Source organism: Vicia villosa, linkage group LG7 (genome assembly GCF_029867415.1).
Source record: "Vicia villosa cultivar HV-30 ecotype Madison, WI linkage group LG7, Vvil1.0, whole genome shotgun sequence".
In the NCBI taxonomy this organism is placed as follows: Eukaryota; Viridiplantae; Streptophyta; class Magnoliopsida; order Fabales; family Fabaceae; genus Vicia; species Vicia villosa.
In genome coordinates, this window is record NC_081186.1 from 69,681,193 (window position 1) to 69,742,140 (window position 60,948).

Consider the following 60,948-nt stretch of genomic DNA (forward strand, 5'->3'; position numbering starts at 1 on the left):
TGCAATGCTCCACCAAGAAAAGATTTTCTTATGCTTTTTGTGTTTTAAGTTGTATTTTAATGTAAAACAATATTGAGTTATTTGTATCTTGCCTAATGTATTGATCTCGTGCTTGTGTTTTTTGTTCAATCATATATTCTCTCTAAAAAGTCATTTTCTCTCCCCATATTTTTTTTTGTTAAAAATGTGTAAACTATGAGGTCATAACCTCCAATATTTGCGATAAATTTGTTTGTGGCAGTTTAAACGCCAATAATTATAAAACAAAACCATGTATACTATGATGGGGTGTGTGTGTGTCGGTTAACTAGAAGTCACTATTTTATACTTGACGATAATTGAAATTATGACTATAACAAAAGTACCATTCCCGTCAATTCTCACTTTTAAAACCTTCATAATAGTGCCTTTTAAGCCCACACAATTCCCTATTTTTTTTGTAGTATATTGAAATTTGTGAATCACAAAAGCTTATGATACAAGTAGCAAGGGTTGGTAAAACGGGGTGGGCCTTTGTGATTGGTCATTTAATCTACTATTTTTTGCAGGCCAAATGAAAATTTTGATTGCCCACCCTCTGCTTTGACCATTCTGTCTTATTTTTTTGGGCGAGTTTTGGCGGAGTGGACCTAAATAGAGAAGATATTCTCGTTTGTCACCCATATACGAGCTTATCATATAGTGCAATGTTTCTTACATTTAATGGATAAATCCATCTATTACTCAATTCATTTTTACTCTGTTTAATTCATCCAAGACACATATCGTATTTTTTATTATTGTGAACGATTTTTCAATTCCTCTTTAAAGGGGTTAGAAGTTTGAGCGTGAAATTAATCAATTGTCGGAAGGGGAACATTTTTTAATCATACAAAATTGTATAATATATGTAAATGATGTATGTACTTTTCATATCAACTTAGGGTTTTAACCATATGATGTCTACATTAACAAAGCTTATATCTCACACTCTTATATCATAAAATAACTTGACGAATTGACAAACTCACAAACACGTTAAAAGAATAAAAATTCGATGTCAATTATGATGAGTGCATGAGTTCAATTTATTTAAATTAGTTGAGCTAAGAGTTAATGGAGGTGGAGGTCATAAGTTCAATCAGGGCCGGTCCTTTGAATTTGGGTGCCTTGGGCGAATGAAAAGAGTGGTGCCCCTTTTTATAAACAATAAATACATAAGAATAAAAGAAATAATTGGATAAAAAACGCATTTTTATTTGACATTGTGCAAAAAAAAGTATGAATCTTTAAATCAATATTTATACTACATCAAAACATAAACCACTATAAAGAGACTTATTATTATTATTATTATTATTATTATTATTATTATTATTATTATTATTATTATTATTATTATTATTATTATTATTATTATTATTATTATTATTATTATTATTATTTAAATGTCATCCTCTTAGTATTTTTTTGTTGCAAAATCATTAATAATTTGTTCGTTATCAAGGTTCTTCAAAAATTATTTTTAATTGAAATTAACGCAAGATTATTTAATCTATCTTGTGACATAGTAGATCTCAAATAAGATTTTAACAATTTTAAGTTAGAAAAACTTCTCTCAGCAGATGATGCAACACTGATAGGAATAATTAATATTATTCTATAAGCTATGCATGCATTAGGAAAACAATTAAAAGTCTTTAAAGAACTCAATACTATATAACTTGATTTTGATTCAACTATTAAAACTTCTCTAATAACTTTCAATTCTTCAAATAAAATTTCACCGTCAAGATCAAGAGAATCGTCATGTTTTAAACAAGTTTCAAGATGTCTACAACATGCTTTCAAGTCCCTATCAAATAATGATCTAAGCCTTTCAATACTAAACAAAAATCCAAAAATATTTTCATATGTGCTATACTGCTCTAATCTTCTATCAAGTGAGCCAATTGTTTGATCTGCAATATATAAGAAATAGTGATTTAAAAAAGACTTTTCAACAAACTCAAGATTTAGTTGTGTGGGTTGAGATGGATTTTCATGATAGTGTTGTTTTCTACGAATTTAACGTTTTTGAATAAACACACATTCAGTTTCCATCTCATTCTCATTGAATCCAAATTCTCTACATTCTTTTATTAATTTTGACTTTGTAGTGCCCTTATATATTTGTTAGTCAGGATTTCTCAAAAAAATAAATTTTAACAAATACTTTTATAATAGAAAATTCTCTTTTATTATATATAGGGATAAAAAAAAATTTGGTGCCCCTAAATTTATGGGGCCCGGGGCTCCCGCACCGCGAGCCCGTGCTTAGGGCCACCCCTGAGTTCAATTCGTGACAAAAAGGAAAAAATATTAACTATTAATAATTTATTATTAAAAAATAAAAAAAATGCATTTTCTAAAATATCTGGTAGTTATTATCTTTTTTTATATTTTAAACTTAATTGTGTATATCATCTATTTTTTAGACTAATCACTTGAGAAAAAATTGTGTTAAATAAACACACTCGTAATTTTGTAAAATGCACAATCGTGAAAGAAAAAAACCAATAGCGGGTGATTATGTTTCCTTTGAGACTTATTGACATTTGAATTTGATTATGATGTGTTTGTTTGAAAGATTAAAATTACAATCTTAAGAATATCATTCCTAAGAATGTTATTATATGAAATTTTATTTATATCAATTTGTTTATCCCATTATTAGAATTCCTATGAATACTTTTAAATTTTTTATTTTAAAAAAGTGTTAAAATAATATATAAGTGGTAGTTGTAATTAATTAATTTTTTATTTATATGAGAATGTAAGATTCCCACTCTTTGACATGAGAATAGATAATAAAAAATTCATCAATAAATTATATTTCTAAGAATAAACTAGTAGGAAACTCGTGCTGTCGCACGAGTCTGGTCAAGATTTCACATTACATGTATCTAATTATGACTTGCAAAGTTCCTTTATATATATCAAACATATATATTTATCCAAATGCAACCAAATTTTAGTTTATGTTAATCCCAAAAACATAATAGTTAACAATGAAAGAACTAATAATACATCTAAATTTTTAACTCTTTAAGTAAAAAAAAATAAACATATAGATGATACAAATTCCAAATGCTATCTTCTTAAATGATCGGAACCAGCCAGTAACGACAACCTGCATCCTATACCTGCATTGTGAAATGTATAAAATAAGATATCAATTTTGCAAAACTTTGAAAAAATAAATAAAGGGTGTGACATCTATAGATACAAATATAGGGTGAAAAAAATTACCATCTAACAAAGTGCTTCGAAAACCTCATTGTATACAACATTTGTAGTGGTCGAGCACGATATATTATCCTTGTCAAGTATTAACATTTTTAGACCACTTTTGGTAGTAACTGAAATTGCAATATACAATTGTCCATGACTAAAAACAGGAGAAGGCAAAATTGTTAAGTATGACACCATGTTTTCAATTGGATAATATTAAGGCAAAATTGTTTAGTATGACACCATGTTTTCAATTGGATAACATTAATATAGTTATAATTTATAGTAATTTATCAAATTTTAATTCATGTGGTTGGAATATCAAACATAATATAACTTATTTTGCCGTTCATAAATATTCACGTAATTTCAATTATATACTAATAATATGTACTAACTTTTAAACATTGATTCATATTTATAATAAATCGTACAATTATTTTTATAACTTCAATTTTATAAAACATCAACAAAAGAAATAATTAAAAGATAGACATTAAAATGACCAGTCAATAGTTGAGATCTCATAGATACATTCACACCCGTCAATTCAGATGAGTTGACAAATCTTAGTTGAATCCAAATGAGTTAATTCTAAAAATTTATTAAACCTATTTGAGATATCAGCCCATTTCCCAAACCTAAAATGTATGACAGCTGCCGTCAAATGCTTAAAAGTTTTTACATTTAATGTATATTATTATAATATAAAAAATATAATTTTATAAATTTTTTAAAAAAGTAATTTTAATTAAGAAATTAAACATAGTTAGAGACAAATTTTATTAAACCTATTTGAGATATTAGATCATTTCTTCCAAACCAAAATGTATGACAGCTCCTGTCAAATGCTTAAAAGTTTCTTCGTTTAATATATATTATTATAATAAATAAAATTATTACAATTAATATATATTATTTTGGGTTAATAGTGATTTACCCCCTGCAATATAGGCGTGTTTTAATTTACCCCCTTTAATTTTTTTAAATACCCCTCTATAATTTGGGGTACCCCTAAGCGTGTAAAAACAATGGTGGTAAATAAAAAAAAAATTACAGGGGGTAATTTTGCTATTTGGGGGGCAAAAGACTTAGAATTTTAATATTTCAAGGAAGTTTTTAAAAACTTTTTATTAATGAGGGTAAATCAAAACACGCCTATATTGCAAGGGGTAAATTTCTATTAACCCTATTATTTTTTACGTTTTTATAAAGTGGCAAAACTTATGATGTGGTGATAAAATTTTATGTTATGTATACGAATTAAATAAAATGATAATATATAATTGTAGAAATGTATACATTTAATGTATATTATTATAATTTAAAAATTAATTTTATAATTTCAAAAAAAGTAATTTTAATTAAAAAATTAAACATAATTAGAGAATAAAATTTATTAAACCTATTTGAGATATTAACTCATTTTTGTATCAATTTGTTTTAAATAAACACACTCATAATTTTGTAAAATGCACAATCGTGAAAAAAAAAACCAATAGCGGGTAATTATGTTTCCTTTGAGACTTATTGACATTTGATTATGATGTGTTTTTTTGAAATATTAAAATTACAATCTTAAGAATATCATTCCTAAAAATGTTATTATCTGAAATTTTATTTATATCAATTTGTTTACCCCATTATTAAAATTCCTATGAATACTTTTAAATTTTTTATTTTAAAAAAGTGTTAAAATAATAATAATTAATTTTTTATTTATATGAGAATGTAAGATTCCCACTCTTTGACATGAGAATAAATAATAAAAAATTCATAAGTAAATTATATTTCTAAGAATTAAAAACACTTGAATATAATTTGTTACAACTTGAATTGTCAATCTTACATCTGATAATATAATTTGAATCCACCTAACAAACTCTTTTAAAAAAAAATACTAGAATTGACTTCTTGTGGTAGTTAATGAGTATCTAGACAAGTTGCTTGATCATAAAAAGGTGAACAAATACAAAATATCTCAATGAGAGAGGAACTAAGATGGTTTGGGGAAATTTTCTTCCCAATCCTTCTTGTTCAAACTAAAACAAGACTTACTCTTTGCTTGTAGCATGTCTCCATCATATTGCCTTTATTTATCAAAGTAGATAATTATAATCCTCAAGTGACATTGTTGTTCTCCATATCTTATAAATACAAGCATAAGTGGCAACCCTTGCATAATATACTTTAATAAGCTTCATTGCCTATAAAAATCGAAATATCAAATTAATATAAATTGAAATGTGAAAGTAATCATAAGACGAATAAGATTATGATCATGTGTTAGTGAAATTATAGCATTAGAATTAGAAGCAGCATATTAATTTTCAACTTAACCAAATTTGTTTTACGCAAGTACATTGCTCACTAACACAACTCCCTCTCAAAGGATAGGGACACAAATCATAGCACATGAAGTCGGAAAAACAAGGGATGTACATGTTAAATCCTGAGATAAAAAACAAGCTAAGAGTGTTAATGAAAGGAGGTTAAAAATATGTATATTATAAATAATAGAGTCGTTGAAAAGGATGAAAGAAGGGACATACTAGCGCTTTGGACCATTACTACATAAAATATGGAAATAACAATGATTATAACATACACAAACTTTAATGTTTTAGTCATATTTTTCTGCCTAAGATTTGAGTAGACATAAAATATCTCTTAGCTGTTGGTGTGTTGTTCCTGTCTCTTTAGCTCACTCAACTATTACAAGGATAAAATAATAAGTTATTACAAATTTTTTTTATTATATTTTATTCATTTTCTAGCTTTTCATAATTGAGGAAAAAATATTTAAATAAGAACATAGTTTTGAACAATGACAAAGTTAGTTTCAAGAATAATTCATCTACAATATAAGAAAATAACATGTTATGCCAATTACCAATTTACCCCTATGGTCCCAAATTTTGCCACGTGGATGGGCTCTGCTTCTATCTCCCATTTTTGTTCATTTCTCTATTCCTATTTTTTATTTGGTTGCTTCTTCAAAATGTTTCCACATTACACAGATATGCAGTCCTGCACAAAACTCTCTTGGGAACACAAATTTATTCTGCACCGTCTTTTTTTACATATCTAACAACTCATCTAACATCAATAGTCTTTTCCGTCTTCAACCATCTTCTCATTTCGTTCTCTCTCTTCAACTTCATAAGACAAGCTTCTTCCATTTTCAACCCTAAATCATCTTCCATTTTCAAAACCCAACCATCTTCCATCTTTAACATCTCTATCTACATGGCACGACCGCTGGAGAAAGGTTTCTTCTTCATTCTTCATCTTTTCCAAATCAAAAAACAAACTCCTGCTTCTCTTTCTTTTCATCTTCATCAATAATATCTTCATCTTTATGGGTTTGGAGTTAGGGTTTGGAACTATGACGAATATGGAAGGTTGGTTAGGGTTATGAGCGAGATTTATAGATTTGGTTGAAGGAAAAACAGGTTGGATTTATGGGTTTGCGATATTTTTCTACACGCCTAGATTTATGGGTTTGCGTTTTTCATTTTCTGTTTATATTAATTGGTATTTTATTTGTGCATATTTTAGGGTTCCTTTCTCTTTCACTTTAAAGGTACACAAAAGACAGATCCATAACTATGGGATATGGTAAGTTAAATCGGTATTGATTGCTTTTAATTTCAAGTTTAAACTATGAAATTTTGCATGTTAATTATTTTGTTTGAAACTTGCAGGTTTTTTGGCCAAATTATGACTTTATTATTGATAAAAACAGTGAGGAAACATGTATGTTATTATTGATGCTAACAGTGAGAAAATAGTGAAAATAATGTACTCATGAATTGTTGTATTTAGTGTCTTGCATATTATGATTGTTTTTGTTTTCTATGACTTATATATTTTATTTTTACCATTTTTATAGCATTGTATTTTGTTTTGGCATATAAATCTATGAATTAACACATAAATTATACCATTGGAATGATAATGTTGAGTTCTCATGCATTGAATTTGACTTGAAACTTTATAGCTATTGCTACATTTTGTTTGATTTGTTCATCTTAATAGCTACAAGATATCATTTTTCTGTATAGCGGATTATCATTAATGCCAATTGCGTAAGTTTGGTGAATTGATCGATTCGGGTCGCCGCAGAGCTTCACCATCAAATGTTGTATTTGTGATACCGGTTATACGTTCCATGATGTTGTTGCTGCCTTTGCTATAAATATTCATTAACCCTCTTTCATCCTTATACTTTTAGTATGCACTAGCGTCGGTGTTTAGTTATTAGTTTATAAGTCTCAATTTTATAGTTTTATCTTGTGATTTGAAATAAGTAAGAAGGAATTTTGTGCATTTAACTTAGAAATAAAGGAGAATTGGCAAAGATATCAAAGACCAATAGAGCTTAATGGAATTTGAAATAGAGCTTACGCAAAGACAAAGCCGGAATGACTTTAAATTTGATTTTTGTAGATTTAAATGTTTAACTTTGAAAATGTAATGGGTGACGGCTGCAGATTTTTTGGGAATATCTTATTCCATCATATGGTGAAATGAAAGACCCTACACATGTGTGATGCTAGTGAAATAGATATAGGGGCAGGTCTCAATCAAAAAATGATAATATTACATACTATTTCTTATGCCAATCATGTTTTGAATATCTAATAACTAAATATTTTCATAATTGAAAATAAACTTATGGCTGTTGTTTATTATTTTGACAAATTTAGATCTTATCAATTATGGTCCAAAGTATTGCATACATGACTATGCTACTTTAAGGTATTTGATTTCTAATCATGAATCTAAGCCAAGACTTCTCAGGGGGATCCTATTATTGCAGAAACATGATATAGAGATAAGAGACAACAATGGGTGTGAAAACACTATTACAGGTCACCTCTACAAGCTTGACATGATAGAAGAAACTAAAAAGGAAAGGCCAATCTAAATATAATTAAATTAACTACACTATCAATTACGATTATAAGTTTTTTAATTGGATTCTTACCATTCTCCACTCACCCAAACTATCATTCATGATAAATGGGAAAGGTGCAAATTTTTTTCTTCCTCTAGAGGAGTGAGGCAAGGGGATCCTATGTATCCCTTACTCTTTTGCATTACTAAAGAGACACTTAATAAGAAATTATCTATGTTGGCGGATCATAGTAATTTAACATGCATATCAGTTGGAAAGACCATATGATATTCTGCAAAGCTATCAGGAAAATGCTCAAGTCATTAACCATCTCCATCAAGAATACAGTCAAAATTATAGTTAACACATCACTCCAACTAAGTGTAAGTTATATTATGGAGGTAGTTCTAGATATAGGTTGAGGCACATTGAACATATGCTTGGATTCACTATAAGGCAAACACCATTTAATCATCTTGGAGTTCATGTATTCAAAGGCAAACCTAGAACTCGTCATCTTATGATCATAACAGATAGAGTATTAGCCAAGGTAGCTACTTGGAAATGCCACTTTTTTCTACGATAGGTAAGGTTCAAATGGTCATGTCAGTCATACAAGGAATGCTTTTGTATAGTCTTAGGATTTACGAACGACTAATTAATCTTCTTAACAAACTGAATTCTTCCATCATAAACTTTGTGTAGACAAATAACATAATAGTAGAAAGTTGATTACTACATCTTGGAAGGTTATTTGCTTATCTTTGTTTGAAGATGTCTTAGTATGAAAGATATTAAGATAATAAGCAAAGTGGTTATTAATATCTTTATTGAAAGTTATTTACTATCAACAATCAACAGTCTTCAATGTTTATTAGTAGTTACTTCTATATGGTCTGACATCTGCTTTATCAGTAGATACTTTAGTACGTTCTTCTATGTTTATAAGTAGATACTTCAATATGTTTATTAGTGTTACACTCCAAATCTACCCCGCTATTTAATAAGAAATCAGAGTGCAAAATCTCAAAGACAACAACAAATTCGAGGCGTCACATTTGCAACTTAAATAAAATCTCATGCAAGCTCACAAATATAGATACATAACACATTCAACGGAGGAGTCATAAATCATTAGTCATATAAATCTCATTAACTTCAATCCTCGCAGCGGAATTCACAAAAACTCTTAAAATTCAAGTCATAACATCATGGCCGACATGCCAACAACAAGTCTCCATAAAACAACATCAAATCCAATCATGACATATCAACATAAGCAAATACAAGCAAACATCCCCTGAGTGCTACGTATCAGAGCATAAACATCGACTCGAGCTACAAAAGGTAAACGACTACTCCACGTCATTACCTGCATGTTACCAACAAAGGGTAACATTCAAACAGAAGGGGTGAGATATCAAACAGTATAAAGGAACGTATGATAATATTCATAGCAAGGAAAAGAACATACATCGTTCACCACTTCTCATCACAAAACAACTTTTAAACGGCAACAATGTTATTAACCAATAATGACAACATAATCGAATTTACAAGTATGTTATCAACACGTCACAACAAACATCTCATTATCTCAACAATTCAAATGCAATTCATACGCAGTTCATATGCAATTCATATGTGACTCAACTTATGCAAAATGCATGTGGTACCATTTGGAGTAAAACTCCCATCGTCTCAAAAGTTGCCATTGAGCACATCGTCGATTTTGCCATTATAAGGCCATCGTTGCTTTTTGCCATTTTCATGCCATCGTCTCTTTATGCAATGGATGTAACCCAATGATGAAACATCCACACAAACACAACATTCACAACAACTAAACATCATTAATTCAATATTGAAATTCAACGACAACAACACAATCATCCCTATTCATAGTAATGCATCACTTCGCAATCATGTTGCTATGTTGTATCACCATACAACAATATCTCGCTTCACAACATCAATCACAATATCAAGCGATACATTTCAAGAAAAAATTTAAAAAGGTTTCCAAAGGGTTTTCAAAACATTTTCATTAGATAGACATTGATTAAGGCTTCACGGAGGTTCAAATGGCACTTAAAAAGGAATTACGAATCAAAAGATACATCTAATAGAAGTTTCAAAAAGTTTTCAACAGCAAGGTTCGCGTAACGGACTCAAGCGCGCTTCGCAGAACTAAATCCAGAAGTGAACCATTTTCGCGTCTCCGCTTAGCAGACCAACTCCGCTTAGCGAGCTTACGAATTTTCAAATTTGTTCCCAGGTTCCGCTTAGCGGATCAGGGCCACTTAGCGGACGCGCGATTATGAAGAAAAATAGCAGAACTATTAGACCTGCGTAATCCCACTTCCACCCCACAAAACTCTTCTCAATCAGCAATTAAAGGCACATACAATCAATATCTAATATCATTCATTAGCAATCTTCATCAAAAACATGATTTCAAGCACAATTTCATGAAAATCCAACATACACCCTAAGATTATACAACATACAACCAAGGCTACTACTCATACAATCAAAACCCACCATAAATATCATCATACACTCCCTTATCATGAAAGAATCCCACCCTTACCTTGGGTTTATATTGAAGACAACTCTATCTTCAAATGGGAACCTTGACCTAGCTTCTCCTATTCTCTTCTCTCTTCTTTATCCAAATGAGGTTCTAACTTTCTATTCTCTAAATTTCCTTATTTTGCTAAACCCTTACTAACTTGTCATATTGCTAATGGACTCTAATTAGCACCTCTCAATTACTAATTCTATCTTAGCCCCAATAACTAATAGACTTACTAACTCATGTTATTTACTAATAATTCCTCATAAAATAACACAAAACCAATTAATCACATAATTAACACATAAATAGCACAATCATCAATTAATTCACATAACATACAATAACACAAAATACTTAAAATAAAACGGTTGTTACAATTAGTAGATACTTCAATATGGTCTTCTATGTTGAAAGTTGTTGACTATTAATAACCAATCATGCATCATATTTCTTTTTTAATATATATGACATTAGACATTTCTTTTTCATTTTGAGGAACATAGTAGATGACAGGTTGATAATTGGAAGAAAATTGATTTATGGATTGGTAATTATTTGAGATACAAAATTAAAAATGACTTAAATGTACTTTTGGTCCCTGTAAGTTAGCGAGTTTTTGATTTTCGTCCCTGTAAGTTATTTTTTTTTTGGTTTGACTCCCTATATTTCACTTTCGCATTCGTTTTAGTCCCTAAAATCAAAATCCGCAGGAAAATCTGCAGACTTTCCTGCGGATTTTGATTTTAGGGACTAAAACGAATGCGAAAGTGAAATATAGGGATTCAAACAAAAAAAAATAACTTACAAGGACGAAAATAAAAAACTCGCTAACTTACAGGGACCAAAAGTACATTTAAGCCATTAAAAATTTACACATAGTTCTGTCAATGGATATTCAATTTATGCAAAATGCTAAGGTCAATTCAATTATCCAAGAGATTAATTGGAGCTTCTTCATGGCTTATCCATTTTTGTTCTTCAAATTGTTGAAGACATTTTGAAGATTAACTTCTCATTTGATAATACTACTAGTTGTGAACTCATTTGGACATGATCTACAAATTATGATCTATCTTTTAAAAATGCCAACAAATGGATCAAAAGGGATTACATTTAACATTTTTGGACAAAATTCATTAGGTACCCCTACATACTTATTTCTAAGTCATTAATAACTTGAAAGTTAATGCATACTATTATCGCAACAAAAAACAACCTGATTCAAATAAGAATGGACGAGGTTTCAAGTTTCTCTCCCTACAATCATGATGTGGAAACTTCATACCACCCGTCTCTTAAATGCATGTTCACCTTACTTTTTTGGCATTTTATGGAGCGATTGTTTGGCATGAGCGTTATAAGAAGTAGTTATGAAGCTTATTCAAATCTGTTGGTAGAAGTAGGAGCTCTCAAATTTAGAATCTTATCATGACTCTCATCATAATAATTCTTTGGAAAATTTGGCATACAAAAAATTCACCAAATTTTAAAATGGTAAAATTAACTTTGATAAAAACATTCTTCATGTAAAACAATTGGTTTATATGCCATCTACTTTTTTTTAAAGGGCTTATGTACTCTTTAATTCACAAGCTTACAATTATTAAATACATTGACATCAAATGACGACCTCTTCCACCTAGAATCATACTAGTTAATTGGTATTTTTCTAGTCATAACTTGATTAATTGCAACACATATGGGGATTCAAGAGGAAATCCAAGAATATCAACTTGTGGTGGCATATTTAGGAATAATTAGGAACATTCTTTGGAGTTTTCTCAGCTTAGATTGGAATGTTCCCCTCCTTTCAAGCTGAATTACATGAAATCATGTTTGCTATCAAATAAGCTAAGAGAAATTGGAGAAATCTTAGACTTAAAACTGACTTAATGCTGGACATTCGTATATTTTCTAATGTGAATATTATCTCTTGACAACTTTAAATTGAAAAATACTTTACACATCAAACGTACCTTTATATTCAACATATCTCACATTTTTCAGAGAGAGAAATACACGTGCAAATTAATTAGTCAATACATATTTTTTTCCATTATATGACTTGATAATATTCACTGCCTATTATAATTTCAATTTTTTTCGAATAATAAGTTGAACATGTCTAACTATTATTTTTACTAGCCGTTTGATGAGTTATGTTTATGCCTCCATTATTTTTTGTTTTTAATTTTTTTAATTATATAATTTTTGTTTAATACAAAAATTATTTTGAATATTAAGAGTAAAATATGCAATATATACTTAATATAAGCCTAAGAAATAAAGAATGACATATCTATTCAAGTAGTGTAGTGTGTTTAAAGAAGTTTGTCTAAGGCTTTTTAAAAAAAATATTTTTTTTCAATTTTTTTACTTAAAAAAGGAGTTTGTTATAGATGTGATCTCAAAATTCGCCTGGTAAATAAAGATAGTTGTTGTAACATTGCTGTGATTTTAATGTTATGGATAGACCAAGAAAAGGCAAAAAGTTCATTCAGAAAAAGACATGTCCCATTTATTTACTCTTTTCTATGTACTTTTCCTCATATGTGACATGTCACAATTCACTTTACAAACATATACACACATCAAACAACTTTCTCATATACACACCAACCCTCCATATCTAATCTACAATCTAACTATACTTCTATCCATCTGAACAGAACACAGAACATAGAACACAGAAAAAGTAATCAACTGAGAAAAAAAAGGTCAGTGTCTTTTACTTGGAGAGTTCTTTTGCTTTAAATTTCTTCATAAAAATATTTTTTTTAATAATTTTTAAAATTTCTTAAAAAAAAAACAAGACCCTTTTCCTTAAGGATCTTCTCAATCTTTGTCTTTTTTTGGTATGGTAGTTTTCTTTGCTTCGTTTTGAAGTTGATGTTTTTTTTTTTCTGATATGAAGATTCTTCTGGGAATCTGGGAAGGAAAAGATGAGAATTTCTTAAAGGGGTAACTGTTCTAATCTTGTGAGGTTTCCTTTTGTTTGTTAAGAACTGATTAGATACTTTGATTTGTTTAATGATAGATGTTTTTTTTTAAGGTTGTAGTTAAATAATTGTTATACTTTTATTTGATGTTTTTTTCATTTGACTGAAAAAGATTAATCTGTGTAAAATTAATTTTACTTTCCAAATCTTAATTCTTGTTTTACTTTGGATGTTTTTACATGAATACTATAAGCTGATGCTGTGTTAGATAGTGCATGTTTGGATTAACAGCGAATTGTCATTGTAGTTTTGTTGGTGCTTTGAAATGTTTGGTTTCACTGTTGGATCACTTAGAATTGATTCTGAATGGGTAGAATTGATTTTGACATGTTTGGTTGTTGAGTAGAATCGATTCCGCTTTCTAGAATTGATTCTACTTGAAGTTTTGAAGCTTAACTTTTTTCGGTGTTGGTCAATACTAATTGTGGAATTGTTTATTTGAATTAAGGAGCAAACAAAGAGTGGTTTAAAGATGGGTTCTTTATGTGATTTTTGTGGAGACCAGAGGTCCTTGGTGTACTGCCGCTCTGACGCTGCTTCCTTATGTTTGTCATGCGATCGGAATGTTCATTCCGCTAACGCACTTTCTAAGCGTCATTCAAGAACACTCGTATGCGAGAAGTGTAATTCACAACCTGCATATGTGAGGTGCGTTGAAGAGAAAGCTTCCTTTTGTCAGAACTGTGATTGGTCGGCTCACGGTACCGATCCGTCTTCTTCAACTCACAAAAGACAATCAATCAATTGCTACTCTGGCTGTCCTTCCGCTTCCGAGCTTTCTTCTATATGGCCCTTTTTCTCGGATATACCTTCTGTGGGGGAAGTGTGTGAGCAGGAACTCGGTTTGATGAGCATTAATGAGAACAGCAATAATAAAGCTTCGGTTCCTCCAGAAAGCAAGAATGTATCTGGCTCAGCTCAAGTTGTTGCCGATCTTCCCAACAAGGATAAGTCTAGGGCCGGCACATCTTCAATAGCCGAATCAAGTGCAGAACCTTGTATCATTGACCAGCCGCCCGGACCGTCCAATGAATGTATGCCCAAGGTATAGATAGCCTCATAAATAATTTTTTTCTAGTAAGTGAACAATAAATGAAATTGCAAGCTTGTGTTGAATGAGTTATATCGTCTGTTTCAATTTTTTTAATGGTTTCAATATATATACATCTAAGTAGTTTCTTGTCAAATGATTCTTTTGCGGTTTGTCGTAGTTTTGCACATTTATTGTCTCCCGTGTGTATTTTGTTTTCACAGAATTGTCAGCATTCCTGATTTATCAGTTGCTTGAGCGTCCAAGCAGGAACAGGTGAGCCTGCATCCTAGTAAGTTAGTGCCTTCAGTGCTTGTGACTGTGAGAGTAGCTGATTTGTTTCCAAAAGTATTTTATTTTCGGGAGAACGGGATGGTGCTAAAAATAATTTTTATGTTCCAAAATGTTATTTACATGAGTCCGTTAGGATGCGGTAGTTATTGTAATGATGGTCTTGTTCAGTTCTGTATTTCAATGTTCCAAGAGGTTCTCTCTTTTGTGGGTTATTCATTTCAAACCGTGGTCATTTCAATATTCTAAGAGTCCCACATCAGACAATATATGGCCTGAACACGTGCTTATCACTGGAGGAAATCCTCACCCTACAAGTCCGGTTTTGTAGGGATGAATGTTTGTGGTTCACAAAAGATATGCATTTTTTCGCGTCGCTTATTTACATGGATAAGTGCAGTTTATCTAGAATGTTTGGCATCTATATTTTCTTTCTTTCCCTATGCAGCTTGAAGTTGATGAAAGTAAATGGCATAATGATATGTTTGCAAAGATACAATAGCCGTGAAGCTTACATGCATTGATTGATGGTCGCATGTAAATGGATCCTCTCCTGCGGAACCCATTCAGTCATCCATGCTGCCCCTAATCCAATGGGCTAAATAATTTTGAAATGAAATAATAAAAATTAATATTTTATCTTCAAATAAATGAATGGTGGAGATTTTGGCAGAACAATGAAAAGGAGAGAAATGGCTGGAGAGGATCCAGGTCCATGGTCGCATGTTAGCAAAGATGACACTATATATAATATTTCTAACCTTTATCTTCTATAGCAAAATGAATTATACGATTTTTAGCTTTCTTGTTTAACCTCTTGTGATGATGAATGAATCTGCAGTTACAACATCCCGGTAGTATGGCATCTGCACTTTGTGAAGATGATAATTTGTTCGACGATTTCAACATAGATGATATGGATCTTGAACTTGAGAACTATAAGGAAGTTTTCTCTTTCACTCTCAATAACTCTGAAGAGTTTTTCGAAAAGGGAGGTATTGATAGCTTATTTGAGAGAAAAGATGTGTCTGCTATTCCAGCATCTTCAGATTCAATGTTAAGTACTAAAACTGAACCGATTCTTTACTATTCGGAAACACAATCCCATTCAAACGTTTCATTTTCCGGCGTTATCAACAGTGCTAGTGCTGGTGACAATCAAGAGTGCGGCGGTGCTTCTTCAAAGCCTCTCACGGGGGAGCCTCCCTGGTGTCCTCCTTGCCCCGAAAGTTCTATTCAATCTGCTAACCGCAGCAACGCTGTCTTGCGCTACAAGGAGAAGAAAAAGAATCGAAAGTAAGGATTCTATTGATACTATTTATTTATATAACCAACGGTGTTGATATAAAAGAGGAATGTTAGCAACATTCTCTTTCCGACTTTCATTGTAACACAGTTGCGATTAATATTTTAGGTTTGATAAGAAAGTAAGGTATGCTTCTCGGAAGGCTAGAGCTGATGTCAGAAAACGTGTGAAGGGCCGATTCGTTAAAGCTGGTGAAACATTCGACTATGACCCTTTAAGCAAAACCAGAAGCTTCTGAGTGTACACACACCCTTTAACCATGTTCTATGAAACGAAAGAAATACTCAGCTAAAAATATCATTTGATGCAGTGACAACAAACTCTGATTTTATCACAGGAGCCGACATTTTCTTCAAGAGAAAGAAGATTCTAACCAAGCCACATTCCGTTGAATTGACAGTATAGGCTGTGGAATGGGAGGTACGGTCTATTCTTCGCCGCAGAGGATATCCAAGCTGTGATATCAGCTAACATGTCACAATGCGCCCCTTCAAGGACGTATCTTGAATTTGATTCACTTTCTGAGGCAAATTGCGCTTGTCGTCTTTCGGCCACGATGTTATACATGGTTTGTCACTATTTCTGTTAATTTCATACTAATTTAAGCCAATGTTTGTTGATCTGCCAGGGAATGATAAATTGACAAGTGTCAATGTTGTAGAATGTAATGTTTTGTTCTGCTGTAAAATGTAATGTTGTGTCCTGCATACATATAGATGGAGTTGTAATTGCTAACTTAGATATAAAAATTGTAAATTTGAAGGTTATGTATAAAATAGGATGTCATGTTTTCATGATGATAGGTTGAACATGTATTGGTAGAAGTTTTGTTGGTATTTTTTGGGTCAATGTTTGTATTGTGTACTTCAACTGTCAGCCCTTTCATAAAAGAACTGGAACTTGTATTGTGTTTTTTTTCTTCATTCAATATTTATTGTATTAATAGGGGTAGCATTTACTTTGCTGATTGTCCTGAGCAATTGTATGGCTTGATGCTAGAGGATTGTAGGAAGGCAATATCTCATCCCACTTTGTTAAATGGGGGCGCACCTCTGAAAAATTTGAAAATGTTCCTGAGTGAATTCAGAGATGAATCTCCAAACGCACAAAACATTAATATTTGATAAAATTTATTTCGGATATGCATCTCCCAATAAACTTAAAGGTAAATTCAAAAATGCATGTACGTAGTCACATTTATTAAACTTAAATTTTTTGATCACTCAGTAAACATTTCGGAGATGTGTTTTCGAAAATTTTCAGCGGGAGTTTAAGTATATGATCACCTTGCATGATCATCTTTCTCCTTTTCAAACACTACCTAACACCTCCATAACCAAAAAACTCTTGAAAAAAATATCATTATCAACCATTGAAAAAATATTTCATTATCAACCAACTTATCGATACATAATGAAATTTTGTGCATTCTAACACGTCAAAAGGAGCATCATAAGCTGCAATTTAAGTTAAAATTCCCTCATTTCATCCTCATTGCTTGCATTGATCTTTAGTTTAAGCTGAAAGAAAGAATGTGTTGCTTCGAAAATGTATTTCTGAACTGAACTCACCTACATTGTTCAGAAATGTATTTCCGAACTCGTCTGTTACTGGTTTTAAAAAATTATAATGTTTTGCTTCTTATTAGACATGGTTCACCTGGATATGTTTTCCAAAGTAGCTGTACGTAGGGGTGTTCAAAACCAAACCAACCCAATAGAAAACCGCAAACCAAACCAAACAAAACCGAAACCGCAAAAAATCGCATTTGGTTCGGATTAGTTTGGGTCATCTTTTAACAAAACCGCACGATTCGGTTCGGTTTGCGGTTTGTATTTTGTAAATCGAACCAAACCAAATCAAACCGCATTACGTTACAACCTAACTTTTACTTAACTCACATCCATCCCAAACTTAAACCTATAATACATTAGCCTTATGAGTACGAACAATTTTCTCATCCTTACACATATGATTGCAGTCCCGATCTTCTCAAATCTCTAATAGAATTATCGCGCATTCTTTGCCACATACATCTTCCCTCTTTTTCTATAATCTCTACTCTCTTATATTCTTTCTTTTCCACCTTCTCATTTTTATGCAAATGTTTCCTATTTCAGTTTCGTTTTTATCGCACATCTTCTCTAATCTCTCAACTCTTTTGTTTTTTCTTTTTCACCTTCACTAATCTCCCATCTCTTCTATTTTTTTGTTTCATTATAATAATTTATATTGTTTTATGTTATTATTTTATGTTTATTATTCCACTTTTGTCTAGTTTAATTTTTACATATTAAATAGAAAGTTGTTGTCAAAATATGACGAGTTTTGTTGTTATTTGATAGTGTATGAATGTCTAAATACAAAGGTATATTGTCATCTATATGTATATGTATGGTTCAATAAAATATTTGTAAAAAACCGAACCGAACCAAACCGCATTAGTTTGGTTTGGTTTTGTTCGAATTTTTTTTAAAAGCCAACCGTATCAAACCAAACCGCACGATTTTTTCTCTTGCGGTTCGAATGATTTTTTTCGTCAAAACCGCCCAAACCGCACCGCGAACACCCCTAGCTGTACGTGACAATGTAAAACATGATGTAGCGAAAGAAAATGTTAAACCATTTGAAGTTCAGGAGTATATTAAACCGAAAAAAGTGAAACATGATGTTAAAGTGATACAAAGAGACATTGGTAAACGTTTCATAAATGAACAATTGTATACTGCTGGCGAACATATGCTTCAATGGGTCTGTATGGTAGCCATGAATTTGGGGTTTGGCATTGTAATTGGAAGGTACGAAAATGATTCAAATAGAAGACAAGCATTTGTAACCATGACATGAGAGAGAAGTGGAGCTTATGTTCCCCCGATTCGAAAGTTGAAACGTGATAACACCGGTTGTCCGTTTAAATTATGCGGATATTGTAGCATTGATGGGATGTAAAAATTTAATGTTCTATATGGAATACATAACCATGAATTGCAAACATAGTTAGTCTTTGTGTCATTTAATACTTAACTAAGGTAATACATGGATCTTTCGAGACCATCATTATCCTCTTGTACTAAGATGCTTCCTATTGTCGAATATAATGCAGAAGTGTACAACTTTATAGCTTTATTTCTCACGGGAAGTAATAATACATGAGGCTTCAACATGTAAGTCTGGATCTCATCAAAAGCCTTTTGATGTTATGGTTCCCATATGAATTCTTCCTCTTTCTTCAATCGTAGAAAGGTTGAAGAAACTTTTGTCTTACCACTTAGATTCGAAATAAACATCCTCCAGAAGTTTATCTTTCCGAGTAGAGACTGAAGTTGTTTCTTGTTTGACGGAGGCTCTGTGTTGAATATAACCTTTGTTTTATTCTGCTTTATTTCAATGCCCTTTTTATAAACTACGAAGCCTAGAAAGTAACCTGCATAGACACCAAAGACACATTTTAATGGATTCATTTTAAGTTCATATTTCCTCATCCTTTCAAAAGACTATCGAAGGTGGTCTAAGTGACCATTTTTTCGAAGAGGATTTGCTGAATATGTCATCTATATACATCCGCATAAAGGTTTATATGAAATCATGAAATATAGAATTCTTTACCCTTTGGTATATTGCACCAGCATTCTTCAGTCCAAAAGGAATAAGCACCCACTCATAAGTTCATAAGGCCACAGGCCATCGAAATTCCATTTTCAGCACATTTTCCTCTGCAATAAAATTTGGTTATATCCAGAATAACAATCTAAAAGAATTAAGTACTCAAAACCAACCTCTGAATTGATTAACATTTCTACAACCGACATTAGGTATTCATCTTCTGGAGTGGCAACATTTAGGTCTTTAAAGTCAATACACAATATAAGAGTCCCATTATTTTTAATCACAAGGATAAAGTTTGCTAACCATTCAACAAACCTGACAATTCTTATGAACTTATTCTTGAGAAGCGTTTCGAACTCTGCTTTGATTTTGGACATGACTTATGGTGCAAACCTTATTGGAGTCTGCTTTATTGGTTTCTTGTCAGGTCGAATTGGCAGTATTAACTCCACCAAATTCTACATAAGTCTTGACATCTCATCATAGTCCCAGGCCAAGCAGTCCTTAAATTCCTTTAGTAACTCCATTATCTATGCTTTTAGGCTTGGCTTAATCTTAGGACTTATTAAAGTTGCCTTTTTTATTGCTCCATTCCCTAGATCGACCACTAATTAATATTGGGCTTGAATCCTCTTAGTCAAAGCTAAAGGATGTAAATGCAAGCTTCTCAAGCATAGTGTGTTTTGATGAAGACAATATGGACATCAAGCTTTTATAAAGGATGTGCAAAAAGAATTTCAAGTATCAAGCAAAAATACATCATTTCAAAGTCTTGAAGAAATTGTGAAGATTCAAGAATCAAGCTAAAATGTCAAAGGTATAAACAATACTCACTTTGACATATAATTGTTCACAAATATATTTCCATGCATATCATAAACATACTACAAAGTGTCATCCTTCAAAAGTTCATTTAAAACCTTTTTCAAAGTTAAAATTCAAAATAAAGGTTTTAGGAACCGGGTTGTCCCTATGGGGGAACCGGTTCCCAGCATTCTAAGTTTTCAGTTCTCTGTGTTTTACTATGGGGAACCGGGTTGTCCCTAGGTGGGAACCGGTTCCTCAGTTCAAAATTTGAAATTTCTGCTGTAACGTTCAGCAGGAACCGGGTTGTCCCAGGTAGGAACCGGTTCCTACTGAACCAGTGTGTTTTTTTCATTGCATGATCTTATTCAAACGAATCCATTTTCTTACCACTTGATCATTGCATTGTTTCATGGAAAAATAACCATTCAAAGAGGTGTTTGACACATTATAAATACTACATATTTCAAAATCATTATTCACCTTCTTCATTAACAATTCATACTCATAAATTTCATTATTTTCAAAGTGTCCACAAACCAGAATTTTTATATGAAACTTTCTACACACATTTTCATTGAGAATTCATTTGAAGTTTCATGCATACATTGTGAACACTTATATTCATTTTGAGAATTGTTTATTTGAAGAAGAAGATCAATCCAAGATTGATAGTGCTATACAAACTTCATCTAAATCTCTTGTAAAAATTCAAAGAAAATTATCTCCTTACTATCCAGGATTGTTGGAAGTAAGTGGTGTGTTTGAAGAGGATTGTTCTTCATTCACATTAGTGTTGATTGATCTTAAAGGTGTTAAGAACCTTTGATCACCCTATAGGTTAGATAGTAGGCATAGGCTTGTACAATAATTCTAACTATAGTGAAATCTCTTTCGTGTTTGAAAGGGGACTGGAGTACTCTCGGATTGTGAGGGGAACCAGTATATATCGTTGCGTTCTTTACTTTTCCGCACTTTATCGCTTTCATCACCATTACCAAAGAAAAGAAAAGAACCTTACAAAAACCTTCAAACACTTAACCAAAAATTATTAGAAGTATTCTCATAAAACCGATTAAATTTTTGAAAACCTAATTCACCCCCCCTCTTAGGCGCACTCTTATACTTACATTTGGCATCAGAGCAAGTTATAGGTAACTTGTTCCTAAAGATCCAGAATGGCTTCCGCAAATCAAAGACCGGTTTTCAAAGATGGTGGTTCTAACAACAAGCCTCCATTGTTTTGTGGTGAATATTTTGACTTTTGGAAAATCCAAATGAAGGCTCATCTAGAAGCACAAGGAGAAGAAGTTTGGGAGGCTGTCCTACAAGGTCCTCATGTTCCTACAACGGTCGTTAATGGTGTTGGATCGGAGAAACCTAAAGCATCATGGGATGATAATGATAGAAAAAGGGTTCTTGCTGACAAAAAGGCGATCAGTCTTCTTCATGGTGCTCTTAGTATGGATGAATTCTTCCGAGTATCAACATGTACAACATCAAAAGAAATTTGGGATACTCTTGTAGAAACTCATGAAGGTACCGCTGAAGTTAAAAGATCAAGATTGAATACTTTAAGCCAAGAGTACGAACTGTTTAGAATGAAGCCCGGAGAAACTATTCTCGATTTGCAAAAACGATTCGTACATTTGACAAATCACTTGAAGGCACTTGGTAAGACTCTTACTACCGAAGAACTTAATCTTAAAGTGCTCAGATCTTTGACAAGGGAATGGCAACCAAAAGTGACGGCGATATCCGAAAAGAAGAATTTATCAAAACTTACTTCCGCAACACTATTTGGAAAACTTCAAGAATATGAGACAGAACTTGGAAGATTGGAAAAGCATGAGAACTTAGAGAAGAAATCCAAAGGCATTGCATTAAAAGTAGATTCAATAGAAAGCAAAATGAAAGATGCATCGGATGAAGATGAAAACTTCTTGCTTCTTGTAAAAAGGTTAGGCAAATTTTTTGGTAATAAAAATAATATTGATAATACTAACTATGTCAAAAGAAAGAAATTCTCAAAGCATAAAGATAAAGAAGCATCCACTTCATCACAAGAGGTTACATGCTATGAATGTGGGAAACAAGGACACATAAAGCCGGAATGTCCAAAGCTTTCGAAGAAGAATGGATTCAAAGGCAAAAGGGAGTTCAAAAATAAAAAGGCCTACATAGCATGGGAAGATAATGAAGTAAGTTCCTCATCGGACTCCGATAGTGACGAAAGTGCAAACCTAGCACTAATGGCATCACACCACTCCGACGATGAAGAAGGCGAGGTTAGTTATGATGATTCTCTTTTTAATAATGGTGCGCAAGGTGCAATAGAAGAATTATTAAAAGAATGCAAAATTCTCTATAAAACTATCTCATCTCAAAAGAAAATAATATCATCGTTAGAAGAGAAGGTTAAGATAATTGAAGTAGAACATAAAGATGACAAAGAAAAAATGATTAGTGTTCAAGAAGATAATGTTGCATGCAAGAATTGTGAATCACTTTCCTTCCAAATTGTCCAATTAAAACGTGTTTTAGAAAGATATGAAAAAGGGCAAATTGGATTGGAAAATGTTCTTAGCACACAAAGATACTCCAATGATAAGAGCGGGCTTGGTTTCTCTAAATTTGATAAACCAACGTCCAACAAGACTATCTTTGTCAAGGCTAGTAACCAACCAATTCAAGAGAAAGTGATCAAGCCTAAAGTAATGCAACATTATCCTAAAAGGAAGAACTTTGTTAAGAAGAAATCTTATCCTCCTAGATATAGAAGTAACTTTGAACCTACTTGTTTTTATTGTGGTATTATTGGTCACACACCCAATGCTTATTATGTAAGGAACTTTAGTGTTCCTAGTGGACATTATGTATGGGTGAAGAAAGGAACTAACTATGATGGACCCAAAGCCATTTGGGTACCTAACAAAACTTAATTTGTTTTGTAGGTATGCTTGAAGACCACTTCAAACCTATGGTATCTAGATAGTGGTTGTTCAAAGCATATGACGGGTGACTTAAACCAATTTTCAGATCTAAGGTTAAAGGCCAAGGGTTTTGTCACTTATGGAGACAACAATAAGGGAAGAATTCTTGGCAAAGGCAAAGTTGGTGCACCACCTTTCACATCCATTGAAGATGTTCTTTATGTTGAAGGACTAAAGCATAATCTTCTAAGCATTAGCCAACTTTGTGACAAAGGCTTCAAGATCAAATTCACTAAGGAAGAATGCTTGATCATCGATGAAGTCACCAATGAGGTAAAACTCAAAGGTACAAGAATTAGTAACATTTTTATGATTTCGTTAAATGATTTATCTTTGAAAGTAAAATGTCTTTTGGTAAACAATAATGAATCATGGTTATGGCATAAAAGAGCAGCCCATATTCATATGGATCATTTAAATAAGTTAACCAAACATGATCTTGTTATTGGCTTACCTAAGATAAAGTTTGTCAAAGATAAACTATGTGATGCTTGTCAAAAGGGAAAGCAAACCAAATCATCTTTCAAACCAAAGAATGTGGTGACTACAACAAGACCACTTCAATTGTTGCATATGGATCTATTTGGTCCATCAAGGACAAGAAGCTTCGGAGGTAATGTATACGCTTTAGTTATTGTTGATGATTATTCTAGATATTCTTGGACTTTGTTTCTTGTGCAGAAAAGTGATGCTTTTAGAGCCTTTAAGAAGTATGCAAAACAAATCCAAAATGAAAAATCATTAAAGATTGTATCCATAAGAAGTGATCATGGTGGAGAGTTTCAAAATGCATCATTTGAAGAATTTTGTGAAGAACATGGTATCTCTCATAATTTTTCAGCACCAAGAACTCCACAACAAAATGGAGTAGTTGAAAGGAAAAATAGGTTTCTAGTGGAACTTGCAAGAACAATGCTTAGTGATGCAAATCTTCCTAAATATTTTTGGGCGGATGCGGTTAGTACGGCATGTTATGTTGGAAATCGAGTAATTATTAGACCTATCTTAAAGAAGACTCCATATGAACTCTTCAAAGGAAGAAAGCCAAACATTGCTCACTTTCACATTTTTGGATGCAAGTGCTTTGTTCTCAACAATGACAAAGACAATCTTGGTAAGTTTGATGAGAAATCCGACGAAGGTATATTTCTTGGTTATTCTCTTTCTAGTAAAGCATATAGAATTTATAATAAAAGAACTTTAACTATTGAAGAATCCATGCATGTATCTTTTGATGAGACTAACACTTCCAAAGAAGAAATAGTTGTTTGTGATGATGATGATCCTTTAGATTTACCCCCAGAAGAACTTTCAAATGATACAATTGTGAAGGCACCGGAAGAACTTTCAAATGATATAATTGTGAAGGCACCAGAAGTTCAACAAGAAAGTGTTCAACAAGAAAGTGTACAACAAGAATCAAACACCAATGATCTACCAAAAGAATGGAGAACTCATAGAGATCATCCTATTGATAAAGTTATTGGTGATATTAGTCAAGGAGTTGCAACAAGATTAAATCTCAAAGATGCTTGCTTACACATGGCTTTTGTTTCTCAAATTGAACCTTCCAAAGTTGATGAAGCCTTAGGAGACGATCAATGGATAAATGCAATGCAAGAAGAATTAAATCAATTCGAGAGAAATCAAGTTTGGGAACTTGTTCCTAGACCAAGTAATAAACACATCATAGGTACTCGATGGGTGTTTAAGAACAAACTTGATGAGAATGGTATAATTGTTCGAAACAAAGCAAGATTGGTGGCCCAAGGTTATAATCAAGAAGAAGGAATCGACTTTGAAGAAACATTTGCTCCGGTTGCAAGGTTAGAAGCTATTCGTCTTTTACTTGCTTATGCATGTTCATTAAATTTTCAGCTTTATCAAATGGACGTCAAGAGCGCATTCTTGAATGGCTACATCAATGAAGAAGTCTATGTCAAACAACCCCCGGGATTTGAAGACTTCAAAAATCCTTCACATGTCTTTAAGTTGAGAAAGGCTCTTTATGGATTAAAGCAAGCACCTAGAGCATGGTATGATAGACTTAGCAATTTTTTGTGTGAAAAAGGTTTTGAAAAGGGTAAGGTTGATAAAACTTTGTTCATTAAGAAAATCAAAAGTAACACTTTATTGGTTCAAGTCTATGTTGATGATATCATTTTTGGATCGACTAACAAAGAAATGTGTGAGGAATTCTCATTGATGATGCAAGGAGAATTCGAGATGTCTATGATGGGAAAGATGAACTACTTTCTTGGACTACAAATTAAGCAACTCAAAGATGAAATCTTTATCAATCAATCCAAATATTGTAAAGAATTATTGAAGAAGTTTGATATGGAAAATTGTAAAGCAATGAATACTCCAATGGGCTCCGGTACATATGTTGATCAAGATGAATCCGGTACTCCAATTGATATTACTAAGTATCGAGGTATGATTGGTTCTTTATTATATTTGACGGCCAGCCGTCCTGACATAATGTTTAGTGTTTGTCTTTGTGCTCGCTTTCAAGCAAATCCAAAGGAATCACATCTTATGGCAGTTAAAAGGATCATGAAGTATCTCAAAGGAACAACCAACGTTGGCTTATGGTATCCTAAAGGTAGTGTTTGCAATTTAATTGGTTATTCTGACGCGGATTATGCAGGATGTAAAACTGATCGTAAAAGCACAAGTGGTACTTGTCACATTCTTGGAAATGCATTAGTATCATGGGCTTGTAAAAAGCAAGCATGTGTTGCTCTTAGTACGGCTGAAGCAGAATACATAGCAGCGGGTAGTTGTTGTGCACAAATTCTTTGACTTAAGCAACAACTTCGTGACTACGAACTTGATCTCGGATGTATCCCTCTTCGATGCGACAATACAAGTGCTATAAATATTACAAAGAATCCGGTTATGCATTCAAGAACCAAACACATAGACATTCGACATCATTTTCTTCGCGATCATGTGCTTAAAGGAGATGTTGAAGTCACTTTTGTAGATACTCATAATCAACTTGCGGATATCTTCACCAAGCCTCTCCCAAAAGAATCGTTTTACAAAATTCGACGAGAGCTTGGAATTTTAGACGAAGGTGATGTTTAAAATTTATTCGTCATTCTCATACATCAAAGGTACACGTTTCTAAAATATTTTAAGTTAAAAAGTGCTTTATAAATGTTCATTCATTATGACTTGGTAATTATGTATGATATGTATGCTTTATATTTCATAAAATTAAAGTTTTTGGAAATTTTCAGCCTAGGAACCGGTTCCCATGTGGGACGAACCGGTTCCCCATAGTAATTTCCAGAGGCGTGGTTTTTGTGTGCTTCAGGAACCGGTTCCCATGTAGGGACGAACCGGTTCCCACGAACTTTTTTCCAGATTTTCTTTTCCTCTCTTTTGCTGTAACGTAAACTTGTCTATTTTATGTATTTTTTTTTATTTTATTTGTTACATCTCTTAAATGCTTTCTATCTTTTAATATACACATTCATTCACTCACAACCACTCACTTACTCACATTCACTCTCATTCAACATTCATCTTCATCTTCTTCAAACCTTCCACCTCCATTGTCAACAAAATTAAAAGCTCCATTATCTCACCATAACTCTCCAAATTAAATTACCCACTACCTCTAAACACTATATAATCCTCCACTCTTTCACACATTTCACTCAAATCCTTCTCCATTCACCAAATCCGAAAATCTCAACCTAAACCCTAACTTTCAACAATGGCACCCAAAGTTTCAAGAAGTGCAAAGGGAAAGAATAAGATTGGAGAGACAAGTGAAGATCCTCAAGAGATCCAACCAACTGTCAAAAGTCGGAGACTCACATTCAATATTCGGAGTCGAAAACTCCTTGCGGCAAAATACGGTAAACTCCCCGATTTCCCTAATCACAGCTTCAATTTTCCGGGTAGACTAGCTAATGCAGGGGTCGCTAATTTTGTGCTTGACCATGGTGATTATTATCCGGATTTGGTTAGAGAGTTTTATCATAATCTTAGGATAGTGACCGATGAATTTGATGATTTCACATTATTGTCAAAAGTTTCAAATAAAGATATATGCTTAGATGTTGAGGAATTTGGAAGAGTGTTAGGAATTCCATCTCAAGGCTTAGTGCTCCTTCAAGGTAACATACCGGAGGATTGGCAACCGTATAGTAAGATTGATGTTTTTGTGGATATGTGCCGACCAACTCAACGCGACACAGTTCGCCAACAACTTGCTATCAAGTTTAACATGTTCGGTTCAAGCTTATCGGTGAGTGATAGGATGCTCCATCTTATCATAGCTTATGTTTTATTTCCAAAGAATTCTAACCATTCCAGGATCAATGAATTCGAGTTGATGGTTTTGCTTGCTCTAAGACGTGGCATTGAAGTCAATTGGGCGCTTTCAATTATGCGCCACATGCAGCTCATGGCTTCCCTTAAAGGAGGCTTACCTTATGCAAGGGCCATCTCTCATATTGTTCGGAATGCTGGTGTTCTCCTCCAAAGGGAACCAAAGAAAAATATGGATGAACAAGAGTGTGCTATCACCACCGCTACCGCTCTTAAAAATACAGGAATAGTTATGGATCGTGAAGGTAGATTCGTTTACAAAGTTGATTTTGAGCCAACCGTGCCACAAGATCCTCAACCTCCCGAAGGTGGATACACAATGGATATGATGTTTGCCAAGCTTTGTTCTATTCAAACATCGATTGATAACAACAAGCGGGAGAATAACTATGAGCATAACCTTATGAGAAGACAAATGCGGGAAATTCAACGGACTCAAAGGCGTATCTTGGCTCATTATGAGGGAGAGGAAGGAAGTGAAGAAGAAGATGAACAAGAGGATGATGATGAAGAACAAATGGATGAAAGTGACTAAATTATGTGTTTTAAAATTCTATGTTATGTTTTTCTTTCTATTATTAGTTTTTACTTATGTTTTCTAGACAATGTTCCATTTATGTTCGTGATGTTTAGGACTATTTGTGTTTGTGTTGTAATCGTAAAAAAAAAAACTACGTTTCGTATCGTTTAAATCATGTTATGTTTGTAGTATTTCATTTTGTGTTTTCTTTGTGGTATTTCACATTGTGTTATATTTCATATACTCTTTCTCTTTTTCCCCATCCTTTTTGATAATAACAAAGGGGGAGAAGAATATGCATGTGTTTTTTTTTGTTGTTTTGTTTCAAAGAAAAATGCAGGCCATTGTTAAAATTATCAAATAAAACTCATCACCATAAATCAAGGAATAATGGATTTAGGGGGAGTCTCTAACATAGGGGGAGCCTTGCATTGTTCAACATAATTTCAAAAGCACAAAACAACTTTTTCAAAACATTTTCAAGACTTGGTTGTCATCATCAAAAAGGGGGAGAATGTAAATGCAAGCTTCTCAAGCATAGTGTGTTTTGATGAAGACAATATGGACATCAAGCTTTTATAAAGGATGTGCAAAAAGAATTTCAAGTATCAAGCAAAAATACATCATTTCAAAGTCTTGAAGAAATTGTGAAGATTCAAGAATCAAGCTAAAATGTCAAAGGTATAAACAATACTCACTTTGACATATAATTTTTCACAAATATATTTCCATGCATATCATAAACATACTACAAAGTGTCATCCTTCAAAAGTTCATTTAAAACCTTTTTCAAAGTTAAAATTCAAAATAAAGGTTTTAGGAACCGGGTTGTCCCTATGGGGGAACCGGTTCCCAGCATTCTAAGTTTTCAGTTCTCTGTGTTTTACTATGGGGAACCGGGTTGTCCCTAGGTGGGAACCGGTTCCTCAGTTCAAAATTTGAAATTTCTGCTGTAACGTTCAGCAGGAACCGGGTTGTCCCAGGTAGGAACCGGTTCCTACTGAACCAGTGTGTTTTTTTCATTGCATGATCTTATTCAAACGAATCCATTTTCTTACCACTTGATCATTGCATTGTTTCATGGAAAAATAACCATTCAAAGAGGTGTTTGACACATTATAAATACTACATATTTCAAAATCATTATTCACCTTCTTCATTAACAATTCATACTCATAAATTTCATTATTTTCAAAGTGTCCACAAACCAGAATTTTTATATGAAACTTTCTACACACATTTTCATTGAGAATTCATTTGAAGTTTCATGCATACATTGTGAACACTTATATTCATTTTGAGAATTGTTTATTTGAAGAAGAAGATCAATCCAAGATTGATAGTGCTATACAAACTTCATCTAAATCTCTTGTAAAAATTCAAAGAAAATTATCTCCTTACTATCCAGGATTGTTGGAAGTAAGTGGTGTGTTTGAAGAGGATTGTTCTTCATTCACATTAGTGTTGATTGATCTTAAAGGTGTTAAGAACCTTTGATCACCCTATAGGTTAGATAGTAGGCATAGGCTTGTACAATAATTCTAACTATAGTGAAATCTCTTTCGTGTTTGAAAGGGGACTGGAGTACTCTCGGATTGTGAGGGGAACCAGTATATATCGTTGCGTTCTTTACTTTTCCGCACTTTATCGCTTTCATCACCATTACCAAAGAAAAGAAAAGAACCTTACAAAAACCTTCAAACACTTAACCAAAAATTATTAGAAGTATTCTCATAAAACCGATTAAATTTTTGAAAACCTAATTCACCCCCCCTCTTAGGCGCACTCTTATACTTACAAAGGATCTTTCTCAAATCATAAAGGCTTATCATCATATATGTTGTCGAGCCTTTGATCTTCTGAAACTGCATCCCACCAATTTCTTCATTGGTTTCCACCATGGTGGTTTCGACGACCATTTTTTTTGTTGATATTAAACCTCTAAAGCCGCTTTTATTCTATTTTCTTCCACATAGGCCAAAATTTGAGTAAGGGCGATCAACTCAGTCATTGTTGTCTTCTGACTCTGACAGTCTATTATAACCTTTGATTGTCTCATATTCCCATATGAATCCATGTGTGGGAAGTAATTTAATAGAATAATATACATTACTCTACAAGGAAAACTCTGATCCAGCAGATGTATATGGCAAAATGTTTTCCAGTTGTATGTCAAAGTTCCTCTTATCTATGTGGTATACATCTGCTAAGAAGTAACTTTGATTTGCCTCTATATTTTCCGCAATCCCACTGGGCTTCCAAATTGTGACTCTCTAGTGCGTGGTTGAAGGCACAACTCCTGCCCCATTTATCCCACCCATTCTCGACCACTGACCTTTTAAATACAACCTTGTCTTTATCGGTACATCCACAGTTCATTACATGATAATATAAAGGTTTGCAGGTTGCCATTTCTTCTGCCAATCCACTTTTCTCTTTATTCACTTCAGTGATTGTATCATATTCTACAGGTAATATGGATATCATGTTACAAATTATATTCAGTTCGGGTTCAAAACCAAAATTGGAAGTGTCTATGGCCATATCCTCATCTTTTCTTGGTGTGAACTTTTGCTCATTGAACTATGCCATAGGTGTCAAAGGAGGGAATAATCTTTATTTGACAGGCCTTTTTGTCGACTGGCCTTTGTTCATGGCTTAAACACTGTCACTTTTTCTTGAACTTTCTGCTTCGAAGGCATCTTTCTTCTTACACCGATGCATTCTATATTATGTCCTGGTCATTGGATTCTTTCCCAGGTAGTTCTTTGAAGTATAAGTATTATTCTTTAATTTCTGTGAATTGTCATGGTAGGAAGATCCCACACCAATGTCGATCAATTTCCATTTGCGTTGATCAACGTTTATTCTTCCTGCATGTCTCACCCACTCACCTACGTGGGTATTTGTAGGTAGGACATAAGTCATGCTCTGAGGTGTTTTACAAGGGACATATATTTTGTCGAAAATGAAGTTATTTTTCTCTCGTCCCTTCCAAACTTTTGTGGTTGTGGAAGCCTCACGTTCTCCATTTCTTTGGAAACCTCTTTCTCAAAGACCGCGCTGCATCATGGGCAAAACATCACTTCAAAATCCTTGAGCTTTCACGTTGAGGAAGTCAATCAGCTCCTCCTCTTATTTGGGATACAACACCTTCATTTTATTTGTACATTCGAGCGGAATGTCTTCAGTTACATCTGTGTCATTGTCTCCCATAATGTTGACCATCATCCGGTTGACATGTACGAAAAAGAGCGCCTCTCCACCTTTGGGGTTTGAGTCACCTTCCGGTGTAGGTTTTTGTTTATAAGCAAATTTCAGCCTTCAATCTTTGAGAGTGTTCCGCACTTGATCCCTAAAAATAATACATTGATCTTAAGGGATAAGGAAATTGTGAAATTTTCAAAAACCCTTTTTCTTTCTTTGTTCTGATGGCGGTGTCTTAAGCCCTTTTGGGATTATGATTTGGCCATTAGAAACTATAACAGGTCAAATATTTCATCACACTTAGTTACATCAAATTTTTATGTTTTTGTGATGAAATTTTCCTTTCTACTAGGTTTGATGGGGTTTTTCCTGTTTGAATGTTTTAAAACCTTACAAACATAGGGAGGTCCTAACTTTAATTATGCCAAATTGATCTCAAATTCTTCAACATAATCACAATCAACGTCATATATTTGATCAATTTATCTACTTCAACGTAGGCTACTTTTTATTTTTTGTGGTATTTATTTATAACCTAGACTTCTCAGCTTTTAAACATTCGACTTGTCGAACTCTGTCGGCTAGTTGGGTCATGTCCCTCAAATACTGAATGTCTAACTTCTTCCGGATGGAATAGTCTGGACCTCTTACAACCAATTTAACTAACTCATTTTTAGGAACTTGAGTGAAGCATCTTGATTTTATTATCTTAAACCTATTGAGGTAGTCATTTATTGATTCACCCAACTTTCGCCTCACACTAGCTAACTCCTTTAGGATAATTTTGGACTGACCCATGTAAAATTGTTAATGGAATATCCTTTCTAGTTAATCCAAGTACATATGGATTATGGGGGTAAAGTGGTAAACCATGTGAAAGGATTTTTACTCAAGGAATTTGGGAATAATTTCATCTTAAAATTCTCGTTATTGGCTAAACCTCTTGCCTCCGATTGATACCGAGCCACATGTTCGACAGTGGATTCATTCGTATCCCATGCAAACTTAGCGAACTTGAGATTTTTCAACCCCTTGGTAGTTCATTCTACAATACATAATCAGATAATGCAGAGACAAAATTTGGCATATGTAAGCCAACTTCAAGGCCATTATGGGCTAGAATTTGTCTGGCCATGTTACCTATGTTGTTTTGCCCCACGAAATTGTTTTGTTGGACATTTCTAATAAAATGGTGTGCATTCTAATTTCTATTAACTAGCACTACCTCTGGACCATAGCGACCTATATCAGAATGTAGACCAAGTTATTATAAATGTCCAACAAAACAATTTTGGGTTTGATGGAGAAAACCCCTAATGTTCAAAAGGAATAGTTTCCCTTCGTCATAAAACTTAGAATCAAACCATTTTCTAGTGCAAGATTAAAACAAACTAGAAAAACTATTATGTATCTTCCAAGAAATTTAGTGAAGTGATATTGGGCGTCATAAGTTACATGCACACACAAAAACATACTGAATGTAATAAATTTTATGCAAGTTGTCCCAATTTTTTTTAATACAAATTAAAATTAAATACAATGTTTATAAAATATGCTACTATCTTTAGAATATATTCTATAGGTTAACAAATTTTTTTGAAACCTTTGTCACCTGAGGATAGGTTATGGTCCAAATTTGGTGGTAATATAACTCCATTTTTACTCCTTTTTACTAGTTGGATAAAAAGGAGGTTTACCCAATAACTAAAATATTGAGCGATAAAAGGAAAGAAAATCCTACATCAGGGATGACTTGGAGAATTTTAGAGAACCTAAGAAAGGGACATATCATAGATGCAATGATCATTCCTCATCTCCATATCCAATTTTATTATGAAGTTGACACTGAGAGGTACGACTTCGAAGGTAACCTACGATTGGAAGATTCCAAGGTTTTGTTGTTGCTCCTTTAGGTGTATAATTTTAATACTTGATAACTCAATCTATGTGAGTTATCTAAGTCTTAATTATTTGGATTCATCACTTGTAACTTAGGTGATTAGTGTTAATTTTATGTGTTTTAAAGAAATTTATGTTGTTTAATAGTTAAGCGAACTAGGTGCTCCATCTCTGGATTTCACTTATTTTTAGTGTGCATGAATAGCCATTTCTGACAATCCCTGTCACCACACTTCTTTGATATGCTTGACTCTCAACATAGTATGAGATGTCCCTTTAAATTGAGACTATTATGAAGAGTGAAGTAGGGATGGGATGCCACATTAATGGATAAAGATGGAAAAAAGAAACCAAGTGCTACTAAAAGATCATGATGTCTTCCATGTGCATTGTACCATCCTAGTACATATACAATCAAAGAGAATATGATTTATTTTTGGGCCATGATTTATGGATAAATTTTAAATACCAAAGACAAAAAATGATAGCTTATTACAATTTAGATAACCTACTATAAATGGAACATGCAATGGAATGAAAGAAAATTTTGAAAGCTAGAAATACTGCAGAGAAGAAAGACAACATATATTTCCAATATTCATTCATTGTACCACATTAATTCTGAAGGAAGAAAATGTTGAGAGGTGTGACACCAAAGGTCACTTGTTATTGAAATATTTTAAGTGGTTAAAGTTTACTTCATAGGTTTATCATTTTTATTCTCACTTTTTAAGAATATATAACTTAGAATCTCTATTTGTTGTATTTAATTTGCTCAATATGAGCTAAACTTAATTTGTTGGATAATGTGAATTTTCATGAAATAATAAGCTTTTGAATATTGATTATTGTATTTTTGTTATATGTTTAGCTCTTGTGATTTATTGCCATAGGTTTATTTATGAATTTGATCACCTATGAAGTATATATTAGTTTGTTAGGTTGCGGTAGCATTTAAAAAAAATAGGTTTTATGAAATAATATGGTAAAGTAGCGAGCATACATGCATTCCTTACTTAATCACTTCAGGTATAAAGGATTTGGACCATAAGGATTAACAAAAACAAGTTTCTTGAACTAATATTTTAAGGATTAGACATAATTTCTATGTATATTAAATGAATTCATGAAATGGATCATTGTTCAAAATAATCTCTCACATTATTTAAACTATTTGATATATGTCATGTTTATTTTGTTACTATATAGAAATAGTTTCCTTAACTTTCATCACGTGATAAACATTGTTATTTTGTTATTATGTCATGTTTATTTCAGAAATTCTTGTATAAAGTTTCAAAGTGATTAATAGTATCCTCGTAGGATCGTTACTTTTCTTATCAAATGCTACTAGTTTAACTGTGTATACTTGCACACGCATAATAGATCAATAGTATTCTTTTGTTTAGGAATATGTAATCTAGTTTTTTAGTATTTGATTGTTGCTAGGATCATTAGATATGAACTAGTTATATTTTGTTGGATAATGTTAAGTTCTATAAACAAATAGTGTTTTAGATGTGAATGAACATGGATTATGTTATGTTTAGTTAATGTATTTTTCCAAGTCAAATGTTACTGATTTGGTTGTGTCTACTTGTACATGTTTTACTCACAACATTAATTGTGAGAGTGAAAAAAAAAGACTTAGACTCTCTACTTATAACTATATAACCTTAGATACTACCCATTATGGACTTTAATGATTAGACCTATATTTTGTTCTACACAAGTGGTTCTCATCCTCAACCTATTCGTATAAAAACCAAAACCCACAATTGATTGCAGCCTACAAATTAATTGAAAATATTCAAACTCATTATTTATCTTTGATGATTTTCCCTTTCATATAATGAAAGGTTATCCAATAATTAAAATTTAATAAAATAAGAATGAATTCTTATGGTTGCTAAAATTTTCATTTTACCTCTTTAAAAAGTTTGCTAAAAGGGACAAACAACATATTAATATGTTTAAAAAGACATTTAATAATGATTTTAATTTTGGAAAGTGCATTTACAATTCCTTAAGCGCTAAAAAAATGTTTAGTTAAAGTAAGGAGAATATCCACTATATAAATTACAAAGTGATAAAATAACTTCTTACATCCTAACAAGAAAATATGGCTAAGACCGGACTATTTGTTTGTGTTATGATTATCTTTTTAGCCTTTTTTCTTTTTACAAAGAGTGCCCATGGTAAGATTTTTTTTTTTTTCATTTTAAAGTTTCCTTCTTTTCTTTGGACATTATTCATCCCAATTTTAGTAACATTTTTTTATTTTTTTTGTTACATCAGGTTATTTTTGTGAAATAGATTCTGATTGTCCACCAAATTTGTGCCCCCTTCTTTATTGGGCAGTTTGTTTTTACGGTGAATGTTTATGTATTGGAGCTCCATTGTAACAAATTATTGGCTATAAAGATCCTATATTTAGCTTTGCACCCAAGAGTGTAAACAATTGTTATTTACTTAATGTGATTGCACCATGTAATTTGTTTGTTTTCTTTTTCTAATTTCACGAATCTTGTAGTTATGAATTCACATTCTAAAATGATGGTTATCAAATGAAATAAAACACATAATAATATTATTTATATTGTCTTCCTAACTTTAGAGATATTGACACGACCATCAATTTAAGCATATATCACATATTTTATTGTTAATTTCAAAAATAGTTTAATGTTAACTATAAGTATATATATATATATATATATATATATATATATATATATATATATATATATATATATATATATATATATATATATATTTATTTATTTATTTATATCTAAATTATAATGTCACACTTATGATTTTTCTAACTTCAATTTCAGTTTATCTTAATTTTGCTGTAGTTTCAATGATTTGTTTGCTTTTAAAAGATATACGGTGGAGGGAAATATCCTGTGGGATGATTTCTAGTGCAAATCTAACAATAATAAATTTTCTAGTGTGTAGGAACCTTCTAAATTTTGTGAGAGCTTTGACAGATGTTTTATTACCATGCATAAATAACTTTGTACAGAGCTATCCAACACTATTAATAGGTTAGTCAAACTAAAACAAAATATGCACAAATATAAACATAATACTTAAAATGATAAAAACTATCAAATATCTTTAAACACTAATGCTAATCCCCGATAACTCTGCCATTTTGTTGTAGCGTGGATAACAAGTGTAGTTTTATCATCTCCATAAGGTCTGGTTGTGCTTCAAAAACTATTCAATAGTTTCTATTACATTAAGTTTAGTTCATCATAATATTGATTGTTTGGTGTATACTTGAAAATTAGAATAACAGAAAGTGATCTTTACGAGCAGAACAGGTGGCCGACAACGGTGAGGCTTGAACTTCGGAACGGTTGAGAGAAAAAAGGTGGTTCTACCTGCAAGGCACTCCGATGCCAAAGTAAGTGTTTGGACAATAAGGTACAACAAAAAAGAGAGAGGTTTTGGGTAAGAAAGTGATTACCTTGTCCTCTGGAGTCAGAGGGCTTTTTATGGGAGAGTTTAGTAACGGTCAAGTCCACTTTTTGGGGAATCACGCGTGAATAGCGGCCAGAAGACACGGGAAGCTAGCCGTCGCCGAGCACTTGGCTTCAGCGTGCTCGGCCCCACTTGCTATTTGCTCGGAACGTATTGGAAGCTTGCTGCCGCGTGTTTAAGCCAGGGCGCGTTGGGCCAATAGAGTGGATTGGCCCAATTTCGGATAATTGGGCCGGTCCGGAACAGAAAGTAAGCTTTATGTGTTTCAATAATGGTAAAATTTTGTTGGGGTTAGACTTTGTTGACATATTCTTATGTAGCATCCTTGACCAGTAATATGAAATCACTACGCCAAATAAGCTATTTAATAGCGTTTTTTTTATAGCGCTTAAAAATGCTATTAACCGCATCGCTATTGTAAACATTTTTTGTTTAATAGCACTTTAAAAGCGCTATTAAAATACTAAATTTTAATAGCATTTTTCTTAAGCGCTACTGAAGTGGACATTTTACATGTTTTTTTATTTGCTTTTGATAGCACTTTCAAACTAAGCGCAATTATAAGGCACATGTTTGATAGCACTTTCAAACAAAGCGCTAATATATGTCACATGTTTAATAGCACTTTCAAAGAAAGCGCTAATATATGGCACATGTTTGATAGCACTTTCTCTTAAAATTGCTATTATAGGATGTTTCATTAATAGCACTCTTTACAAAATGCTATTGTAGTACATTTTATATATTTTTTTTTGTACACAAAATTATTCTTTTGGTTTGCAAATATTAAAAAGCTACATTCAATTCAATACCAAATAACGCTTTAAGTTACTCATTGAATACATATTATGATCCATCAACATCAAATATTTTAAATCAAATCCACTTGTTCACAAATATCACAACAAGGTCTAAAAAGTACCTTACAACCATGACATGTTCACTCCATGGTTACTAGCAAAATTGAGTTCTATTAGTCCTACAAACTCATATACCAATATAATATGACATAAGTTGAAATTAGTAAAGGTCTCTCAAAGACTTAAACTATAATATTGTTATAAGAGAGGTTCCAACATAGATGTTCAACTCAAAATGGTTAATATAAAAGAATTCCCTACATAGATGTTCAACTCTAAATGGTTAATATAAAAGAGGTCTCTACACATACTAAAAATGATTAGTATAAAATAAAAACAAAAGCATGAGTTGAGTTTTGAGGTACACATTTCAAAATTAAGTAGAGATAGAAGAATAATCATGTATATTGTTCTTGTCCACTGAGCCATAATTCATTTAGTATATTTATATTTTTAAAGTCATAATTGATTCTTATAAAATTTATAATTTTTAAGTAAAAAAGAATAGTGTTAGTTTACTTATCACATAAAAGAGTAACACTTTCATATTATATATATATATATATATATATATATATATATATATATATATATATATATATATATATATATATATCATCTTTGCTAACAATGCAAAGAATAAATAATAAAACCATTTCAAGACACATAATTAAGTATAAATGCAAAGAAAGACAAAAACATGAACAACAATGGAATAGACGAGAAATTCCCGATGCATGTGAAATTACGAACCTTTAATAACTTTCCATGAAAGATCAAAATATGAGTTTAAAGGAGCGTGGACCTGAATTCAGCATGCACCACCTGCACCATTCTTCACAAAGGAATACAGAAAGCCTTTTTCATGAGTGAGAAAATAAACAAAAATGGTTTAGAAGTGAAAGCTGAATAGGGAAGCTTGGATTCTCACAAGCATACATTATTTTTACTATAAGCTAGTATAGGATAATTAATGGTACATAAGTGACTTATTATTTTCTTGTGATTGAATACATTAATAAATTATTGGTGGATGATAATTGTGTTTATCACCATTTTTGTGGCTGAGTTCGTTGTGTGTTGTGATTTATTAGAGTTTGACCTAACTCATCCTTACAAAACCGGTTGGTAAGGTGAGGAGTGTCACTCTATTTAAACTCTTTCAATGCTCTATCCCCAACCAATGTGAGACTTTAGGATCTTCCTAATACACCCCCTCACGCCCATCATTCTCTTTGGGCCCAGCATTCTCTTTGGGCTTGGTGCGTGGATATTAATGGTGGGCAGCCCATGGTCCGATCGATAGGCTCTGATACCATATTAGAGTTTGACCTAACTCACCTTACAAAACCAGTTGGTAAGGTGAGGAGTGTCACTCTATTTAAACTCTTTCAATGCTCTATCTCCAACCAATATGGGACTTTAGGATCTTCCTAATATGATTCCATTAAATGAGCCTCTAAAGAACAACTTGTTTTCATGCTTGCAATTCAGCAAAGTTGTCAGCTAGCTTTGTAGCGACTCCAAATGAAGTAATTGTCAATTAAAGAGGCAGTTGATTGGGAAAAGAATAACAAAATTACCTTTTACTATTCATGAATAAAGAGAAGACATATGTGATTACACGTTATTGCCGATGATCCTTGAAGAGTTTGTCAAAATGTGGCTTACACTAAAGAACACCTTCCATTGAAGAATAATTACTCCGCTGCAACAGAAAAAGATCACCAACAATAATCATTGATAAAGAGAGATAAATCTTTGTATAATTATTTTTAAACAATACATGCACCTAAGTTTTGTAATGAATAGAGTTTATACAAATTACAAGAACACTAACTAGTATTTGAAGTTAAACATGAGAGGGCGAAGTACTAAGACTACCACCATCATAAACATGATTTGGTCTTGGAGAGTTATCATATAACAAATTGCTAAAACTAAAGTGTTAATATTTCAAGCATCAAATAGAAATTCAAGAGTTCAACAACAATTACAAAAAATTAAGCATCAAAATGCGCATTAAAACAGAAGCAAAAAGAGGAAAGAAAACAATTGAAACATTTTGTCAAACATGTGACGTGCGAGTTGTAAAACAGTAGTAACCGCGGCAATTCTCTGCCAATTCACACACCGCAAATGATCATCAATAAAAAATAGCAACAATACAACAACTTAGCATCATGAAGTGAAAGAATTTAGCAAAAAGAATCAAGAGTTACGATTGAGGCGTTTTATCGAAAACCTTGCGGGCAAGACCAAAGTTGTGTTTTTCTATATTTTTAACAGGTAAACATTCCTCCATTTAGCTTTATAATGTTGTATGCTAGTGTTAACTCAATTAGAATCAATACCGAAACAAAAAACCAGAGAAACCAATTGAAATCGTAATCAACATGAAACCATGAAAGCTTATCGTAAAAATGCACCAAACCATAAGCATTCTGAACCGAAGAAGTTCTGAACCAAAACCTAAACACAACTAAATTGACGCATTGAGATTAAAAATCACATTTGGGTTTAAGAAGAAGTTGTTGGATTGCAAAATCGCGTTTGAAAAAGCACTCACGTGAAGCCTTCTATGAGAATAGCATTTGGAAAAAAAGTGTGTTTGAAAAAGCATTTATGTGAAAAGTTCTTCGCTTATGTTGGGAAAAAGCACGAGATCTGAGTGTAAAACATTACTGTGTAGTATAATAATAAAATAAAATATATAATAATATAACAATAATTATTATATATTTTATTTATTTATTTATTTTATTAATTATTTATTATGAAAACAATAGCGCTTTTGAATAAGCGCTAATATAGGATAGTACAATAATACCGTTTCCTAAAAGTGTTATCTTAATGAATAATATTAATAGTGATTTGACGAAAGTGTTATCTTAGTGTATAGTATTAATAGGCTATCTTACGGAAGTTTAATAATAGCGTTTTTTTTTCATAAAGTGCTATCAAAATCACATTGTTTGTATCCTATAATAGCTCCCGATAATAAAATGCTATTATAGATGTGTTTTTCCGTTTTTAATAGCACTTTATTTAAAAGTGCTATTAAATTAAGCGATACAAAATATCAATTTTGGCATAGTGAATTCAAATTAATTATTAATATTACCACTTGAATCTCTCATCGCATCTCATGTTTGAGTCAACAACGTGAGATCATTCTTATTATCTAATTGACAATCTCTCAGCCTATTAACCAATACGTCAACATTAAGTTTCAATAATGCATGCAGACATCAATGTCCACTTTCATTAATATTGTTATTTGTATGGATATTAAACCTAAATCTATGTTTAGACTTTAGCATCAATAGATGACAGACATGGATCAAGTAAGGACCAATACCTTTTGAGTATCAAGTCATACTATAAAAACATGTTTTAGGTTGCTAATCCAAAACAAGAATGAAGAATCCATGAATATTAAAACTTAAGAAGAAATAGAAATAACGCCATGGTTTAGATCAAAACATAAGTGACAAGAAAAATACATCAAATCCCAATAAAAGATAAAACTAGCTACACTTACTCATGGTGACTTTAAAATCAAGCCATAGAAGAGGGAAGTTGGAAAGCATCTGTTGACGATTCCCCCGACAAAGCTTCTGCCCTCAATCTTCCTTTCCTGTTATCTCCTATTGTGATTTATGGTGAGAACCTGGTTTCACTAACGAACCACCTTAAATTCCACTGAATGTGATTGAATCTAATCGAATCTAATTAACTAATGTTTTCAAATGAATGTCTGACACCCTTATTTATAGGCTTTGGAATGGTATGCTCAATAAGCGCACCACCCATGCTCGCTTAGTGTTCCTACTTTCTTCTAGGTTAAATATTTCTTGCTACCCTAGGCCTAACTCTGTCGCATATGCTCACTAAGCGACCCACCCAAGCTCGCGTAGCCACAAAATCATTGCTTCACCTTGAAGTAACTTAATATTAAAGTATTTGAACCATCTTTGCTCGCTAAGCACGCATGTGTTTCCTGGCTTAGCAAAGATGCACCTTTGCTCACTAAGCACGTATGTATTCTTAGCCTAGCGAGCCTAGTTTTGTTGTGAAAGTTCTTGGCTTGGTCTCTTATGTTGTTTCCAAAGAAATGGTGGTTCACCTAGTTCCTATTACTACTCTCATTGTAAAGAAGGCTCAACTCACGGTAGAATTCGTGAAAGATTATTATATAGCACGTGGAACAGTGAAACTTGTCAACTCTATAACAAGTATGGTCACTCAGCTGTGGAGTGGTGACATATGTACGATCAGTATTTTGAACTTCCACCACCAAAATCTTAAGCTTCTTCATCTACATCAAATAATTTAACTGATGCTCAAGAAAGCCTAAAGCATCAAGCCTTTACTTCTGCATAGGCAACTACTTTCTTATTTCATCAAGAAAATCTGCAAGTCCTTCAATATCTAGAGTCCCAAGCCTGGTTTGCATACTCATGTGCTTCTCATCATATTACTTATAGCGATTCAAACTTGCAAAGTATACAATCTTGTGCAGATATAAGTAGAATTCTAGTTTGTAATGATCATATAATGACAGTCAAGTCAGTTGGTAACTCAAAATTTAAATCTCAACGTCTGCCAAATTCTGTGTTGCAATTAAATGACTTCATGTTCCTAGTATCCCTAAAAAACTAATTTCTATGTCAAAAGTGGGCTTTATTGCTTCAAAAATATAGTTTTACAATCCTCAAGCAATGTCTTAAGAAATAAGTACCAGTCCTTGTGTCCTATTGTAAATAATACTACTGCATCACATTATTCTAGTAAAGTAGGTTCTACTACTTCCAATTTTTTCATTTGACATTCTAGGCTAGATCTTGAGACATTGAGAGGAGCACACTCTCAAGACCCAATCCTTCACCACTAGGCCACACACACACACACATATAACATGGAGTAATTAGTTTCCTATGAATATTTTGAATTTTTTTTGCAAGAGAGTTTCTAATGATGTTAGTGAGATGACTTTTCAAATCTATATATTCAAAAGTCACATCCACTTTTTCAGTATGATCCTTAAGAAAACGATGTTGAATCTTAATATATTTAGTGTGTGAATCTAAAATAGAATTCTTAGTCACATTAATTGCACTATTTTTATTGCACTTACTTGAAATCATGTCTAATTTCAAATCAAAGTTACAGAGTTGTTGTTTTCACCAAATTATTTGAACACAACAATTGTTGCCGCCACCTTCTTAGCCTTGGCAGTAGAAAAAATTATGGATTTAAACCATTACCTGACTCCATCAATGAAAGGCTTGAGGAATAATGTTCCTGACTGGGCTTTTGGAAAAATCAAGCCTAACACCACTTCATCAAGGCTATATAATATTAACATAACACCATTCTAACCCTAAAAAACTTCTTGGATAACATTAATTTGGGCGTCAAAGTGTTTGTTGGTACTTTGTCGATCCTACCCCAAAGTCAACGACGATAAAACACCATCGTCACTCGATAGTCTTCTTCCGTTGATTGTGAACATGATTTCTATATCGAAACATATCCCTTAGAAATTAAATGTTCCGTACTTATTGTAATTATTTTGTTTTCATCTCGGGTGTTCTTAAAGACCCACTTAGCTCTTATAATCCTATGGTTTAAGGACGAGGAACCAAGTTCTATACATCACTAATTTTAAATTGGTTGAACTCATCTTACATAGAAAACATAGCTGGATTTTAATGATTTGGTAGTTCACTTTTATCCAACAATACACTCAATTTATGCATGAACATGTCATTAATAGAATATCAACAAAATATCTTTATTATTAATGTAAATATTATTAGTCTTTATTATTATTGATGTAAATATCATTAGTCTTTATTAGGTAGCTATTTATTAGCTTGCCAATACTTGTATATAATAACGCAATCATATCAATAATAACAGGGAGAAAACATATTTCTTATATGGTATCATCTAGGGTTCGTTCCAAAATCCCTATTAGCCGCTGCAAAATACCTATCCTTCTTCCTTCTTAGCCGTCCCCACCTTCCTTCTTAATGGCTACTCAATCTTCCAGACCCACAAATTCTTCCGCCTCCACCAATTCAGAAACAACCTCTCATCAATCTCAAAACCAATCTGCGACATCAAACAAATTTTACACCGCTTTCTCCATTAATAATGTCAAATAAATCATCCCAGTGACATTAGACAATGACTCCAATCTCTATATCTCTTGGCAGACCTTTTCATGATTCAACCACGTTTTCATAATGTGCTTGATCACATAATTCCACCGACATATGAGAAAGATGTCGCCGCTGCCGCAACTGTAAAAAACAATGACATCGATCTCTGGAATCGCCTTGATGCGGTCGTGTTGCAATGGATGTATGCTACTGTTACACAAGATATTCTCAATTCTATTCTTGTGATTAATGACACATCTAAACAATGTTGGAAATGTATTGCAGTGTTATTTCATGACAACAAACACTCGAGAGCTGTCCAACTCAAGAGCCGGTTCAACAATACCAACTTGGAGGATTTTCCTTCAACAAAGGCTTATTTCAACCACCTAAAACTTTTGGCGGATTAATTGGAGAATGTCGACTCTCCAGTCACTAATACACGGGTAGTATTAAAAATGATTTCTGACCTCACTGATGCATACTCCGATTTTGTGATATACATTCAACAACATGATCCACTGCCAACTTTTGCAACTGAAAAATCAAGAATCAAACTCGAGGAATCCACTATGATTCAACGCGCTGCCCGTGAATCCAATTCCCTCTCATCCTCGGCAGCACTACTCACCAAATCCCCAACCTATAATGTTGCTTCAATCACCCCAAATTCCTCTCTGGGAGACTCACAAGCTCGGAACAACAACAACAATAATTACCGTGGAAATCGCGGCAAGAAAAATCGCGGCAGGGGCGGCCGGAACAACAACATCGGTCGTGGAAACCCATGGAAACAATAACATCCTTGGCAACAGTGGGCTTCATGGTTAGCTCCACCTTGCTCATATCCCTCATACAATTGGGCTAGACCGAATGGTGCTGCTAGGCCACAACAACCGGGAATTTTGAGACCAAAGCCGCAACCTGCAGTTTCAATGCAAATGGACCTATTCCAACAGAAATAGAAGAAGCTCTTCATACTCTCAGCCTTGCTCAGCCTGATCCATCGTGGTACATGGACATCAGAGCAACATCTCATATAAAATCAGCATCTAGTAATTTCTTGTCTTATTTTAATGTTAGCAAACCTAATGGTATCATTGTAGGAAATGATCATTCTATTCCAATTCGTGGTTTTGGAAGTACAAAACTATCACCACCTCACCTTCCATTAGTGTTAGAAAATGTACTTCATGCCCCCAAAATTAATCAAAACTTAGTGTATGTTCGTAAATTTACTCCCGATAACCAAGTCACTGTTGAATTTGATCCCTTTGGTTTTTCTGTGAAGGATTTTCAGACGGGGATGGCACTAATTAGATGTGAGAGCTGAGGAGAACTCTATCCAATCACCACCTCAAATAATCCAGTCAAGTCATCAATTTCTCTTGCAGCATTATCTTCTTCCCTTTGGCATGACCGTCTAGGACACCCAGGAGCTCCAATTTTAGACTCCTTGGTGAAAAATAAATTGATTGAATGTAATAGAATTAGATTCAATTCAAACCTTTGTTATTCGTGTCCTCTCAGTAAACATGTTAAATTACCTTTTGTTGAATCTCATAATTCTACTTATATGTCCTTTGATATTTTACATAGTGACGTATGGACATCTCCCGTATTGAGTTCGTTAGGACACAAATATTATGTGCTTTTTTTGGATAACTATTAAAATTACTTGTGGACCTTTCCAATCTCACAAAAATCTCAAGTTTATTCCTCCTTTCAAAAATTAAAAGCATATATTAACACTCATTTTCAACGGGAAATTAAAAACATACAGTGTGACAATGGTAAAGAATATGTCAATGGTCAGTTTCAAAACCTTTGTGAAAAAAATGACATTTCTTTTCGTCTATCGTGTCCTTACACATTATCTCAAAATGGCTATGTATGATGAATATAATGCTCTTATTCAAAATAAGACGTGGGATTTAGTGCCTCGTCCACCTGATGTTAATGTTATTAGATCTATGTGGATTTTTAGGCATAAAGAAAAATCTGATGGTTCTTTTGAGAGGCATAAAGCCCGACTTGTAGGTGATGGTGCAAGTCAACAGGTTGGTGTGGATTGTGGAGAAAATTTCAGCGAGGTTGTTAAACCGGTGACTATACGAACCTTTCTCAGTCTTGCTATCTCGAAAGGATGGCCTATACATCAGTTAGATTTCAAAAATGCTTTCCTACATGGTGAAATAAAAGAAACAATCTACATGTATCAACCGTTGGGGTTCAAGGATCTAGATCATCCCGATCATGTATGCCTTTTGCGTAAATCGTTGTATGGCCTCAAACAAGCCCCTAGAGCCTGGTACAAACAATTTGCTGATTACATTTCATCTATTGGTTTCTCCCAAAGCAAGTCAGACAACTCTCTGTTCATCTACCGGAGAGACACTTCCATAGCTTATATTTTGCTATGTCGATGACATCATTCTAACCACTTCAACTGATGCTTTTTGCACATCTATTATCTCTCTTCTCAGCTCTTCGCAATGGAGGATTTGGGTCTACATAGTTATTTTTTGGGCATTTCTGTAACTCGACATTCAGAAGGTATATTCTTATCTCAGAAAAAGTATGCAGAATAGGTCCTTGAACGTGCATGTATGTCGTCTTGTAAGTCTCGTCCTACCCCGATTGACACAAAATCAAAACTTAGCACCACCATTGGTGCTCAATATGAGGATCCATCCTTATATCACAGTTTTGCAGGTGCTCTTCAATATCTCACTTTTACAAGACCATATATTTCATATGCGGTTCAACATATATGCTTATTTATTCACAATCGGATGGAAGTTCACATGCAGGCTCTTCGGCGCACCTTGCGTTACATCAAAGGCACTAGTCAATGTGGACTACACCTATATTCATCGCCTACCACATCATTAATTTCATACACTGATGCTGATTAGGGAGGTTGCCCAGACACTAGACACTCCACATCTAGTTACTGTGTGTTTCTTGGTGACAACTTACTCTCATAGTCCTCGAAACGCCAACCCATGTTATCTCGCTCTAGTGCTGAGGATGAATATCGTGGCGTTGCAAATGTGGTATCTGAATCTTGTTGGTAACGTAATTTGCTCCTTGAACTATATTGCCCGATTCAAAAAGCTACCATAGTTTATTGTGATAATGTCAGTGTAATATATATATATCTGGTAATCCTGTTTAGCATCAACAAACCAAACACATTAAAATGAACATTCACTTTGTCCGAGAAAAAGTAGCCCGTGGTCAGGTTCGTGTCCTTCATGTCCCATCGAGTTATCAAATTGCGGATATCTTTACCAAAAGTCTTCCTTTAGTACTCTTCCAAGATTTTCGGGACAGTCTCAGCGTAGGATATCCCCCCGCTAAGATTGCGAGGTGTGATAGAATATCAACATAATATCTTTATTATTGATGTAAATATTATTAGTCTTTATATAATTGATGTAAATATCATTAATCTTTATTAGGTAGCTATTTATTAGCTTGCCAATACTTATTTATAATGACTCAATCATATAATAACAACGGAGAGAAAACATATTTCTTATAGTCATATTTTGTTGCATTATTTTTACAAAAGAATTTTTTGCCATTGTCCAACAACATTGTTCCACTTTTGTGATTTTCTCCTTCCTATCATGAAAGGTTATAAAATAATGGAATTTAATAAGAAAAAAAATAAATAGGTTTCTCATTATATTGGTAAGTTTTTTATGTCACCTCTTTACTTGGTGTGTAAAAGGGGACAAACATAAAAGTTTAATGTACTTAAAAACATTCAATAACTATTCTAATTTTTGAGAGGGTTCTTAACAATTAATAAGCACAAAAAGCTATTGAGTTGATGTATTGAGAGGATCGGCCTCTATAAATTATAAACCGATAAAACCATTTATTACATGCAAATTGGGAGAAAATATGGCAGAAATTATCAAGTTTATTTATGTTATGATTATCTTTATTTCTCTAACTTTTGTTGCAAAAAACATCGAGTGTAAGCCATTTTTAATATTTTCAAATTTTCATCTTTACTTTAAACTTAAAAATTTACATACAAAAATTATAAAATTATCACTTATGCAAATGATATAAATTAATATTAATTTATTCATATTCTCATAATTTTTTACTACAGGTTATAAATGTGATCAAGCTTCTGATTGCCCACAAGATAAATGCCCCCCTCTTTTTGAAGCAAAATGCTTTTACAACATTTGTTTATGTGGTAGAAATATGATTCAGTAGATTATGTGCCCCATAAGATTATGTATTTAGTTTCAAACTCAAGAGAGCATAAAAATGCAATGCTAAAATAGTTAATGAGATATTTAGTTATCATGAAGGCACTAAATAATTAAAAAATATCTTTTCTTATTTTACAAGTGTTGTAATTAGGAGTTTGCAATATAAAATGTTCGTAATAGAATTAAATGAGGCAGCAATGTTATTTTCTATTAATTAATTTCTGATATATTCAGGTGACCCTTAGTTTAGTCATATGACATTTTTCTTTTCCATCATATCATGTATTAAAATATGTTTAATACTTTTGTGGAAAAGTAATTTGTATGTTACTTCTAAATCTCCTTTATCAGACTTAAGAAATAAACTACTACCGAAATTATAACCATAACCTCCTTACACTTTATAGCATCTGTCTCAACAAATTTTCTAATAATATGTCAATATTTGTTTTAAATAATAAATTCCTATATTAAAAAGCAGTATTTAACATTTGTAAATTTTTTACTCTCTCTTAAATATATCATTAACGGTTTTTACATTATTTTTTACAAACAAATAATTAAAGAATAACTTTAAGAATACGACAAATAGCTTATCATAAATAAATAAATAAATTTTATATTTTTTTAATAATAAGTTTTTTGTGTAATAAATATAAAAAGGAATACAGTAATTATGATTATTTTGTATTTTATTGTGTTCACACTATTTTTTTTAAATGATTCCTTAAACAGGGTCTTAGGGTCTTTGTACTGTACATACTATATACGAGGCAAATATTAGTAATTAATCAATTAATTAAATTTTATTTTTATTTTTTCTAAATAGAATTAAAAATAATTAACATATACTCATTATTTATAGTTTTTTAGAAAAATCAAGCACAAGGACACAAAATATTTGTCATTAAAAAATAAAATATTATTTGTCATTTTTGTAAGCAAACAGAAATTGTGTTAAATAAAAACGAAAAATACAAAAATATAGGCCAATTAGTCCAAATAAAAGTGTAATTAAACTAGAAAAATATTATAAAAATGGACTAAACTCTAATTAATTTTAACAAACAAAGACTCACGAGCACAACCTAGTGAACTCACTTATAAGTATGAAAGCAAGTTGGAAAAGAAGATAAAGAGTAATTCCCAAACATGTTGACTCGTACTTGTATGTGGGTTTGCTGAGTTGTGCTTCTGTTGAGTGTTTGTTTGTTAAAATTAAATATGGTTTGTTCCATTTGTGTAACTTTTTACTATTTCCAACAGTCTAATATCTCGTATGGTTTCTAGCCATTAATCTTCATCCATTTGTAGTCCACTTAGCTCACGATCTCACTACATTTAATCTCATTCTTCGCAACAATCACTCTCTTACCCTTAAGTGGATGAGGGTGTATCTCAAATCATTGCTGTAACTTTTCTTAGGTCCTTTGCTTTAATGAGAATTCACTTTTCCTTTTTCTAAGATTTTGTTGATTTAATTATTTAGTTTATTCTAACCCATTTGTTCTGACTTATTTTTCCAATATCGGTCAATTGGGCTTGTTCTGATAACTTTTTTCCTTTTCAAATGTATTCCAATTGATCTCATAAAACCATGTCCTCTAATTCTAGTACTTATTCAAAAGTCTTGGGTTTTGCAAAGTCTCGCAGGACTTCTAAGCATTGTCAAACAATCTGGCAACCAATACAATTCCTTTGGTAGGTTTTTTCCTCACTCACACATTTTCAAGAAATATTTCTAGAAGGTTGCCCATCCAAAGAGCGCTCTAATTCAAGCATGCATAATTGTTGAATTCCAATGTAATTTTCCGAAAATAAGTTGGATTCATTGGTGTATTCAATACGAATCAATCCTTATGTTCCTTCCTTCAACCATGCAATCCCACCTTGCACGAACCAAGATTTCGATGTGGGTTTGGTCTACACAGTCCCTCTTCTTGTCTAGAAACCATCTAAAGTTGGTAATTATCCAAACATGTAATTTGACGGTTATTATCTCCCTTACCCACCCCCTCGTTACAGTCCTACTTTGTTAGGTGGGAAATCTTACTCTACTCACTTTGATTCATCTTATCTTGCATTTCATGGATCAGGGTTTCTACACCCTTACTTAGAAATCATATCAACCGATAATTTGATACTATTCTACTACTTAATAGAAGGACGTGCAACATACCCGAATTTTTCATGAGATACCGATAATTTGATACTAGTGATGCCTTGATTTTATTCCTGAAAGAATCCTTTATTTGAGTCATTCTACTTCTTCCCTTACAAATTACTACTAATATCACATCTCATAAGGATGCCTTTGGATATCAAACTAATGAGGTCCGCCTTTCGTCTCTTCTTGACTTAAATTTTGTAGATATCACGGGAATGAATTTTGATCCTTGTTGAGGCCCATCGAATCATTTCAGGATTATCCTTGAAACACGACACCTAATTCTCTTGGTTTATCAATATCCAGGTTATACTTAGATCTAACCTTAATTTCTTGCACGAGTGTAACCCTTCATCTCTCTTTTGTTCTAATTCACCTTCAACAAATCATCACAAGTACATTCGACTTGTAATGAACATTGAGCCATTTGATCAAATGGTGGTGAATGTTATCATAGATAAGTCATCTTATCTCAATTATTAAATTATATCTCATCTCAATCATAAGGATAACTAAAAGGTATTTCTCACAATCCACCACTTGGATTGTTCTTGGTTTATGGACGCATGTACCATAATCACATATACTCGATCATATTCTCATTTGACTATATTGCTTTTCTCTACTTAATACTTCTTTATAGGTTTTAACCATATAAATTTTCTCATCACGCAAAAATTTTAAGCTAACCTGACTCAATATTTATGAGATGATATTAAAAATATATAGATTTTTCCTTATCCAACAAAAACTCACGGTACATAAAAATTTACGATAAAATAAATTGCAACCTACTTAACTTACTCACTTCAACTTAACTTACTCACTTCAACTTAACTTAGACTAGGTAGAATAAGCTAAGCAAGATATAAGCATCTTATCATGTAATTGTAACCTTGATAATGTGTATTGTAATCTCTTTCTGCATTATCAATTTTTAAATACTCACACCCTTGAGGACAAAGTTGTTAAGGATATAAAAATTAATAATCACGATCATATGTTTCTACTAAACCAACATACATACATTTTGAAGAAATATCTCATTTGATAGTTAACATTGATCTAACAATAAAATTAATTAAAGCGTAAATATAATGTAACCTATTGATGCATTATTTCTACAAATGACTTAATTTGTTACTGTCTAACGTCATTATTTCTCACTTGTGATTTTCCCTTTCATATCTTCAAAGGTTATACAATAAATGAAATTTTTGTAAATGTTTTTCTTTTCAAATGACCTCTTTATTAAGTATGCTAAACACAATACACAACACTTCGATATATTTAAAAGACATTTAATAATAATTTTTAAGTTTATAAAAAGATATTTACAATTTTATAAATGTTAAAACCTATTTAATTGTTATGAGGAGATAATCAACTTTATAAATTAAAAAGTGATAAAATAATTTGTTATATGAAAGAGGTAAATATGACTCAAACTGTTAATTTTGTTTATGTTATGATTATCTTCTCTCTTTTTTTTCTTATTGGAAAGCATGTTCAAGGAAGTAAGTATTGTCATTTAAAATTCTCTTCTTTATTTCGTCCACAATATCTTATCCCAATTTCAGTAATATTATTTTATTTCTTATTTCATTATATCAGGTCGCACATGTGTGGAGGATATCGATTGTCCAGGAAGTATGTGTGCGTTTACGTTTTATCCAATATGTGTTTATGGCATATGTGATTGCATTGGTCTTGCGTTGACATAGAATAGGAAATCAAAGTATTTGGTTTTTAGTTCACACCCTAAAGAGTAGACAAATATTCTACTAGAGTCTTATATGAAATGTCATATAGTTAAAGTGTTTACATCTAAGATATTGATCTTTTTATTTTAATTTTTATGAATCTTGTAAGTATGACTTTGTTAATATCTTTTTATTTTAATTTTTATGAATTTTGTAAGTATGACTTTGTTAATATCTTTTTATTTTAATTTTTATGAATCTTGTAAGTATGACTTTGCACTCTATAATGATAGTAATTGAATAAAATAAGGAAGAAGATCATATTATTATGATTATCTTCTCTTTTATGGTATATCACATTTTCTTCAACCTTACATCCTTTCAAAATATCTTTTATAGTTAAATTTAAAAATAGTTTAATTTTACTTCAAAGAATATTTTTTTTATAAACAACTTGCATTAATAGGATTAATAGGAGAGTACTAGAGATACTCTAACCCATAATACAAAAAAAAACAAAGTGCCTACAGAACCATACCCGCCCGCATTACACATTAAAGATACAATCCATCGGATTTTGACAACACTCATAAAAATTACAGTACACCTTTCTATTTGACCCTATTGCTAATCATTTCTAAGAGAACATTTTATAGTTAAACAATGTGTCCCCCACATCCACAACACCTCCACATCTCTTTAAAGATTGTGTTATTCCTGCAATTCTATATGCACCAACACACTGATAGCCATAATCCCATAGCTCTCTTCCTCTTAACCCCCAACAGCTTCAATTTTCTATAACCTTTCCAAGATTATCACCACAGTTTGTATCCATCATTCTATCAAGATGCAACCACAAGAAACTTTTCTCCCACAAAACTCTCATAACCGGACAAGAGATCATGACATGACCTATGGTTTCCAACTCCGAATGAATCACGTAACACATAACAACAATCCTCTAAGGTCAAAATAATTCCGCGAGTTTGCAATTGATTTCTCGACGGGAGCCAATCTTGCCTCCATCCGAACATTTCAATTTTACACGGAGCAAGAGATTTCCAAATGTATTTCAATGATAAAAGCATCGGGGCCTGCATAATCTCTACTTAATTCCCCTGCAGAAACTTTTTATAATACTAAGAAACCGAAAAAATATCTCCATAGGGCCACACAACTTCATCCACACCCTCTGCAATAGGAACAACCTCCAATAATAGATTATTCAACAAATCCATCTTCTTTCTCTTCTCCTCCGATTCAACCAACAAGTGTATAATGTTATCTTTATATCAAAATAATATTGTGTATGTGAGATATTGGATCGAACTCTAGTATGGTCGAAGGGTAACTTCTTGGTTCGACAGTTCGACAGGGTTAAGCATGAAGTCGAAGGTTGCTCACATGCTGGTGTCGAAGAGTGCATGTTCTAGTCGAAGATGGGTCGAGCATGCAGGTGTCGAAGATGCTAAGGTTGTTAGCATGTTAAATTAGGTTTTAGTGTTTAAACCCTAATTTGTTAAGTTAGCTTGTTTATTAAGTTGGCTTGTGTAACGGGCCTTGTGGAAAAAGCCCATTAGTTAGTATGTTAGGTTTTATTATAAATAGCATACTAGTCTCTCATCATTGCTAAGCTGCAAATCCTAATTTAGGGTGAGAGAGGTTATTTGTTATTCTTGTAAACTTGTAATCTTGTCTTCTAAGAGAAAGTGAAAGAATAGCAGTTATAACCAATTTTTGTGTTCTTCTTCTCCTCTCTAATTCCCTATTATACTTTGTTATTGGTATCGTTTTTCACAACAGTGTATATGGTTTTTTTCACACTTCAATTTATATTCATCTTAGATTTTTACTTATTTTTATAATAGTCTATGAGGCTATGTTAAGATTTTGTATTTTATAAAATTATATTGGACAAAAGATGGGAAGCTTGCATCTCAACTAGATTTTCCCTCTTAGCCCTTACCAAACATCTAAATTAACACTTCAAAATAAAATATTTAAAAAATTTGTAAAACAAAACAAAACATTTTTTAAGAATTAGACTTCAACCTCCAAAAACTTGATTCATAACTTGACAATAATTACCTATGGCTAGGTCCAGATTGACCCGACTCTGATACCAAAAATATAACACCATGTACTGATTTTCTAGAATTTAATATACAATGTCACATAAAAGTACTTCGAGTAACCAAGCATAAGGTTTACAATACGTAGAACCCAAAACAATTCAAAACATAAGGTACAATGAGTTATAACATAAGCAAAATACATAAAACATTGATGCCATAAAACTAAAATATTAGCTAAATAATGACTTCAAGTTAAACAACTTTCATATGTCTATTATTGTTATTTTTATCATGCCCATTTGAAAAATAACAACATTGAAAGGGCTATATGTTGTAATTATTATAATAGTTGTACCAAAATGACAAGAGAAGTGGATTTAAAAAATGACAACACTTTATGAAGTGTTGTAGAATAAAACCATGCGACTTTTGAAGTGTGTTGTTATAGGCCAATCATTGTGACTTTTGGTAAAATACATTGTTTTATCAAGAGTCGCTACCTTGTGAAACAATACCAATGTGACCTATAAATAACTCATTATGAATTTAGAAAAACACAATACAAAAATTCAAATCCTCTAGAATAAATTTTAGACACTTTTCACTACATTCGAGTTTTCATCTGTCTTGTGCAAATTCGATAAGGCTGAATTATCCTGGGTATTCCTGCATCAAAACTCTAAGACATTCGAGAGTGCTTGAAATACTATAAGGAAAGTGTTTCGTACACGATTTAGCCTCGAACCATTTGATTGAAATTAATTTTCTAACAATCTTATAGTAGTTTCATAATGACAATCGAGGCTTCCGTTTCAAACATTAAAGAATGAATTGATGTATCGTAGACACATTCTAAACACGGGAAGAATTTACATCATGAATCCGGGTACGTTCTTATTATTTTTTATAAAAATTAGAGCAAGGTAAAAATTATAATATCAAGATAATAAAATAATATATTTTGTTATCATAGTGTATTGTCACGATAATGCCGTAAATATATGAATATATTAATTTAGTCGTTGAACGTATACCGTTATTGAAGTGTTAATTGTATTAATAAATATCTTTCTGAAAAATGGTAGTATGAACCAAAACTAATATATCAGTTACAACAATGGCCATTCTTATGAAATTAATTCTTTTTATTGTCAGAATTAATTCACTCATTAATTACATATGCATGTGTTGTGGGTGTGTAATGATAAGTAAACAAAGTAAATAGTAAAAGTAATACATACATAATTTATGTTTTCGAGTTCATGATTTTCTGTATTGTTCAATGCTCATAATCTTCTTGTTTGTTTTGATAATGAATCATGAAAATATATGTCGCACATTGAAATTATTATATACACATTAATAAATAGTACGTTTTTCTCCAATAAATCATAAGGTTACTGTGTATGGAAAATACAAGACCATAATTGAAAAAGTATACTGTTACGTAAATAAATTGCACTGTATGAGATATATTGTAATTATCTCTCGTATTGATTCTATAGTACCGGTTCATATAAGTTGAAACCAAAGTCATCTTCATACTACAACTTTTAAAAAGTCATACATACTAGCATAAAATGTGACCATTGATCTATTTATTTTTTCATATTATGTATATAATTGAAAAACTAATATAATAAACATATATAATTTATGTTACCTATATGTTCATATATGTGAAAGTTTGTATTATAGTGGTAGATATATTGCTTCAAATAATGCATAATTAATTAATTATTTATTTATTTTAAAATAAATAAATATAATTCAAATTATTTTGAAATGATTATATGAAAAATATGTTAATCACCAACCAATGTGATCAAATCTATTAAAGTTTATTATGAAGTCAAATTATAAAATTGAATTTTAATTTGGATTCTATGATAATACTTATTTGTATTCAACGAGACTTATCATTATAAGGCATATAAAGATTATTCATAGATGGATCATGACTAATACAGACCTCTAAATTTGAAGTCTAATATAACGAATCCTGATATGTGGAATTTTGAGAACCTTATCGTGGAGGATAAGAAATCTGAGTTTCTCACAAATGAAGAACCTCGTGAGAAAGGTTTTCCACACGGCTTGTTGAGACGAAAGTTCTTCACGAATTGTTGAAACATATTCCGAACTAAGGACAAGGTAGAGAGTCTGAAATGCTAAGGATCTAGGACCGAACAAAATTGCTTTTCGACTTATTTCTCTTGTGTAGGAGGAAATAGTGAGAGTTTTGTTGGTAAGATTCATATTATTCTTCAAGTGGAAGATGATCTTAATATTTATAAGGAATAATTTCAAAGGACTCCTCTTGGAATGATGTTATCCAATTTTAAATGGATTCAACAATATCAAACCATACTTGGTTGGATGCAAGTGGGTGTTTAGAAGGAAGTATCATAAAGATGGTACACTAAACTCCTACAAGTCTAAATTAATAGCCAAGGGTTTTAGACCAAAGAAATGTGTTGATTGTTTCAACACATATGCACTAGTAGCAAGCACAACAAAAATTGGAGCTTCGTTTGTATGACCCTATAGTTCATCAAATGTACGCCAATATGACACTCCTAAATGGAGATCTCGATGAGGAGATTTATATGGAGAAACCATAAGGTTAAGTGCTTCCTGCAGGTAATGAACAAAAGGTATGAAAGCTTGTTAAATCCTTGTATGGATTAAAACAAGCACCAGAACAATGACATTAAAAATTTGACTTTGTCATTGCAAAGTTCACAAATTAAAGGGGAGAGACACAAGTTATGGGGAGAATTTTCAATATTATCAAAACAAGAATTCAAAGAGTTTGTCATCATCAAAAAGGGGGAGATTGTGAAGAATATATCTTATATTTAGTTTTGATGAAGACAAAGGTTATCAAAGAAGCAAAGGATCAAAAGAGTCATGCACATCAATGATGTAGTTGATCAAGAAGGTTGAACATAGAAGTTCAAGAGAAGATTTGAGAGAAGTGAACATAACTAAGGTACTTGTTGCAATTCATACTATTTACTTTAAGTGGCTCATAATTTTATATCTCACTTCATCTAAAAACCTTCTTGCATCATCATGCATGATTATCTAAAAGCCTTCTTCATCTAATTCTCGTGATAAGTGTTTGTACACAAAGTTGTGTAAGAATATCGGGATATTCCTTTGTCTCTATGTTGATTACTTGTTGATCATTATCAAAGAGATGAATGGAATCTTAGAAACAAAGAGGTTTCTAGCTTCCACAACCAAGATTAAAAATCTTGAAATAGTGGACACTCTTTTCGATCAAAGTAAAGCGAATGAGTGGGGGTTTAAAACATAGTCAAACACACTATATTGAGAAAACTTCCACATTCAAGATGAAAGATCTTGGACTAGTTGACACTCTTTTGGGGATCAAATTAATGCGAAAATAGTGGAGGTTATGAACTTAGTCAAATACACTTTGTTGAGAAAGTTCTTGATAAGTTCAAACTGTCACATTTCAAAAAGTGAATATTCAATTTGATCTTAGTGTCAAAATGATGATGGAAGAGTTATGGCTATACTAAAATACACAAGTGAAAATGGTTTTCTAATGCAATTTACTATATGCGATATAGCAGTTGCAAATAGTAAATGAGTAGATTTACTAGCAATCCAAATGGTGAGCATTGTAAGGACATCACAAGGATTTTGACTATCTTTTAAAACCAAAATTTGACTTCCATTATGGTAGGTTTCCTGCCATAGTAGAAGGATATACCAATATGAGTTGGATATCGAGTATTGGAGATCATAAATTTACAACTAAGTGGATATTTACACTAGTTGGGGGTAAGATTTCTTGGAAGAGCAAGAAACAAACATGTACCACTCTCTTGACTATGGAGCCATAGTGTGTGGATCTCGCTTCCACTACTCAAGAAGTTGAATGGTTGAAGGACTTTCTGTTGGAAGTTCCATTGGCTAAAGACAATATTTCAAAGGTGTTAACACAATGTGATAGTCAAGCCAATTTAGCAATAGAATTCAGATAAGTGTAAAATGAAAAGTCTGGGCACTAAGGCCTTAGACATTCTTCCGCGAGAAAATTGATTAAAGATGTAATCATTTCATTCACATATATATGATCGATCTATAATTTGAATAATTCATTTACTAAACTACTTGCCAGGGATTTAGTAAAGACAACCTTGAGAGGTGTGAGGTTGAAACTCGTTGATAAGCGTTCCGACAATGATAGCAACCCAATCTGAAGTTAATACATCTTAACCTAAGATTCAATGGGTAACAACAAGTCGTTGATTTGGAAGTTAGTGCAACATTTTGTGACAATGTTGACTATTACATAATTGAGGGTTGAGTTTTTAAAAAAAACTCTTAATGAAGTTCTATATCGAGGAGGATATGTATCTCAAGAAATAGATACAAACTGAACTTCACCTATATGAATTTCAAGATGGTGCCGTCTTAAATTGAGAGTTGGAGTTTCTCTCATGAAAAATTCATGAAAACAGGAAAAGCACACATGGCCATAAATAGTGCTAGGCGAGATATGTAGGCGAAGAACCTTTAAAGAGTGTGTGTATAGTAACGTCGGTCTGATCACATGGGATAACGGTTCAAAATATACTCTCAAGACGGGTTTTACGTAGGCTAACAGGCTAACTAGGCCTTCGAAAAGGCCAGACGGGTTTCGAACCTGAGACCTTGAGAGGAGCACACTCTCAAGACCCAAGCGTTTCACCGCTAGACCACACACACGCACCCAAGGTTGTTAATGATATGAATATTCATAATGAATTTTTATTTATTTATTTGTTTCTCTTTCTTACTCTAATTATCGGTAATTATTGAACCATATCTATCCAACATAAGGACTCGAAGGACTTAAATTGAATGTATTTGAGAAAATCACGATCATATGTTTCTACCAAACCAACATACATAAATTTTGGAGAAATATCTCATTTGATAGTTAACTTTGATCTAACAGTAAATTTAATTAAAGCATAAATATAATGTAACCTATTGATGCATTATTTCCACAAATGACTTAATTTGTTACTATCTAACGTCATTATTTCTCACTTGTGAATAATTGAAATTTTATATAATTTTTTTTCTTCAAATAACCTCTTTATTAAGTACGCTAAAGCACAATACACAACACTTCGATGTATTTAAAAGACATTCAACAATAATCTTAAGTTTATAAAAGATATTTACAATTTTATAAATGTTAAAACCTATTTAATTGTAATGAGGATATATTATCAACTTTAACATATAAATTAAAAAGTGATAAAATAATTTGTTATATGAAAGAGGTAAATATGACTGAAACTGTTAATTTTGTTTATGTTATGATTCTCTTTTTTCTTATTGGAAAGGATGTTCAAGGGAGTAAGTATTGTCATTTAAAATTCTCTTCTTTATTTCGTCCACATTATCTTATCCCGATTTCAGTAATATTATTTTATTTCTTATTTCATTATATCAGGTTGTACATGTGTGGAACATATCGATTGTCCAGGAAGTATGTGAACGTTTACGTTTTATCTAATATGTGTTTATGGCATGTGTGATTGCATTGGTCTTGCGTTGACCTAGAATATGAAATCAAAGTATTTGGTTTTTAGTTCGCACCCTAAAGAGTAGACAAATATTCTACTAGAGTCTTATATAAAATGTCATATAGTTAAAGTGTTTACATCTAAGATATTGATCTTTTTATTTTAATTTTTATGAATCTTGTAAGTATGACTTTACTAATATCTTTTTATTTTAATTTTTATGAATCTTGTAAGTATGACTTTGCACTCTATAATGATAGTAATTGAATAAAATAAGGAAGAAGATCATATTATTCTGATTATCTTCTCTTTTATGGTATATTTAAAAATATCTTTTATAGTTAAATTTAAAAATAGTTTAATTTTACTTCCAAGAATATTTTTTTTATAAACAACTTGCATTAATAGGATTAATAGGAGAGTACTAGGGATACTCTAACCCATAATACAAAAAAAAAACAAAGTGCCTACAGAACCATACCTACCCGGATTACACATTAAAGATACAATCCATCGGATTTTGACACCACTCATAAAAATTACAGTAAACCTTTCTATTTGACCCTATTGCTAATCATTTCTAAGAGAACATTTTAAAGTTAAACAATGTGTCCCCCACATCCACAACACCTCCACACCTCCTTTAAAGATAGTGTTATTCCTGCAATTCTATATGCACCAACGCAATGATAGCCATAATTCCATAACTCTTTTCCTCTTAACCCCCAACAGCTTCAATTTTTCTATAACCTTTCCAAGATTATCACCACAGTTTGTATCCATCATTCTATCAAGATGCAGCTACAACAAAATTTTCTCCCACAAAACTCTCATAACCGGACAAGAGATCATGACATGACCTATGGTTTCCAACTCCGAATGAATCACGTAACAAATAACAACAGTCCTCTAAGGTCAAAATA

General features: G+C 32.3%; 2 protein-coding genes and 3 long non-coding RNA genes across 6 annotated transcripts; all 5 read left to right on the forward strand.

The window, feature by feature from the left end:
• Positions 1 to 6,099: 6,099 nt before the first annotated feature.
• LOC131617374 (uncharacterized) lies at positions 6,100 to 7,011 on the forward strand. Its single transcript, XR_009288564.1, has 3 exons — positions 6,100 to 6,707; positions 6,814 to 6,873; positions 6,960 to 7,011. It is a non-coding gene; the product is annotated as an uncharacterized LOC131617374 (long non-coding RNA).
• A 6,286-nt stretch (positions 7,012 to 13,297) lies between these two features.
• Positions 13,298 to 17,290, forward strand: LOC131620713 (zinc finger protein CONSTANS-LIKE 9-like). Of its 2 annotated transcripts, XM_058891864.1 has the most exons (5): positions 13,303 to 13,453; positions 13,651 to 13,697; positions 14,184 to 14,780; positions 15,898 to 16,352; positions 16,471 to 17,290. In XM_058891864.1, the coding sequence occupies exons 3-5, from the start codon at positions 14,208 to 14,210 to the stop codon at positions 16,598 to 16,600; spliced, it is 1,158 nt and encodes a 385-aa protein (XP_058747847.1). In that variant the 5' UTR covers positions 13,303 to 13,453; positions 13,651 to 13,697; positions 14,184 to 14,207; the 3' UTR covers positions 16,601 to 17,290. The 2 variants fall into 2 exon arrangements, with proteins under 2 accessions (XP_058747848.1, XP_058747847.1); XM_058891865.1 differs by lacking the exon at positions 13,651 to 13,697 and having other exon boundaries at positions 13,298 to 13,453.
• An 18,434-nt stretch (positions 17,291 to 35,724) lies between these two features.
• On the forward strand, positions 35,725 to 36,337 carry LOC131617375 (uncharacterized). Its single transcript, XR_009288565.1, has 2 exons — positions 35,725 to 35,942; positions 36,043 to 36,337. It is a non-coding gene; the product is annotated as an uncharacterized LOC131617375 (long non-coding RNA).
• Positions 36,338 to 42,216: 5,879 nt separating this feature from the next.
• On the forward strand, positions 42,217 to 44,682 carry LOC131619283 (uncharacterized). Its single transcript, XM_058890396.1, has 2 exons — positions 42,217 to 42,337; positions 44,327 to 44,682. The coding sequence occupies exons 1-2, from the start codon at positions 42,217 to 42,219 to the stop codon at positions 44,680 to 44,682; spliced, it is 477 nt and encodes a 158-aa protein (XP_058746379.1).
• Positions 44,683 to 52,033: 7,351 nt separating this feature from the next.
• Positions 52,034 to 52,618, forward strand: LOC131617377 (uncharacterized). Its single transcript, XR_009288566.1, has 2 exons — positions 52,034 to 52,115; positions 52,298 to 52,618. It is a non-coding gene; the product is annotated as an uncharacterized LOC131617377 (long non-coding RNA).
• Positions 52,619 to 60,948: the final 8,330 nt, after the last annotated feature.

Bases quoted from the DNA above. Each gene is read 5' to 3' on its own strand.
- LOC131620713 (XM_058891865.1), top strand. From the start codon at position 14,208: ATGGGTTCTTTATGTGATTTTTGTGGAGACCAGAGGTCCTTGGTGTAC. The intron at 14,781-15,897 runs GTATAGATAGCC...ATGAATCTGCAG, and splicing joins CCAATGAATGTATGCCCAAG to TTACAACATCCCGGTAGTAT. The intron at 16,353-16,470 runs GTAAGGATTCTA...TTAATATTTTAG, and splicing joins GAGAAGAAAAAGAATCGAAA to GTTTGATAAGAAAGTAAGGT.
- LOC131619283 (XM_058890396.1), top strand. From the start codon at position 42,217: ATGGTGGTTCACCTAGTTCCTATTACTACTCTCATTGTAAAGAAGGCT. The intron at 42,338-44,326 runs GTATGGTCACTC...ATCTCTTGGCAG, and splicing joins ACTTGTCAACTCTATAACAA to ACCTTTTCATGATTCAACCA.